The sequence below is a fragment of the Ammospiza nelsoni genome, chromosome 4 (genome assembly GCF_027579445.1).
Source record: "Ammospiza nelsoni isolate bAmmNel1 chromosome 4, bAmmNel1.pri, whole genome shotgun sequence".
Taxonomy (NCBI): domain Eukaryota; kingdom Metazoa; phylum Chordata; class Aves; order Passeriformes; family Passerellidae; genus Ammospiza; species Ammospiza nelsoni.
Window position 1 is genome coordinate 43073234 of NC_080636.1, and position 72089 is coordinate 43145322.

A 72089-nucleotide genomic window follows, 5' to 3' on the forward strand; every position below is an offset into this window, starting at 1 on the left:
GTCTGTAATGTAAATTAGAAGTTATTTTGTCCTCTGTATTTTAAACTTTGATTCCAGTGAAAGGGGAGCTGCAGCACAATAAATGGGAACAGAATTTTACCACAGAGGACCCAAATTCTTTCCTGACATTTTGGATTGTGTATATCATAGACGTCTTGTACAGACAGAATTATTTGAATTGTGTTTTCTCTTTTAACCTTTGCCTTCCTTTTTCAAATAGGTGTGATGCTCCCCTTATGTTCTGGTGAGATTTTGTTAGATTGGTTTCTTTATTTTTTTTTGGTTTAGTGACTTTTTGTTTCTTTGGGTTTTTTTTTAACCCTAGCCCTAGAGTCCTTTACTTTCATGGGCCTTTATTAGTTCAAATATGCAAAAAGCATTCCTTAGTATTTTTGACAATATTCACTTTAAAATAAAACTCAGATACATGAGGTTAAATCATTTCAGTTTCATTCTCTTTATCAGTGAGCTTTATCAGGTAATTTGTCAGAGGTCTGCCTCATTCCTCGTTTGAGTTCTCTTCCCTTCAGTTGCATCACTACCCACAACTGTTTCCCACCAGCCCTTATGCATGGATTTAAACTGCAGATCTATATAATGTAAAGCTAATGGTTCAACAGAAATTATGTTAGCATGCACTGGTTATAAATAACCTGCACTTACTTGTCAGAACCCAGGAATTCTGATGTTCTGTAGTGCTGGGTGTTCAGAAGGCACATTTAGCAGGCTAGCCACCTCGGTCCATTGCATCAAATACAGAAAACAACAGAATGAACAGGGGGCAGCTAGGATTATGAACTGTGCAGGAGTGCTAGGGCTTCTGCTGAGTAGATATTCAGAAGGTATAATGGAAAATCTGTTAGAATCTTGGCGACACAATCATTCCTGGCGTCCCCAGGAATATGCATCAGCCTCTTGAGTGTGGTTTGCTTGTTTGTTTTGGGTGTCTTTGGAGATGTTGTTTGGTTGGGGTTTTTAGGGTGATATGTAGTTATTTTGTTGGTTTGTTTGCTACTTGCACTCTTTGAGTGGTTTGGTGTTGGGTTGTTTTTGTTCTTGTATCTAACTTTGTATAAGAAAGTCATCATTTGAAGAGTTCTTGTACTCTAGACCAATTACCAAAACACCTTCAGACAGTTTTATATGAAACATAATAGCAAATTACTTCAAGAAATCAATTAGCTGCAGCTGGTTTCTTCTTGAGCAAGTCTTGGTTACAAAGCTTATTTTCTATTTTAAGCTATCCCATATTTGCCATCTGTGTTCCCTTACTGTTTGGGAAATACCAGCCCCGGGGACAAACTCTTGATCTTACAGAAGAACATGTTCCTAGATTTTCAAAAGTTTCAAATTTTACTTCATTTCCTTAGTCTATTTTTTTAAGTTACAATGTGTAATTCTCACACCAAGAGAGCCAAGCCCTCACTCTGAAAAGCAGGAAAATCTATGAGAATATAGGTTTGAGAGATGAGAGATTTAGAGATTGGGATGAGAGATTTATTCATATGGGCTCCATAGCTGTGCAAAATTTATGGCTTGAGAAGTCCCAGTAAGGGCTTGATGCATTCAGTTGTGTTGGAATCCAGAACACTTTTGGAGAAATAATTAGTGTTCTTTGTTTTCCTCAATGTGAATAACAAGGTCATCACTCTGATGTGCTTTTGCTTTTGAAGAACATAATCATAGGTATGTGTGGCTTTGAATTGTAATTCATATAACTTAGAGGGCAATTTAAATCAAATTCTGATACATTACAGTAGTTATTTCCATAGCCTGCTGTCTAGCTTGTTTGTATCTTTGGATGTATTTGGGCAGCTGTAGATTTTCTCAAGCACAAATGTAACAAGAGCTTTACCAGGCCCAAGAAATCTTACAGCAGGAAATTATTTTTGTTTCTGAACAATAAAATCCCACATATGCAACACTTTTAGTCTAACTGCATGTGAAAGGACATGGCCTTAGATCTTCAATTTGTGCCTATTAGCTTCTAAAGTTTTCCATTTATTGGAAAAGTAGTTTTGAAACCTGAAGTGAATAACTTCAATTAAACACCTCACTTTGTATTCTCAGAGGAGTATATTGAAATTTCCACAGAAGGAATATGACTACTGGTTATTTAACTTTTGAATCTACTTTTGAGTCCCAGTCACAACAGTTTGACAAAATTTCTTAGCAAAACCTTAAATCATTTTTTTGTACCTTTAGGCACAGCAGAATCATTATTCAGTTTGTTTAACAGAACACTCTAGTAGAGACAATGTTATGTGTTCCACATGCTTTACTGCAAAAGTAAAAAGGTCTGAAGATATCTAAAATAATATAGAAATAGACAGGTTTAGTAAAATAATTCAAGCTTTTTGTTGGAGCATTTTATGAAAAAAATTTGGCTTTTTCAAGGTCCTAACTTTAGAGTTTCTAAAGTAACATACAGGGATACTCTCTTAAACAGCAATGAGCCACACTTTGCATTTAAAGACTTCAACCAGAAACTTTGTGCACACATTTAATTGATAATTATTTTTATTAATATTAATCCCTAACATAAAGAAATTATTAATTTAGCTTATTTGCTCAAGGGATGCATTTCTTTTTGAATAGGATAGAAGATATTAGCAAGTTAATATCTTCCCACTGTGGTAGAAAGTGAGTGAAAATTAATGAAGATAATAGGCTTTACTTAGATAATTTCATTATTGTCATAGCTTTACCTGCCCTGTTTTATGACTGCCTTTTTGTCTGTAGTGAAATTATTAACTTAGCTCTGCCAGAATTACTTTATAAAACAGCTAAAAGGGATCAAATTACATAAATTAAGTATTTTTGCACCTTGTTGCTTTCATTAATTGTTTATGCACATTGAGGGTTTGTGGGGGTTTCTTTGTTTGTTTGTTTGGAATTTTTTATGTGGCTCCCTGATGCTGGCAGAAGTAGGGGAGGGATATTTTTTATTTTTAAGTAATTTAAATTTAATTTTTGTTTTTAAGTATGTAGCCTGGATGACTACATTCCAATAGAAGTTTCTAGTTGTGGACTGCTAATTCCTCACTTTTCAACGGACCATGTGACTGTAGAGAAAACTGAAGATCTCAAAATAGCAATTTTGGGAAAAATACTCCTCAGGGATACCAAGATTGACACCTCTGAAGGATACCAAGTTTATTCACCAGGACAGGGGAGTAAACATGGTGATAACATCTCCCTAAATATTTGTTCACAGAAATACTGAGGGACTCTACCAAAAATAATAGTAGGTGGTGACAGTTTCAAATTATGATCTTAAGAGAATTCATAGTTCATAGTGTTACTTTTAAATACCTCAGATAGCACTGATTTCATAAAATGTCATCTTCAGACAAGATTACCCAAAAGGAGATAAAACCCCTGAATTGGTCCACCCATAAAAGCCACTCACTCACCCTCACCTGCCACAGCTGGGCAGAGGGAGAAAAAAATATATTGAGGGGTTCATGAGTTTAGATAAGGACTGGGAGAAAACACTCCAAGGGCAAAACAGGCTCATCTTAGAGATACAAAGATTTTATTACTAACAACATCAGAGGAGAGTAATGAGAAGTAAAATGAGCCCTTAAAACCACCTTTTCTTTCCCCAGCCCTTCCTTCCTTCCCACCAATACCACAGGGCGACATCGTGTGGGGGTTTTATCAGTTCATCACCTGAAGTTTTCTTCTGCTGCTCCAGGAGAGGAGTCCTTCACCTGGCAGACCTTGGGGTCCCTCCCACAGTAGACAGTTCTCCGTTAACTTCTCCAGCATGATTCTAATCTCATGAGCAGCTGTCCGACCAAACATGAGTCCCTTCCACAGGCACACAGTCCTCCCAAACCGCAGTGCCGTGGGTCTCTCTGCCCGCAGGGAGCAGTGCTCCAAGGCCAGGCTGCTCCAGCCTGGAACCTGCGCCCTCTCTCTCCACCAGGCCTCCCACAGGAGCAGAGCCTCCGCCAGGCTCTCCCACTCTGTGAGGGCACCTTCCCCATTCCCTGCGGGTGGATCTCTGCATTCCCCGTGGATCCCCATTCCCTGCGGGTGGATCTCTGCATTCCCCATGGATCCCCATTCCCTGCGGGTGGATCTCTGCATTCCCCGTGGATCCCCATTCCCTGCGGGTGGATCTCTGCATTCCCCATGGATCCCCATTCCCTGCGGGTGGATCTCTGCATTCCCCATGGATCCCCATTCCCTGCGGGTGGATCTCTGCATTCCCCGTGGATCCCCAGGGGCTGTTCATGGATCTCTGCATTCCCCATGGATCCCCATGGGCTGTTCATGGATCTCTGCATTCCCCGTGGATCCCCAGGGGCTGTTCATGGATCTCTGCATTCCCCATGGATCCCCAGGGGCTGCAGGGCCGCAGCTGCTCCACCATGGGCTCACCATGGCCTGCAGGGGAATCTCGGCTCTGGGGCCTGCAGTACCTCCTGCCCTTCCTTCTCCCCTGACCTTGGTGTCTCCATGGCGCTTCCCTCACATGTTCTCACCTCCTGCCCTTCCTTCTCCCCTGACTGTTGCAGACATCTTTTATGAAAAATCCTTCCTTTAGGATTTTTCCCTCCTGAGAATCTGGGAGGCCTCAGGAACAAAATGCAAACATTGATTATCTGCTGCTGTGGAATGCAACAGGTGCATCTGTGACTGGCCCATGTTGGATGTTTGTAATTAATGGCCAATCACAGCCCAGCTGGCTCGGACAGAGAGCCGAGCCACAAACCTTTGTTATCATTCTTTGCTATTCTATTCTTAGCCAGCCTTCTGATGAAATCCTTTCTTCTATTCTTTTAGTATAGTTTTAGTGTAATATATATCATAATAAATCAAGCCTTGTGAAACATGGAGTCAGATCCTCATCTCTTCCCTCAACCAAAAACCCCTGTGAACACTGTCACACCTGGCCTTGGTGTCCCCATGCTGTTTCCCTCACATGTTCTCACTTCGTCCTCTTCTCTGGCTGGAATTAAACCTGCTTACCCCACTTTGTTTTGATTTTCATATTAAATATATTAACACAGATGCATTACCAATGTCTCTAATTGGCCCAACCTTGGCCAGCAGCATGTCCATCTTCAGAGCTCTCACCTCTGAACCCCCCTCTTTCCCGCTAACAAAAACCAGGCTGGGCAAAACCAACACAATTTTCCACCATTGAAAACATTTAGACAAAAAATATTAAAAATGCGTATGGAAAATATTTTTATGGAAAATTTATGGTAGAAATTGAAAAAGCTCTTTGAGCAGAAAATTCTCTGCTAGCTCTCTGGGGCAGGCTGTTAAACCTTTCTTGGTTTTGCTGTTGCATGAGTTCAATAAAAACCAGTAATATCAACACATCTACCACATTTTTCTGTGTGACATAAAATGCTCCCTTAACACTTGAATCAAGTAGCATCACTACTGCTGGTAGTAGCCAGGCCTGCCAGAAAGCCCATGTTTTTCTATTTAGCTTGCTAGGCATATTTGCTTTTCCTTCAGCTCTTCTTTTCTGTGTGACATGCCAGCATTTTTTCATTCCATAACATCCTTATGCTTGCTTTCAGTATTCATTTTTTTCCACTGCCAAATTTTTTGCCAAATGTTCTGTTGCTTCTGTGGATGTGTTTGCAGCAGGCTCCCTCTGAGTGCCTGTGTTTCATATTTGAACAGCTCATCAGCAGGCATTTCAATTCTCTTGCTGGGAATTTGTTTTCTTCCTCAAAGAGATCTTTGCAGCTTGATGTTGACAGCTTTTGTCTTCCCCTGAGGCAATTTTATTTAGGGTCTCTGGGTAGTCTGTCATCTGCTTTTGTAGAAATAAAAAGGCAAACAACTATGCTAATTACTTCAAATATGGCTCACATGTATAAATTGCTACTAGTGGCAAAAACCTTGATTTGACCCTTTTTATCTGGACACAGTCATTCAGACTGTGTGTTCTTCTTTATACCTTGAAAGTATCTATGTTTCTTTCAAAAAAAATATTAAATGGATAAAATTGTAATATGTACTACCTTTCGAACACTTTATAAATCTCGCAACATCTGTTGCCTTGAAATACTCCTTTAATCAGGCTGAAAATGGAAATATTTCCGCTTATATTCCCTTCTCCTCTTCTTCTTCTTCTTCACCACCTACCAGAGAAGTGACAAGCACAGGCATGGGAGGGAGGGAGGGAGGATGCTGAGCACACGGAGAGCCCCGGCTCGCTCTCTGTTCACAGATCAGCGGAGAAGGCTCCGTGACAGAGCGCGGGTGGGACCGGGGGAAGCGCCAGCAGTTTGACTTCCTGGCGACATTGGAGGAGGTGTGATGTGGCAGGTGGCAATGTAGCAGTCTTGCAGAGACCAGTCAGGAGTAATGGGCTGGAAAATCCAAGGTCACCGGTGCAGTATCATCCCGGCGCTCACTATTGGTGCCGCATAAAGCACAGGCTCGGATTATTTAGAGCACAATTGGAGCAGGGGAAGAAAAAGGTGGAGGGGATGAGGTGATGCAGCACGGTGTTCTTTTTTGCAGAGACACCGTGTTTTTTGGTGACATTTATTTTATTTTTATTTTAAAGGCAGATGTTCATTTGGTCTTTCAGTTGGCAGCTGGGTACTGTTATGCAGGGCAACTGTCACCTTTTCCTGAAGTCCTGCAGGCTTCATTGCTGGGTAACGTGGAATCCAGCCCAGCTTCTGTTAAACTATTTAGAGTAGTTTTAAAATTTTTTTTCCTCCCAACTTAAATTCAGAAACAAATGCCCTTCTTTTTTCAAGTGAAACTGAAAAGGATAACCAAGTATTAAGAGCAAGAAGTGAGTTTGTGGACAACCAGCGCAAGGTGACCCTTCCTGAGCACAGGATTTGGACCAGATGACATCCAGATGTCCCATCTAACCTCTATCATTCTATGAAGTTCAAAATCTCAAAGGATTGAAGGATTTTTTTTTTTTTTAGTGACTAAATCTTTTTCTTCCATTTGAGCACAGTGAACTACTTGCTCTTAACTTGCTCCCACACTCTTGTGTAGGCTCAAATGTCACTGCAGCATGATGTGTTAGTGTGTTTCTGGAGACTGATGTAGGATGTTAGACTAAAAAGAGGAAAGTGAGCTTTGCTGAAAAGCAGCATTTTTTCTTTTTCAATTCAAGAGCTGATCATGCAAGGTTTTCCAAATTTTACCTAACTATAATGGGAGATATTTGCAAATTCTAGCAGTAGATTATATAAACCATCATCCTATCTCTTCAAGTAACTCAGAATGAGGTTTTGTTTGGGTGGGATTTTTTGGGCTTTCTTTTTTTTTTTTTTTTTTTTTTACAGCCTGATCAGTTTTATCTTCTTATAGGAAGATTTAAAAAGGAAAGCAAGGATCAATTTTGCAGTAGAGCTGTCAAAATAATTGTTTCTAGTTTGCACACATGTGGATTTTGGGGGCCAAGGAGTACTGGTTTCAGACTAAATCTGAGAAATCACACATCTGAATTCTCTGACAAGTAAGAACTTTCTTTTCCTTTATATTTTTAGTTGAAACGGATGTTCTTGTCAGCATCCCAGATGATACCAGTAATGAAACTGCCAACATTGTCAACTCCATTGGGCTAGCTGCCTGTTCCTCCCCAGGACTCAGGATGCAGGGCAGCCCTGCTAGCAGACTCCCTGGGGCTATTGCTCTGCAGCTTCAGGAGTCCCTGGCTCTGAGGGAGACTTAATTATGTCTGACTTAAAGCAAAAGGCGCAGTGGTGTCTGGCCCTTGGGGCTGGTACAGCAGGGATTCAGGTAAAAGATTAAACAAAGCTGGTGATGCCCAGTATGCTTAAAGCATAATGTTTAGGGATCGGCTTTTCTTTGAGGAAACTTGACTACATAAAAAAAATGTCCCTGGCTAGTTCCACCTTTCAAACCAGATCAGACATATCTGGTAGGGACTGTGCAGCACAAGATGTGTGATAGTTGTGTGTAGCAAAAGAGGAGATAAAATGCCCAAGCCTATCAAACAGGTGTATTTTTACATTTCAAATCACATCAATTCAGCATGGTAGATATTTGAAGGACAGAGATCCTGCCTACATTTTGAAGCTTATGCAATTGAAACATATTTTTCCTATATTTGAGAGATCTTTTGGTCTTCACTTTCATCATCTTCCACTATGACTCAGGGAGGGCACCATGAGCTCACTACATCATTCTGTCTTTTATGTTTGCCTCGGTGATTTTCCTTATTCTTACCTGAATCTGTGCACTCAGAAGTTGGGACAAAGTTTTCCCACAAACCATCTCTTTGGATCAAAGGACATTTTTTTTTTAAACTTTATCCTCCCCCTTTATTATGCAGCCTACCAGCCTCGCCACTTCCTCTTTTTGAGTGTAGTCCAGTCACATCTTTTACACCCACATTCATCCTGTAGCCTTCATAATTTCTCTTATCCCATCTTTCAAGAATTCTCTTTCTTATAACCTGTAAGTTTCCAGAAACAAATTCTTACCAGCTACATTTTTCTGTTCTCCCATCTCCAGTACCTGAAAACAGATTTTAAGAGACATTCTTTAAAGAAATTGAGAATAATAACTGTTCTGGAAGTTAGCACGGTTTTCTTGAGGAGATTCAATTGCTATTGAGTTCTGAGACACAGCATGAAGTTCACCTGTGCTATCTGTGAGTTGTCTTGGCTGAATGTGCCATTCAACATAATCATGTATATATATTTAAGATTAAGAAGTAAGAATTTTATTTCTTTAGCAGAAAATTAGAGGAGCTGAGACATCTCATTTGGCACGACAGCATTCCATTGAGCCAAAAAGTAATTTTCAGAGACTGCATCTTTGGAAAGTATTCCTGCAGCAGTGGGGTAGTGATTTTAATGCACAGTGCTGCATTTTAATAGCCAATTGAGATGGCTATTAAGATATAGCATTGTACATTAACATCACCACTGCTCAGGCAGCGGCTGGTGGCTGCTTCTCAGCTGACAGCTCCCTGCATTCTGCTTCATAGCAGTGCTTTCTTTAGTAGCTCCTCTGATCTCCAGAAAGAGAAGTAAAAATCATTATCTAGTTAATATTTCACGCTGTGCTGGGCATCCGGATCCCAAGGGGAGAAGCGGGAGGGCAGCGATGCTGAGCGCGGGGACTGCGAGGCGGAGGAGGAGAGAGGGAGAGAGGAAATCCCTCTGTGCAAGGATCACTCGTGGCTTTTCATCTCATGGACTCACTTCAGCTCAGGGAAAATGCGGTTCATGAACCCTGAGGCTTGGGATGCAGTGCTCAGGGGAGGACTGTGTAGCAGAAGTGGCTTGCGTAGCTAAGAGGTAGCAAGGTACTGAAATTCATGAGTCCCTGAGAAATCTGAGAAACTGCCAGGAAAAAAGGTATAGCTGGAAAACCACATACACTTAAAAACTTTTCAGAATCTTTTAAGACAACCATTCAACTTTTACTCTTTGCACTTAGAAGAAACTGAAGGACAGCAATCAATGACTACGATTTGTTTAGGTATTTCCTTGGCTATAGTTTGCTGCTCTGATACGAGAAAAGTTTTGCTTGCTGTCAGATTGCACCTAAACAACCTCCCTTGCAAAAATGCAGAAATAGGAAAAGTGTCTGTGACATTGCAGGCTTCCATCTTTCTGACAGTAGATGTGAGCTGGCCTTCAGAATTAGGGGGAAAAAAGAATCACTGCAATATCCTTCTTTGCCCTAACTTTCTGTTCACAGTATGTGTGGATTAAGTCTGCAGATAGCCCAGGATAAAGAAGGATGCTGTTTCAAAATGTTGTATAACAGAGGGAAAGATGTATTCAGAAGCTCCCTTGAATGGCCTTACTGTATCCTTTGATCTCTGCATTTTCCTTGGGAATAAGCTATAGCAATTATCTATCTTAGGACTTAGTTTCTGAAAATTTGCTTGAAGCAGAGCTGTGGAGGCCACTGACTGAGATCAGTAGCTTTTCCTTTCAAATTCTGTTAAATAGAAATGTTTATGAGTGTATTTCCAGTTAGAAAACTTTTAAGAACATGACATGAAAACAGGAAATTGTGAGTTACTGCTTAAAAAGAAATTAGTATCTATGAATACTCATGACATTCTTTCCAAAGATACATGGAACTGCAGGATGGAGTTACAGCCTAAAACTTTAACCTATTAGTGTTGATAGTTTTACCAAAGGTTTGTGAAGACAAAGGCAAGAAGAAATGTAAAAATAAAAATATCAAGTTGATTTACACAAAAATATCAAATAGATTTAAGAAAAGGTACATAGAAAGGCACCTGCTTAATATTTAACCTGCTAAAGAATGTATTAGTCTTTAATTTTCTGCATGTCTGTTCTTCGTATTATAGTTGTAAATCCCATCACCTGTGTTTGAACCTTCTTACAATTCTCTGGGTTATGAGAAGCCAAGTGTAAGAGTAAAGTCAAATTGGTTTGATAAAATTTTATTTTGGTGTTTTTCTTGTTAGGAATTGATTATCAAGTAATGTCTTTTAAAATAATATTTTACAAATACAATTATTAAATTCTTTTTTAACATGAAGGAATAATTCAGGCTGAAAAAACATCTACTGTGTGAGCATCTTCTCTATGGAAAATTAGATGTATTTTCTTATTCAGTATCCACAGTATTCCCAAAGAATTAGAGACTTGCAGTACCTGCAAGCCAAAGCCTAGCAGTGTACAGTGATCAAAAGACTGGGGGGGAGAAAAAAGTGTTAAATAGTAAAAATTTTGAAAATTTTTTAAAAATATCATCAGGTTGGCCCCAGGATTTTTTTCTTTCATTTACATTTGCTGTGTACTGTATTCTGTTGTTGCTAACTTGGAATATCCAGTTTGAATGTGTGTTTATTTTTCTATCACGCTGAGGAAACAGAGCAGCAGTTCATCACTTTCATGCTGTTATGCACCACTAGAGGCCATCATATACCTCCTTAAATATTAGATAGTTATGCAAATTATTCTGGAGAGGATGTGAGTAGCTGATGAATGTAAGAGTCTATATAAAAGGGCATGGGGAAGCTTACTTGAGGGAAGGCTTTAACAGAACTGATTATTGTGAACATCATGTGTTTTAAGGCTGATTCTAATTGATTCAGAGCACCTCTATTCTCTTGTATATTCCCAGGTAACCTTTGAATAGGTCATGGAGTGTATGTGGCAGGTGAGCTCTGGAGATGGCAGCTAAATATATTAAATACAGTCAAGCTTAGAACGTAAAGCAGTAATCTTTTAGATTTATTTTTGTATGCTTAGATTAGGAATTAAATTATTTTTTCCTCCTTTATCTTGCCATCTAGACAATGAGATATCATTCTTGATCCCCCACAGACTGTGTATTGAGTCATTAAGGAGATAACATACAGTTACTTCTTTAAGGAACTGCCTGATACATAAAATAGACTTTGTGTTACACAGCGGTACTCTTTTGAATTGTGGAAAAAAATGACTGAAATTATAGAGGAATTACAGGTAGCATGATTTTAACTGTGAAAAAATCAAATTAACATTAATCTTATACAATCAGGAGGTGCTACCAAGAGTAGTAACACAAGAGGGTGGTAAAAAGATGAATTAGTTTTACAGAGAGTTTGGCTGACTTTCTGAAAGGGCTATGGTGTGACATGGACCTTATCCAGGAGATCTTTTCTACTGCCTTGATTTTCAGTTTCACTCCTTCTAGTAAACTAACCATTCAAAGAAATACATCTTATTTTACTTTCTATTTGAAGACTTGCTGATTTTTCTTTTTTCAACGTAACAGCTTATTAATATGTGAAAACATTGCATGTGTTTTTGGGAAGTAAATAATTAGAGAAGAAGTATTGATTTATCTGAATCAGGTTGGTATGCAGCATTCTCTCATCTAAACATTGAAAGATATCAAGATAGATATCAAACGTCAAGTACTATGGTAGCACATCCAAACTACTTCTCTAATGATACAAGCAAGCAATCTGCATGTTCTACACTATATTCAAGTATTTTTTTAAATAAAAAAGGATATTTTGTCATATGTAGCCAAAAAAAAAAAAAAAAGAAAAGAATATAGCAAAAGTGGTGCTACATAAGTGCATTTGTAACAATCAGTCCATGCTGATTTCTGGAATATTTTTTTTGTTTTACTTTGGGGTTTTTTTGGGTTTTTTGGAGGGAGTGAAGGAGGGGAATTTATTTCATAGTTGTTAGTCATTTTATGAAAATGACCTTGCACTTTAAAATTATAATGTAGGACTTCTGTAAATTATTGCAAAAATCTCAAGGTATCCTGAGGTTATCAGCAAAAGAAGTCATGCCCAAGAAAGCATTTTGGAATCTTATTTTCCCCCACCAGATTTTGCAAAAACATATGCAAATTTCACAAAGCTTAAGACGATTAATTTCCCAATAAAATTAATAAAATGTAATATGTTGTTAATCAGATGAAAGAAGAAAGGATAAGAGACCAACACAGCATCATAATAGCTCAGTATGCAGTAGCCCCTCAACAGATGAATAACACTGAATGTTATTAATTCAATAAAAAAGTGTAAGTTTAAGTCAGAGGGCTGTTGCTTATAAATAAAGTATAATGTCTCTTCAAAAAGACAAGAGAAATCTCTCAGTTTTTGGTAAAATAAATAAAGTCATTTCAGAAAGACATTTTTCTTCAGAAGAAATAAAATTGCATGCAATTGTCTTACTCTTTATCATATAATTTAATATAATCTAAGATTTTCTTGGTTTCAAGCAGGTTATGGATATTGGCAAGCTGAGGCACAATATATAATTTGGCTTCACTTTCAGATCTTTACTGTTATGAAAATAAGGATTTGCTGCCCATGCTTTGGAGCCCAGATCAAGAGAATTGCTGAGAAGGCGAGTCTCTAAACGATCTCTGCTTCTCTCCTTGTGGACAGGCAACACCATAAGGAGCAGTAAGTGGCTTTTAAAGAGATCTATTTGATTGAGCCTTGAAAAATTTACATTTCTGCATTGCCTGCTCTTCATGGGCACCTGTTCTCAGGGCATTCAGGCCACCCAGACCAAATGGAAAAGAGAGTGTGGTGTGGACGACTGCCCTTGGCACACTGTAAGGAAGGGCAGTGATGCAAGACCTGCTCTCAGGGCTTGTTTGGGCCAAAATGGTGAATGTTTGTCTGCAGGGCTTGTGCAAACAGACTGGCACATCACTGTGTCTTTCTACCATGTCAATTTGTCAGTTTAATGTTTGCTAACTCCAAAACGACTGAAACACGCTTCGCTGTATGGTGTAGACATGTGATTTTGAGCGTGTTGCTTTCCATCTTTGTGACTCAATTTCCCACCTGGGAGATGGTGATAACAATGCTAATGCATCTCATTATTGTCTTGCCTATTTAAACTGTAAGCTCTTCAGGGCAAGGGCTGTCTCATACCATATGTCTTCACAGAGACAGGCAGAATGAGGCACTGATTGCATTTGGGGTCTCCCGGTGCCACAATAATTAAAAGAGAGACAATAATATTAAAAAGGAAGAAAAGGGAGAAGGTAGGTCTGGTATCAAGAGGCTTTCAGATTTCCTGGTAGCAACCCAAGAGCAAGAGAAAAGTTTATCTCTGAGGAGAACCCTTGCTTTTTCAACTTTCTCAGCTCTAAATGTCATATCGGTTATCAGAGCAGTACAGTAGGAAAGCTTTGCAAACAGAGTAATCCAGAAGCTAATGGAGATCCAAACTGGAAGAGAAGGGTTGGTAGTTTGGGTTACTGCAAGTAGATGGGTTGGAGAACAGATCAGCTTTTTGACAGGAAGGTACCTACCTAGAAAATTAGTGTTTCCTCCTTCCTCATTAGAGAATGAGCAGATGTTTCTGAGTATGGACGAGATGTTTGCAGTCATGAGAGGAGAAAGGCAGACTGAAGTGATGGGTACTCATCCACATTCTGCTGGAGTACGTGAGTCACTGATAGAGTTATATTCTGTCCCAGGTAATGGGAAGAATCTTTCACCATCCATTTTTTCAGTAGATAGAAGACTAATGAAAGTGGTTCCTAGAGATGGCTGCTGAGATATAGCCATGTGTGCTGGTAACTTCTGCTTTGAGATTGCTAAATCTGGGCTTTATTTGGAAATGTTTGTAAGATTTGCACCGAGTACCCTTTTTGCATGCCAGCTGAGGACTGCTCTGCAGAACTAAATGTCCCTTCATTCAGGTCTCAATGAAATGCCCACACACAGCAAATTCCTGTTTACTCTTTGTCCTTCTGGCGTAAGAGTTCAGACTGCTTCATCATAGTCTGTTTTATCATTAGTAGATGTTTCTGCGGCTGATTGGATGGATTCTGTGGGCAACAAACTGGTATTTGCTCTAAAGGCTTCTGTGAATTTCTGTCTACATCCTAGGTTTGAATTCTGGCACAGAAACAGATAAAAAATATGTCATTAATACTTAACTAGTCCATGAAGTTCATATTTTAAGCTCTTATTTCATACTCAGATATTCCAATGATACTCCCACAAATTTTGCAGGAATTATTAGGACAGTAGTTATAAATATATCCTGAGCTGAAATGACACAGACTACAAAAGTCAAAGTTTCTCATCATTATGTCCCTTTTACAACTCATAAAAATCCATATGCTTAGATCAGATTTTCAGAAGCTTCCAGTTTGAAATGTAAAACAGACTGCTGGCTTTGATTTTCATTTTTTCAACATAGGGTTACGGGGTTAGTAGAGTAATGAGTAAATTCTTATTTGTTCCCCTGCACAGAATTGAGGAATTCTAATACAATGCAGACCTCAAGATATGGACAGGAAGACCCCTTAGCAAAGTGAAATATGAGTCTGAGATGCAAACTGAAGCAGCCTGTGATGGAACAAGCTTCCCTGAAGGAAAATTCATTTAAATATATTTGGGGTTATGTCTCTTCTTTTACTTTGTGTATTGAGCCTTATAGGTGGGAGGAAATATTTGTTCTCTGTCAGTAACTTTATATGGTATTGATATTCAATTTATCTTAACATCTTCATCTGAGTTTGTGTCCTTATCTTTTCACTGAAGTGAGAATTTTGATTACAGGCCATTAGAAATATCCAGAGCATACTGAATGTACCTTTTTCCCCCTGATTTAGATACAAAATTTTTGCTTGTAGAAACAATCATTAAAGAAATTATGCTTAACAGAGAGCTGTAGAACTGACTGTGTTCCCTGCTAGGGGTGTGATTTCTTAAAGCAGTGAGGTTTCATGATGGCTCTGGTCTTCCCTTCCCACTCCCAGTGGTGCCTGGGTGGACAGCATCTACTTCTGCATCCTGCAGTACTTTGCAGCATAGCTTTTAGCTTTAAGGGTGCCGGTATATAGCTGCTTTCACACCCCTCTCTGCCCACAGTTTGTCTTTTTTCTGGAAACTCTGCTTGTAGCTGGCTGCAGCAATGACTCCATGATTTGTGTTAACTTATTTAACAAATACCTCCATGCCCCTGGGAATTTAGAAGCATTTTATCTGTCTCGATCACATTTTTTTTTCCTTTTTTTTTTTTTTTTAGTAAGACTCAAATGCTAGAGTTGCAATTTATAACCAAATTTAGTTTCTCCATAAAAAGTGAAGCAAAATATTTATTTCCCTATTATTTCTAAATAGAGCAACTTCTATTCATTAACCATTTTGCTCCGAAACGTGACGGTGTTCGCAGGGATCTCAGGTCGAGGGAAGAGACGAGGATCTGACTCCATGTTTCAAAAGGCTTGATTTATTATTTTATTATATATATTACATTAAAACTGTACTAAAAGAATAGAAGAAAAGATTTCCTCAGAAAGCTAGCTAAGAATAGAATAAGAAGGAATGATAACAAAGGTTTGTGGCTCGGCTCTCTGTCTGAGCCAGCTAAGCTGTGATTAGTCATTAATTAGAAACAACTAACATAAGCTAATCAAAGATCTACCTCTTGCATTCCACAGCAGCAGATAATCAATGTTTGCATTTTGTTGCTGAGGCCTCTCAGCTTCTCAGGAGGAAAAATCCTAAAGAAATGATTTTTCATAAAAGATGTCAGCCACACCAAACAAAACATTTACTGATTAGCAGTAGAAGCTCTCCTCAAGTCTTCCATGTTGTACCATTTCCTCTTTATTTTAAAGAAATTTTCTTCTTAGGAAAAATACTTATTTTAGTAGAAAGCTATAACTGAAAAATAAAAGCAAAACATATGTTGAGTGGGAAGGGAATAGATACAGTATAGATGAGTTGTGCCTTTTTTTGTCCCCACATTTACAAAAAGGATGACAAGCCTTAGCAAGTGGAGTGGATGTAGGCTGGGGAGCAAATCTTTAGTCATATGCATGTTCTGTTTGTTTATCTCTATGCTTTGCTTTGGGTTTCTCATCACTATTATTTGGGGATCTTATTGATAGTTCTTTAATCAGTAATAATATTTAACTTTTTATTCATGACTGTAAAAAGATAATTTTTTGTGTCATGTTACATGAGACTGTAAGTGAAAGGAACATAGATTTAGCAGAGAACAGGAAGAGCATCCCTGGCTCCACTAACCATGACTAAGATACAACTCTGGATTTCACTATTCATGAAGGGCACGAACTGGTTTAGGGCTGATTGGTTAACCTGCAGCTGCAACATAAAATACCAGTTATTTGCTGAGTCCTTTCTTTTCTAATTTATCTCTTTCTCTAGATCATTATGGCTTGTTAATTTTCAAAATAGGTTTGAAGTAAAAAATATCATCCAACATGTTCATAGATTCTAAACCCATTAAATTAATACTTTACTTTTATGGGAATTTCTATTGATTTTAATAGAACTACTTATTATGCCCAAAGGTGAGCATTTTCTGGGTCAGGGACTGGCTAGTATCATGTAATTCTTAGGGGAAGGACCACATTTATTATGTTCTCTCTATTTAATAAGGCTTAGTTAAAAATTATCTATGAAGTTTAGATTAGCAGGCAGATTCAAATTTCCCCAGCAACTAACATTCAAAAGTTTTGTTGGTGATCATCTGTGAAATAAATCTCAATTTTTAAAAAGCATCTATTATCATGCACATATATTTATCAAAAATGATCCTCTTTAAACCTGTAAGAGCTTAATGTCATAATTGCTTTTAATGTCCTGGCCAAATGTGAATTAACCAAACCCATTGGAAAATGTGATTATCTGCATTCTGAATTGCAGGGTGACCCTTCTTTGTGAATTCTAAATCATCTCATTATATTCAAGTCCTACACAGATATTACCACTGGGTAGGGTATTATGGATCTCCTATAATAAAAATAATAATTGGTAATAATTAATAAAGAAGATGGACTGGGTAACTTGGGATGTAGCCAAGGCACTTCTGTTGGATTAACAGTTGGATTTTTTCATTTTTATCATAATGTATCTTCTTTGCTTAATTGATGTATTTTATTTTACCACATGATAATAGGCAGATAGACTTTGACAGCATGTCCATCTTGTGCGAGAAAAGTTCCAGCTAAATCCACAGAATGAAAAAGTAGGGCATGAAGGACATAGGAAGGTATCAGCATCTGGCTTTCTTTACTCCATTTGATCAAATTTCTTTCTCTAATGAATCCTTGATTATCCTGATTGACTGGGAAGCCAGGATATAAACCTGCATGGGTCAAGACCAAGAATTTATGAAACTCCATTTTTTGAAACACAGTCCAAGGTTTTGTACTGCTCCTATCCAAACATTTATTCCAAAGCAGTGCTAGATTTTTACCAAAAAGCACTATTTATTATCCAGTTTTGTTGGTTTTTATCCAGCACACCATAAGAATTTTAGAACCATTTTTAGGGACCAATATGCTAAGAGTGTTGTTAAATACTTGGCAACCTGATAATTTGTTCAGACCTGGAGCACATCATAGTTGTCCCTCATCCTCCTAGTCTGTATGAGCTTTCTGCTCTTGAAAACTTGGGTTTAGCAGAGAGCCAGAGGTGCGGGGGACGGGGCAGGTATAAGTCCAATGGTGTCAGGAACCCACGCCTTAAAAAAGGAACCCACTAGGCCGCGGCAAAATATCCAAATATGGATAACATTGTAACCAGACCAGTGAAGAGATTTTTGCTTTTATTTCCAGCACATCACAAAATGGAGACATGACAGCTCACTGATCCACACCAAAAAATGTCTCTCCCAACAGCTCTGGTACAGCAATACATAAAATCATCTCAGACTAGAATTCGGCCAATCAGACACAGAAAACACATACTGACAAGCATTCTATCCAATCTTATAAAACATACGTAATCGTAGCTAAAACAAAGACTAGTTCATAAGAGACAAAGAACAGAGTTCTATTCATGCTAACCTTCTAAAGATATACATTAAATAACCTTGTTGCCATCCTAAAGCCAATTCCACAAAGACCTATTGTGGTTTGTCATGTCTACTGCTTGGGGAAACTTTTCTGCTTGCATGGGAAACTTTTCTGCTGTATTTGCAATCCTAACAAAACTTCAGTCTGAGGCCTACATACTTCTTTTAACCATTTCTTAAAAATCCTCTAACCTTAAGGATTCCAACAAGAGGGAGATTTGGTAGTGCTGGTAATCCTCCTTGCTCTAAACCAGAAATTCATTCATGATATAGGAAGGAGAAATGCCTACCACTGGGTGCTCATGATCTTTCAGTTGTATACAGACAGCAGTGACCTTCAGGGAAAATTACTGGGTTTTGTGTGTTATAGTTAGCAGCTAAATGCCACACTGACTAATTAATTATTAAAAGAGTCATCAGGAAGAGCAAGTGACTGTTAGGGTGGGGAGCTGCAATAAGCAAGGGTAACATTAACGTGTTTAACTATGAAAATTACCAAAGCAATTTACCCAGAAACTGTAGCCATTATCAGAATTCTTAAGACTCCAATTCCTCGTTCTCTTTTATAAGCATTAATCATATTTTATTTTTAACCAGAAACCTCAAAGCGGTATTAAATTAAGTGAAACTTTAATAATGAAATTTCATGCAGTACTATTCAGAAGCTATGCAGAGAAGTTTTAATATACTCCATTAGGCAGAGAAAAATGTTGAAAGGACATGGTTAATGTTCATCTGTATTCAGTTTCTCTTTTTATGACAAGAATTTTGCTATTGACTTCAATGGGAGGAACACCAGCCTCTGCTGTGGCAGCATGACAGTGTGGGTCAGCCTCCTGAATCACTGGAAAAGCATTACAAAATGAAACCACATTGAAGGATGGTGCCTCATATCACACAGGAAAGAAGATATTTACTAAAAAGGGCGGATGGATGATTGTAGGGGCTGAAATGGGGCCAGCATTTGTGTGGTGGATATCAGCAGACAGAGCAGACAGTGGGATGGGCGGTCAAAATCTTGTGTGAGCTCTGCCAGCCCCAACGAGGGTGTAGTGAGGGCACTGCTCCCTCCAAATATCAGGTAAAAATAAAGGTGGTGGAGAGGCTGGGTTTTGTCTCTCTTCTCAAGCATTCTGCACAAAGTTCTATGGAAAGGGAATCAGGAGGAAATGGGTAAAAAATAAAGAAAAGCAGAATGAGCTTTCTTGCTTTTCAGAGGATTCATTAAACTTTGGGCTTGGTAAAGTCTTGGTGTTATCAGAAGCACAGAGATAAGTGGGGGAAAAGAGAAGCTCCAAGAAACACCATGTCTGGGGGAAAACCATATGCTCACCTGTATTTACCTGACTTATGTATTTATCTGATTGTTTCTGAATCTCTCATAGAGAATCTTTCAAACAGAAAGGGTGTCACTGTCATATTTTATGAAAAATCCCTTCGCCAGGATTTTTCTCCCAAGAAGCTGAGAAGCCTCAGAAAAGAAATGTAAACAATAATTATCTCATTGCTTGGAATGTGGTTTGGAGGTTGCTCACCAACAGCTGCATCTTTGGTTGGTTCCATGTGAATTGTTTTTAATTAATGACCAATCCCCGCCCAGCTCTGTCAGGACTCTGGTCAGTCACAGGTTTTTATTATTCATTCTTTGCTAGCCTTCTGACGTCTCCTTTCTCTTTCTTCAGTATGGTTTTGGTATAGCATTTTCTTTTAATATAATATAATATGATAAAATAATAAATCAGCCTTCTGAGAACATGGAGTCAATTCTCATCTCTCACCTCGTCCTGGAGACCCTCAAAACACCGCAACAATTGGTGACCACAAAAGGGTACAGAAAGAAGCCACGGGGAAATGTCACATGCAGGCCACCAGTAGGGTGGGGCCTTGGAAATCTGCCTTTAGGGCTGAGACAGTGAGAGAGCTGCTCTTCAAGATGAATAAAGATGCTGTCTCCTGTCCTCTGATTTCTCATTTCAAAGCAGAGATAAGACAGACCAAAGATGACTTTTAAAGAGGATGAAAAGAAAGAAGTTGGCAAGATTTTGAAAGATTATATTTTGGAAGAGAAAGAAGGTTTTCCAGGGCTATCGTGGGAAAATCTAGGGAAGAAGTCAGCAGTGTTTGCAGCCACAGAAAACTGGAAGGGCTGGGATAACACTTTTGCCAGCATTCCTGCTGCACAGCAAGAGGTGTGTGTCTTAATGAGGGACAGATGACACACTCTCACTGAGTTGTTGCTGTCAGAATTCCTTGCTATCCCACTTTCTAATAAAAGAAGAGTTCAGCTGAGACCAGTATAACTGCAGAAGTTAATGGGGAAAATGCGATGTAAGCAAGTAATCTGGGCAGGGCTAAGCTACAGTTGTACTGGCAAGACAGTAAAACTTAGAAAAATCTCAGTGTGTGTGAAAGGTGTTCTTCAAATTTCAAAGGCTTGATGAAAGCCATTAAAAATGTGTGTTTCCCTCTTCCTCTGTCTCAAAAAAATCCACAAATATAGTAAAAAATTTACAAGGCAGCTCAGTTCCCATCACATAGATAAATAAAATTGGTGTTCTGGTGTTCAGAATGGCACAACTCTAAATGCTTTCTTTCTCTGTATATTTCTGGTTTCCCCAGCTGCTGGTTTCCCCTTCTTTCACTCTGAGTGTCATATTAAGAAAGAAATTTGAGATGTGCAGTGACAACTAAAGAATTAACAAAGCCCCTCAGAGTAGAATTCACAAGTCAGCTTGAAATGAACAGGAAAATCTGAGTTTCTCAGTAACATATGAGTCTGTTTTCCTCCAAATTAATTGGAATCAGTGTGAAGTAAAAGCAACTGCCTTGGAACAAGAAAGCAAGAAAGCTTAATTTTCATATTAAATATTGCTACTGTCAATGACCCAAGCAGTGATCAAGACAGGATGTTGGAACTGGGAAGAAGACCAAAAAGAGCTAGAACAACATTTCTGTAGAAAATGAGGTAAATTAATAACAGAAAATAGGCTTTAACACAGTAATATAAGGGCAAAAAAACCATTGTTGATGTTCCTGTTAAACAAATTGGTAATGCCACTGTAGTAGTTACAGTACCATACTTTATATTGTTATTAGACTTACTAATAACTCCCTACAACATCTCTCACTAAGTTCTGTTTTTAAATGGTACCTTAGGCAGCATGTGTATAAATTCTGTAACCCCTGAGAACTATTTATTTTATTAAGTTAAAATGAAACATCATATTCTCCTAGCAAAAACGGGTTGACTTAAAACATTCCTTTTTGTTCAAATGAGATAAATTGCTTAAATAACACCCTTGAACTATTACTCTGCAAAGGTTTACTTTGAAGCTATACAGTGGAAGAAAAAACACCACCTTTCTATCTCTCTCTCAAGTTTTAAATACTTATTTTCACACACAAAGACTTTGAGATTCCTTGTTGGCATCAGGACAGTAACCTTGTCATATTTCAAATATGCAATTTATAGAGAAGCTCTTTTTACAAATGGTTTATGGCTGTGACTGTCCAGACACAGCTGTGATTTAACACATCAGCTGTTACACAGATGTCTCATGAAAGGTAAGTGTCATTGCTGGGGTTGAAGGTTAAATGTCTTTGAAGTCCCAAACAGCAGTAATAGTGGTCAAATAATACATGCCCCGTGAGACCTGATTCTTTTTTCTATATAGCTTGATAAAAAATTTGGACTATTATACAAATAGTGCTGCAATAGGAAAGTATCAAGAAGTCATCTTGCAAAAAGTTCAACATTTTTATTCTGGACTCTTCACATTTATGATAGCCTGCAGCTGGTCTCCCTTAATATGGCATTAACACTTTATTTGTGTCCAGAATTTTTTAGAAATATTTCAAGAATACAATTAAGCTATATAATGTAAGCTGAGTCCTTTACCATGTATTCCACAGGACATGGGAGGAGATTAATAAAGTAAATGAACCTTTGGAGTTGAATAAATCTAGAAAGAAGTATTTGGCCTGAAAATTTAGGCAAAAGTAGTTTTAACACTGGTGGAAATTGAATTCCTAGGACAAAATTATAAATGTGCAGATTTTGCTGAAATCATCGTCCTTTTTGATGTTGAGCACTGAAACTCTTCCATTGGATTGGAATTTTTGCTTTGGCTTTATTTGGCAGGTTGAGGTTTTTTCTCTCCTGAAAATTGATGAGAAAAAGCATTTTTTTCTTTTTCCAAGCTGTAGAATATGAGGACAGATAGGCATCTGTTAGAACTGTCATTGCTCCAGAGAATTCTTTGGAGCTGCAATGGTGTCTGGGATTGCCACATTGCTCCTTTCCACCAGTAGTTAGGGGTTTCTGTAATGATCAATTAGTGTGCATGCAATATGTGTGATTTGGCATGGGCCCCATATGGAATTATGCCTGACTTACCCTGTAGATTGCCCTAGAGTTGTCTTCTGAACTCTGAAGCTCATTTTTTGGCAGTCAGAATTGTAGGTTTCTGATGTTGCAAATAAATGCAAAGTTCTAAGCACCAGCACTGCACTTTTCTGTTTTTCTTTTTTTGAAATTTTTTTTATCAGCGAGTTTAAAGAGTAACTCCTTTCAATTGTCCATCTGGAAAACATTGATTTGCATCACTGAGAATACAATTTTTTCCACCAACAGGCTCAATTTTCTATATGATCAAAAAGCAAAGGCAGTTAAAATAATATTCAATAAGATGAAAGTCATGAAATACCTAAAAAAAAAATAAAAGGAGAAATTCCTCCAGTCACATGTGTAAAGGAGGGAAGCATATTCACAGAGGTACACAGAGAGGTTGCAGATACAAGGTTATCTCTATTGGTCATCTCTAGTGTATTAAGAGGTTTTTAATTACAGTAGTTTCAATTACATTAATTTCATTAGAAGTCTTTATTTCTCTACTGAAATTTGAAGTAGAACTTCATATCACTGAATTCAATTTCTTACTGTTTTTATTTTTATTTATTCACATTCCTCTTTGATTCTCTTGTGGTCTTTTTTTTCAAGAGCAAATGTGATATTTTTACTTTTGATTATTTTTAACATTAATAACTTGAAATATACAAAAAATAACATGAGGCTTTTAAAATCTTTCTTTAGAAAGAAAAGCATATTTGAATGCATGCATGCTTACTGTTTAAACATCATTGTGTTTGAGAACAATTGAGAATCCTATGGAAGATCTAAGCTTTTGGAAGCAAATTAAAATTACCCTTTAATTATTGTCCTTTTAAGGTTAGTGCTTTCCACTGGCAGTCCATTAAAATTCTCATTTCTGTGCCTGGTTTCCCAGAGCAGGGACCACACTCTGAGATGCTTGAAGAAGCTGCCATGCCCTGGTCTTCTTCATGCTAGCCTGCTACCACTTACCACTGTGCTTTGTCTTAAAAATATTTTCTGCTATTTAATGTGTCCCTCTGCATACATGGACTGAAGATTAGGAGATTTTAATAGTGGTTTTGACAATGTCACAACAAACCAAGCTAGAACTGTGTTCTTGGCATGTGTGCCTTTTTTCTGCTTTAATTTTGGCAAGATTTTCATGTGTCTACTAAAAATTTGTATGTTTTTTGTTGTCCTTGTGCTCATAAATCTCTACATGAATGTGTCTGTAATTAGAACAGTCATCTTAAATGCCATGGAAAGCTTTACAGCTGCAGAACTTTGCAGTATTTCTTTGAGTGTCTTTCAGAGTCACAGCAGGATAAGTTTGTCCCACTATGGGTTTTCCATCAGCAAACTCTCACCCACAAATAGATGCTGCTCTGGCATAGGAGGACTGTGAGCTCAGTTACCATCTGCTCTCCTGCTGTCCAAGCGGCTTCATCTCTGGCACCTCTTCCATCAGAAGTTTGTGCAATCTTAGACAGAAAACATCCAGAAACGATGTTCTTTATCCAGAAGTCCTTGCATGGCTGGCCACCCCCTGGAGAAGATGATAAGCCATTCTTCAGAATCAGAGGAAGCAAAAACTCTGTGAAGGGCTTGGAACACAGAGCTTGTGGGTGGGATATAATGTGTGTTAGAAGGATAAAGAGGATTTGGGGAAAATATGAAAAACTACCTATATGAAAGGCTACCATGTCTAATAAGTTGGCTGAAGAAACATCAGTGCTCCTTTAGAGCCCCTACATCCTGTAAAATGCACTGTGTGTTTTGTGAGTGGTGAGGAATTTTTCCAAGTGGTTCAAAGTCAATCTGGTCATTGCAGTGGGAGGACAGGAATCAGCATGGCTGGCAATTCAGTCCTGCTGGAAGGCATTCCTGCCTCAAGGATAAAGTGAGCTTCTGCAAAAGAGAGTGAGCTGCTCAACAGGAGACTGATCTCACTCAGGGTAAGGAGGAAGTTTGAGACCAAAAGATGGGAGTTAGAGGACCTTCAATTATTTTATTCGATTATTATGTTTGTGTGTTTGGTGTGAAGCTCTAACTTATTGCCTATTTTTTTAATCTCTGTAAACCAACTGTGCAATCCTGCATAACTATACTAAATGCAATACTTTGATTTTTTTTTCTCTTTATTTTTACCATGTTAAAAAAAAAAAGTCAGTCTTGCGTTACCATTGGCTCTGCTGAACACATATGGTGTATGTACAAAAAAATACCCAAGGAAGCAATCTTCAAAATAATTTATTGTCAAACTAGTGCCCAGAAAACTATTAAATCAGTCTTAAAATGCAGTTATCTAAGAAGGGTCCTAAATGACTTCCACATTTAAAATGGAAAAGTGCAATGCTTAGCTGCTACATGTACTACATTTGGTTTTAGGTACACAGGAATTTTGACAGAATCTACTAAAGGCGTGAAAATATAAATGGCTTTTTAAGAACACTAAAAGAAAAACATTATGAAAGTGGAAATGTTCTGTCAAAATGAAAAAAAAAAGGAAATAAGAGAAGAATTATTCTACTCTTCTAACTTGTAAAAAGAAGCTAAATTGTAGTTAATAACTTCCCATTTGCCTCACAAACATGCATTAATGGGGTTTTTTTGAGATTTTAGTTCTTTAGTTTACAATATGAAGAGCTTTATATCACTGACAGTCATCAGAAATTTGTTATATTTTTATGCTGTTGGGATGCAATCTAGCTGGATTTTGAGGTCCTCCTTGCCTTAGTTATGATTGAAATGTAGTGTAGAAATAATTTAAGGCTTACTACTTATCCAGATATGTTAATGAACACTTTTATAGTAAATCAGTGAAGAAGCATTTGGGAAAAATATAAAAAACAACCCTAGAAGAAAGGGGTAAGGGTATAAAGAGAAAGAGAAATAGTATTTTTGGAAAAAAAACTGTAATTCAGTGTGATTATGTGTAGAAAATCTCTTAGAAAATGCAGCAGTTGAGAGTCAGTTTCCTGGATGGTGGGGAGAAACAGCTCTATGGTTCTACCCAGCTGTTGGGCCGATTTAACAGAGACTACAAAATTCGCTTTACTTGTCCACAGTTCCATGTCCCTGCTGGCTTTCTCAAGGAAAATACAGTCTGAGAATTGACATTAAAGTAGGTTTTAACTTCAGGAAGTACCAGATCTAGACACAAGAGAACTTTCATATAATGATGGATAGTTCCCCCTCTCATTAGCTCACAGCATTACCTCTTAAGCTCTGACAGACTTTTACCAGCTCCAGCAACCAGTGGCTCAGACTGGTTCTTTATTCTTGCTTCTGGAAGGAAAAAAAACAACCAAAAAAAAAAAAAAAAACCAACAAAAAAACCAAAACCCGAGATTTTTTTTTTTTTTTAATTCCCACGGGCTTATTTTACATCACTATGAAATTTCTGTCACTATCATATTTTCTGGAAAAATCCCTTCACCAGGATATCATCCCCTGGGAAGCTGAGAAGCCTCAGAGAAAAAGGAAAACATTATTTCATTTGCTTCTCTTGTGTTTTGCTGCTTTGGAATGTACTTGGAGATTGTTTATCCAACGTTTTAATTGTTTTTCTTTAGTGACTAATTACCATCCAGCTGTGTCAGACTCTGAAGAGAGAGTCATGAGTTTTTAATTAGTATCTTCTTAAGCCTTCTGTAAGTATCCTTTCTCTATTCTTTAGCATAGTTTTAGTATAGCATTCTTTAATGTAATATAATATCATGAAATGATAAATTAGCCTTCTAAGAACATGGAGTCAGATTCATCATTTCCTTCCCACCACAGGGGACCCCAAAAATACCACACATCTCTAGATGGGGAAATGGCTACAAGTGATACAATTAGATCTGAAATGTGTCCAAACCAGAAGACCAGGTTCTAATTCAGACTTTGAAAAAGACTGCCTTAAAAAGAAGCTCTTTCCTCAAAACTAAATGCCTCAAAAATAGTCATTTACCTTCCAAAGTAGTATAGAAAATATGAGGTCATTAGTGACTTAACTCCACCATCTTCCAGGACCTCAACAAATCCAGTGCAAAACAGATGAAGACTCCTTTTTATCGCAGACATATTTTATGAAAAATCCTTTCCTTAGGATTTTCCTCCTGAGAAGCTGGGAGGCCTCAGGAACAAAATGCAAACATTGATTATCTGCTGCTGTGGAATGCAACAGGTGCATCTGGGATTGGCCCATGTTGGTTGTTTCTAATTAATGGTCAATCACAGCCCAGCTGGCTCAGACTCTGTCTGAGACACAAACCTTTGTTATCATTCTTTCTTTTTCTATTCTTAGCCAGCCTTCTGAGGAAATCCTTTCTTCTATTCTTTTAGTATAGTTTTAATGTAATATATATCATAAAATAATAAATCAAGCTTTCCAAAACATGGAGTCAGATCCTCCTCTCTTCCCTCAACCTGAGACTCCTATGAACACAGTCATACCTTTTTATTTTATTGTTTTTTAATTCAAACCCAGTGAAGAGCAGCACTAGGAGGCAGAATGATTGGCTTTACAATATAATTCCTCCTTAGAAACACAGAAATCAGGAAGAGCTCTGGGATTACCTAATTCACAGGCATCCATGTCAGAAAATACTTCTCATAACCTGTTCCTAATCCATCATAGAAATAAAATGAGGATTTTTTTTTTCTCATACCAGTGATTCTACTGAATGCCGCACCTCTGAGGGAGCATAGAAGTCCCTTCAGTGAAGACTTCTGTTGTCAGACCTCTGTGGTAGGCTACAAATTTGTCCCCAGGATGGTCAGAGAAATGGAACACCTCATGCATGAGGAAAAGCTGAGAGAATTTGGTTTGCTCAGACTGGGAAAGAGAAAGTTTTGTGGTGACCCAACGGTGGCCTTCCAGTACCTGCAGAAAGTTACAAGGAAGATGGGGAGGTGTTGCAGACAACTTTTATGGAAAATCCTTTCCTTAGGATTTTCCTCCTGAGAAGCTGGGAGGCCTCAAGAACAAAATGCAAACATTGATTATCTGCTGCTGTGGAATGCAACAGGTGCATCTGTGATTGGCCCATGTTGGATGTTTGTAATTAATGGCCAATCACAGCCCAGCTGTCCAAGACAGCCGAGCCACAAACCTTTGTTATCATTCTTTGCTATTCTATTCTTACCTAGCCTTCTGAGGAAATCCTTTCTTCGATTCTTTTAGTACAGCTTTGATGTAATATATATCATAAAATAATAAATCAAGCCTTCTGAAACATGGAGTCAGATCCTCGTCTCTTCCCTCATCCAAGAACCCCTGTGAACACGGTCACAGAGAGGGAACTTTCACAAGGCATGTAGACAGAAGGGGGAATGGCTTTGAACCAAAAGAAGGCAGGTTTAGATCAGATACTAGGAAGAAACTCTTCACTGTTGAAGGTGGTGAGGCCATGGCACAGGGTGTCCAGAGAAGCTGTGGATGCTCCATCCCTGGAAGTGTTCAAGGCCAGGTTGGATGGGGCTCTGAGCAACCTGGTCTGTAATGGTGTCCCTGGCCATGACAGAGGGCTTTGAACTAGATGATTTTAAGGTCCCTTTTGACACAAACCATTCTGTTATTCTGTGATGTTTTTCAGGTCTGGAAATTCAGTTGTACATCGTTAAGAGATCCCTTCCAAACAACAGCAATGGCAGTAAGAAAAGAAAGCAAGGCCCCAAACCTTTCTACAGTGGTATGCTCTCTATGAACACAAGCAGGATAATTCTTCAAGAAATATTTAAATAAAAAAGTGGGATAGTTTGTGAAGACAATATAGTACTTCATACATTAATATTTTAATATTTGTCATTTCAGGCCAAAGAAAATAGAAGAGAGAGGACATCAACTGTTCTGTTGATTATAACCCATGAAACCAGGGACATATTGCCAAGGTTTAAATTCAGATCCAGATTTATGTGTTCTCAAGTTTACAGGTACATGATTGAATAAAGGGTGCTTATTTCAGCCTGTAAGTTGAAAACGGAAAGGGCTGGATGACTTTGAACTGACCAGGAAAGGCTTCTGTTGAAATCTGAGCAAAAATTTTTATTGATTTTCTTTTTCATAATTCTGATATAATCTGCTGTACAAAAACATTGAGCTATTTATATTTCCATTTGTCATAATGCAAGAATTAAAAATACAATGAGAACAACTGAGGCAGTGCTCAAACTATGTTTCATTTTCTAAGTGGATAAAGAGAGCATTGCTTCTTCATTTCCCGATATGTTACACAAAAAATGATCATATTTTTTACAAGATTGTTTGTATTTTCTTTTGTTTCAATGTCCCAAATTCAAATGTGGACTCAAATAAAGAGTAGCAATATTCCAAACTTAACATGTGAGGAAAGTGATAGTTAAATATCTTCTCTGTTTCCAAAAGCATGCAAGAAATAGATTTTCTCTTTAAGACATCATAGTTTTAGAAAGCAGGAAGAAGCTGGAAAACAGCCATACACATGACATAATTCCCTCAAAGACTGGAAGGTGTCCAGATAGGAACATCAAGAGGCTTTTAGTGTTGTTAAATTAGAATTAATTTCCCTTCTGGGAGGGGGCTAATTTGCAAGAAGAAAAGAAAAACAAGCTGCAGTAGAGATTATACCCACTAGGTATGGCATAGTTGATTACTGAATTTCTCCCTTTCCAACCCTTCTTAAGATATCACTGCTATGAAATAAAAATAAACAAATCTTTGTTATTAAACAAGTCCATTGAAATGTGCTTTTTTTTTGGTTTTTTGTTTATTTCTTGCCCCAGAAGTTAACTTAGACAATATAATAAAAATCACAATAATTATAGTAAGCTTTCTTCAAGTATATTCAGTTAATTATTTTATATCTTAGAATCAAGGAGAAGAATGTTTCAAGACTTTTGGTGGAATCAAAATGTAGCATGTATTTTTGTTTCAGAGTATGAAGTTGGAAAGGTTTCTTTCCATACCTGGAGGATGGGATGCCATCCAGAGGGACTCAGACAAGCTCAGGAGGTGGTCCATGGAAATACCATGAGGTTTAAACCTCACGAGGACCAGGTGCTGGTGCTGCATCTGGATCTGGTGATATCAATCCAGGCTGGAGGATGAAGAGCCCTGCCCAGAAGGATTTGGGAATGCTGCTGGAGGAGAGGCTGGACATACCCTGGCCATGGCACTCACAGCCCAGAGATGTGCCAAATGTGTCCTGGGCTCATCCAGATTTCAACCGTGGGCAGCAGGGGAGGGAGGGCATGTGTGAATATCCACAATATCCAATATTTGCTGGTGTGAGGAGGTCATAGAGATGATTAGAGGGAGAGAGCACTTCTGCTATGAGGAAATGCTGAGAGAATTGTGCAGCCTGGAAAAGGGAAGGCTTTGGGGTGACCTATTTGTGGCCTTCCAGAGCCCTGACGGGAGCCACAAGAAACATGGAGAGGGACTATTTGCAAGTGCATGTAGTGACAGGGCAAGAGGAAATGGCTTCAGACTGAAAGAGCCTAGATTTAGATTAAATATTATGAAAAAAAATTCTTTCTTGTGAGGATGGTGAAGCACTGGAACAGGTTTTCCCAGAGAAGCTGTGGATGCTCCATCCCTGGAAGTGTTCCCAGCCAGGTTGGATGGAGCTCTGAACAACCTGGTCTAGTGGACTGTGTCCCTGTCCGTGGCAGGGGGTTGGAACAGTGTGGTCTTTGAGGTCCATCCCAACCCACACCACTGTATGAAAATCATGTGATTCATTAAAAATGCTGGCAAATTAGCCATGAGAGTCTCAGTTTTTGTGCCTGCTAGCTAAAGCCTAACCAGAGTGCCAATGTTAAGGTACACTGGTGTGAACATTTAGATCTGGAGGTCCTTTGTGTCCTTTCTGCCTGAAGCTTGCTGAGCAGACACACTTACATGGTGAGTAGCTAAAGGTGCATGTTGAACCATGGAGCAAACCAGATATCTGCAATCAGAGGGTTTCCAGGACCTTATGGTCTGTGTTAAATTCTTCTCCTGTCCATAAACCTCTAAAGTCTTCCAAAAGTGTAAGAATGAAATACAAAGACTCTTAATTATATTGATTTCTCGTGCTTTTATTCTAATAAATTATTAAACTGAAGATGAAGGTATATATATTATGTTTTGTACAGCTTTGTATAGTTTCAGTTACCATCGTGCCACCTTAACTCCTTGATCTAATTCACTTAAGGTGCAAAACCAGAGGTTGGCCTGTCCAACATGTGACCACATATTGCCCCAAAATGCAATCTGATTCTGGTTTCTTGCATCACCATCTTCAACATTATTAAAAGGGTCTGGATATTTAATGACGTGTGTGTTTTAAAAACTCTTCCTTAAATTAATGCTTTTTATCCACTCATGGAAATCTGTCTGCCTCCAGCATAATTTTATGGGTAAAAATGAAAGTTTAAATAGGAGACGACATGATTTTGTGTACCTGTGGATGCAGGGCTATATAGCGTCCTGTATTTGGCAGGTGTGAATGATGAGTAAAAAGGATATCTAGCCAGTAAATATCAGAAAATGTGATAATCTATCAAATTTACTTCAGTGTTACTATTGACTTGATTATCTGTGCTATTTAGATTCAGGAATTGAGTAATTTACTACCCAGTGAAAGAACCAGACACTTAGACAAGTAGGATAGTTTCATGTTTTGATTGTGAAATTTGACAGCACAGTGTTTTAAAGGCTGTCTGAAGGAGACAGGAGAAATAAGAAGAAAAAAAGCCCAAAAGTAGAAATCAAGGTGAAAATAAAAAAAGAATATCCTTGCTCTCACCAGCATCTAATAAGGAATTAAATTTTACTTTCTTCATTTACAAACAGTCAGAATGTCAGATGTGTAAAAAAAAAGCCAAAGAGCCCCAGCCCTCAATCTCTACATGAAATTACTCTGTGTTGAGATAAAAAAGAGAGGGTTTCTACATCAAAAAGCCATTACAAATTGTACCAAATGTGTTACAAAACCAAGTTCCCTAATTAAAAAGCAGGAAGTTATGCTTTCAAAGATTTTTTTTTTTTCCCTTTCAGTCAAAACTAAAAGGATGGGAAGATGACCCTGGCAGACTTCAAGAAGGGATTCTAAGTAGAACAAGACTTGTATTTGTGTAAATAGGATCTGTCCTTCAAAATTCACTTTTCAAAACCAGGTAGATATTGAAATGAGCAGGTTGACAATATGCAGTCTATCAAGAAGTGTCTGATATTTTCCTGTAGAGGTAATGGCTGGGAAATCTGTCTCTATTACCAAACCCATCCTCAGGAAAGACAAAATTATCTGAGACAGGATACATAATGTTTAATGCTAGAAATTAACTCCATTCATTTGGAAAATACCTATCAGCTCTGTATTTTGTTGCATACTGTAATTACAAAGTTAATTTTGCAAATCTCATAAGCTGAGCACTTTGAAGATTCATTTGAATTCTTTAAATGCTGGGCCTAATAATGTTGCAGATACTTTGAACAACTTTATTAAACTGAAGAAAATTATTCTAAAAACCTTAGAGACAGAAAGAAAAGAAACATTTAAAAACTATTTCTACTTTTCTGTCACTAAAAAGAATAGATCTAGAGATAAAAACAATACAATTTTGAAGGAAATGAATTCTACCTAAAATTGATAATATATTAATGGATCTTAAAATTCCTGTAATAGAAAGAATTAGAAAATATTTTTTTTTGTAATAGAAAATATTTTAAAATCTATGTTGTTTTCATTCTTAACCCTCAACAGAACTGAGAAATGTTGCTGAAAGGTCTTGGAAGCAAGAAAGGTGATTTATCTCCCATCCTTGGCTAGGAAAGGGTGCAGAAACATAAGTCATGCAGCCAGAGGAGATTGGGATGTCAGGTTCAGCACTGACCACCTGGGATCTGGTACCAAAGCCACTGAAAGGAGTGCAATAACTGAAAACGGGTGACAATACCTTTGGACAAAACTTGCATCTATGCACAAGATTAAAGGCTGTTTCCTGTAGCTGCTGTTCAGAAAGTCTCCTAGATTTAGGTGACATATATGTGGGCAGAGAGGTATCCAGGTTAAGAAATAAATAATTTCTGGACATAATCCTTTTCTCTGTGCTAAAAATATCTTTTTATTGACAGAGATTCTCAAGTGCTGGTTGAGAAATCATTATTTGTGTAAGTATCACCCATAATATTAATATATGAGCAGAATTTAAAATTAACTTTTACAAGCCATATATTTTAAGGGACATGAAATTATTCCTAAAATTGAAATAACTACTTCAATCTAGTAAGTCTGCATGCATTTTCACTGGAATACCACAGCTAAGAGCTGTAACATTTTCTGATTTATTGTGTCTTGTACTATATAAGACGGAATTTTAGATCTGTGGAGAAGTTTGGTATCTCAAGTGTATTAATATCAGAAGCAGAATTTATGAGGACACTTGAAAAGCCATACAAAGGATGTTACAGAGAAGCTTTGAAGGTTTCCTCCAGCCTTACTCATGCAAGAGTGGCCCAGAAAACTGTCTATAGAAGCACCACAGGAATCAAAGCTGAGGGTTTAATCCTCACATGGAGCTGCCTAGTTCTGATCAGAGACATTGCATGAACATGTAATTAAGAAAATGCTGATTTCTGTCACGTTGGTTTTCAGTAACCATGAGAAGACCAGACGAGGATGATGTGAGTATGAAGGAAGAGCTCTTGAAAGCAGCACTTGCAAAGAGTTTGGCTTCTTTACTCAAGAGCAAGAGCCCAGCAGAGCTGGTAACCGGGTTTTGCATTACTCTTACAGATCAGAAAGCCCAAGGCTATAGGTCCATGGTTTTTTTCTGTTTCAGTGGCTCTTTCTTTATGAAACTGGATCCCATTAAGAGGCATGAGAGCCAGAAAATGGCTGTGCAGTATCTGTATAGGCTGGGAGAATGATACCTGAATTAAATGAAAAACCTTTTCCCAGCCAAATGTTATGACCTCTGTGAAGCAAGGAATCTTTTTCAGAGGGAGTTTTAGGAGTATTTTTTATTTTTACTTCTAATGAATGGTGACTCCAAATTTCACAGTGTTTGCTTTTGCCTTTTGAGAAGCATGATTTTTTTTTAAATGCTTTTAAAACAGGTTCTAATTTTTCAGCACATTAGGGCAGTTCAGCCTACATCATGAGGTATGCTTTACATCCCTATACTCTTCTGTTCATCCCTTTCCTAGAGGAGTGTTCACAGCTCGTGGGATTTATATGCTACGCAGGAATTAAGGATGACAGTAGATTGTTTGACAGCACCAATCTTCATGTGGTTGTAAATCAAGGAGGCCTAGCCATCCTTAAATAATGATTTCTGAGGTAGTAATTTCTTCTGTATCTTTATATATATATATAGATATATATATAGATATATACATATATAGATATAGACAGATATATATAGATGATATGTAGATTTATATATTTTTAAATATATATAAATATATAGATATATATTTAGATAGATAGATATAGATATAGATATACATATAGATATACATATACATATACATATATAGATATATATAGTACATAAAATTTGAAGTCCTTTATGGTTTGTGCAGACCTCTCTCAGAGCTGAGACCTGCAGAAGTTTTCTTGTTCTGTCTGCTGTGGTGATGTGGCCATGAAGGAAATACGGCATGAACAAAACACAGCCACTTGCAGCCAAGCTTGAGAGAATCTCTGAACCTTAGAGCAGCAGAGCTGAATCAAACAGAGCCATGTGGGAATTGTTATCCACTTATAACCTGGTGGTTCTGTCATGATGCTGGGGAAAGGACACTGCTAAATTTTTTTGGCTAAGAGTATTGAGACGCACAGCTATAGAAGAACTGTGTGTCAAAGACATGGGGTTTTACTAAACAGGTGTTTAAAAAAATACTGCAAATATTCTTACTTATGTATGCTTATAGAGCAGCTTTTTAGCACTTCCTCTCAAAATTTTTTTTCTTTTACTTTTTTTTCCTCCAAATCCTGTCTTTCTTGCCTTTCTTTCCTGAATAGCGATGCAGTTCTGTAAATTTTTAAGTACACCTTTTTTTTTCCCTGAATTTTAATTTGGTTTACAAGGGGACAAAAATCTCCTTGAAAATAAGGAAATAAAAATCTGCTTTGCTAGATCAATTTTAATTTAAAGGTACCAAACAGTGTTGCACTTTAGACTTCAAAGGAAGTTAATTTTTAAATACGTTCAGCTCAGCATTCCTCTCTCTCTAAGAATTCAATTACAGATATTGTCAGGCCAAAACATTCTTTCTTGACAAAATCTTGTTTTAGTGTAAACCTAATTTTCATTCTCACAGTGAAGAGAGGCAGCATTGCATGTTGTCCCAAATGGAGATGAACGTGTGACAAGCTGGGAAATAAGTGGAAATAAAATCAATTTTTCCCTATTAGTGTCAAATTAAGAGCAAAGTAAGCTGTAGAATTTGCAGTAGCAGAAGTGACAATTGAAACAAGTGTCCTGAACAAACAAACAAGACTTATTTTAATTCTCTTAGGTAAGGGGAACTTTGTTGGTGGTGATCTTAAAATGCACAAGGGAGTGTCTATTCAAATTCCAAACCAGCAGCCAAAGATCTGAAGCTAAAAATTATAAAAATAGTGAAAATTATAAGAAACCTATTTTTATAGAATTTGAACTGTTAACAGGAACCAATATAAATGTCACTTATATTTGCATTTGAGGGTATCAGTAAAAAATGTTGCTGTCTTTTTTGCTTTAATTTGAGCTCCCTTTTCACAAATTCAAATAAGTATTTACATGAAAAAGAAATAGCATAGAAATCTGGTTTCTTTCTTATTCTTTCTCCTTTCACTTTGCACAGCTTCTTTTCCATTTTTGTGATTCTCTTAATTCTGTGTATGTGCCTTGAGGACTTTAAACATATTTTTTAACCTACTTCCCCTCTTCTCGGGGTCTTTCCCTGTGTGTGGTGTCTGATATTCTCTTTCCCCACATTATTTTTTTTAGTTGACTGCTCTCTGTACTGTGGCTCATGGTTTTGGCTCATCCCTTCAGTATTTTACTGAACAATAACAAAAATTAATTTCCTGGCTTCACTGAATACTTATCCAATTTAATATAGAATATATTCACAATGTATTCTTTCAAAACTGTAGAAAAGGTTGGACCAGTGGTTCTACAGTTTTAATCTACTTCTCTCTCTCCCATTACACCTAAACCAGAAAAAAAGGCAACATATGAAATGCAAAATGTTAAGAAATAGGGAAATTTTTAAAATGCTGTTGATGACTGGAGAAATTTTTTCACTTTAAATGTAGTTGCTGCATAATTAACATAAACTGACATAACCAACATTTTGTAATTAGATTCTGTATTAATAAATTCTAATTGTAAAAACACATGGATTTAATTGACATTTAACATGTTAGCTATTGCAAGCTTGATATCAATTAACACACTTATCAAATGTCAATTACCAGTTTTTCAGTTTTAATTGCTGTGAAATTGACTTGCCATGGGCTACCTTTTTAAATGTTAATGTATTAGCAGTGTTCACAGATTTGATGTAAGAAATACAACATCTAATGTACACTTTTTGCTTATGCAATTTGACTACAGTATATGAAAAGTTAAGTGTATTTTCTTCATACTTATTAAACAACAAGTAAGAAGCCTTTTACTCATTAATTTACCATACAATTAAATTTATGCCACTTAGAAATAATTATCCCACAGTATTCAGAATAGCTAGCCAGATAGGCAGGTCACCATTTGAAACCAGCATTAGATTAGCACTATTATTAGAACTATTTTCTGAGCAGTGTGTTGTGCTGCCAGCTTGCTTTTTAATAGAGAATTCTCCATACACCTCTTGTATTTCCTTGTGTTACCTGTATAAATTAAGACTGGGTTACACTCTGCATTCTTTTGAAAAAAGAGAAAAGAGAAGCCTGGTGGTCCAGCTAGCGATGATGATCCTGTCAAGTGAGCTGAAAAAATGTGTCCCTTCCCTTACTTATGGCCCTGCTGATGGCACTGGGCCATAGTGCTGATATGAGATTTTGGCTGCCAGGAGCAGTTTTGGCTTGACAGCTTTGTCATTGGCATCGTCTTAAAGGATGAAATTTCCATGGTGTATAGAATCATTGCACTAAGCTCATCCATAGCATTTCATTTTAATCTGTAGAACTGACATGCTTTATGAAGCCAGGCACTATCCTCATTTTAATGGAGAGGAAAGGGAGATGCAGCAAGGTCAAGTGCTTTGCCTAAAGTCCTGAAACTTGGCAGAAGCAGAAGCAGGGAAAATAAGTTCTGGTTCAAGTTCCATTTTTTGGAGCGGCAAAGCAGATCAGGCTTTCCCAAAGGCAGTGCATAGTGGTGATGGATGAAAGGAGTGTTAATCACAGGCCTCCTGGAAAGGAGGGCTGCTTATTTAGCAGAATGGAATGAATATTTAAAAAGGCCTTTCAGAGTATTGTAGAATAAATACATATATCTGTAAGTTATTATGGCTTAAGGGCTCACTATTAAGTGAAAGGATCAATGCATCAAATAGTCAATGCAGAACTTTTTGGGACTAGAGCTATGTGAATCATGATCTCCTAGTCTGCTAATGAAACACACAAAGTCAGGGATCAAACTTTGCATCAAACTAAGCTGGAGGATTGGAGATCTCTTCCTCCCTTCTCCCCTCAAATAAGAATGACCTGCACTGCTGGAAAAGATATGTTTAATTATTAATGGCAGCTAACTCCCTCCTCAGCCAGCTCCAGCAGGAGCAGCTGGCCCTCAGCATGCCCTGAAAACCATGATCAAAATGAGGTGTTATGATCAGGAGTCAGGTAGAGCATTTAGAGCAGTGCTTGGCCTAAAGAAGTCACTTCAGGGCTCTCTCCTGAGTATGTGTTCGCTGAAGGGTTCTGGTTCCTTCATGGATTGTAGCTCTATTCAAATGAAATGAGATAAAAATCTCATTTTAAGCACCATGTATGAGTTGGTGGCCCTGCTGGATCCAATAAAGATGCTTCTCTGTAAGAGTCAGAAAGTAATCCTGTTCAAGCATATTCTTTAATTACCAAAAACTAATAATATGCAAAAAATGCACAAATGTTAACCTCATCATTTCCTCCTGCACGGGTATTCTTCCTGCAGAGCCAGGAAACTTTTTCCACATCTTTATGACAGGCTGGAGTGGCTGGGGTGAGTCTGCAATAACAGATGAGGTCTCCTTGTGGATTCCAGTCTATTGCCCCTGCTGACAGGAGGATCCCACCGCTGCATTTCCCATTAAATTTACCCAGAGCTGCTCTGCTGAGCTGCTGATGGATCATCTCTCTTGCAGGGCTTCCCAGTGAGAGCCAATCCCCACCCTCCCCACTAAAGAAACCATCTGTTGCCATACAAGGCTTCAAATACAAAAAGGAAGGGAATTGGAGGTATCAGAAGTGATGTTTATGGTGCCTTCCTAAAGATCAACAACTCCTCCCTCTTCTGGTAAAATAATATCTTAAATGATCCCCCTGTTTTCTCACCCATTGCTTTTACATGTTCTGTACTGGGACTGCATGTGAGAATTATGACAGAGGAATGCAATGAATTAATGAAAGAATTGATTCTAAATTAGTGTATTGTCTCCTTGCACTCTTAGGAGTCTCTGGGTGCTAATAGAGTTTCATTATATCTATTAGTTTACTATACCAGTTTGATTGCTATCACTTTATTAAATATATTTCAGGGGAAAAAAGTATTCCCCAATAGTGTCAAGTCAAAGAATAATATTAAAACCCAGCTCTATAGTGCTCTTGTGTCTCTGATGATTAAGAATCATGTTTCATCTGAACTTATTTAGTGGAGTTATGGAAGTGAAAATGTTGAGCTGCCATCGACAATGAGTACATTTAATTAGAATGTCCCTCTTTCCCTGTTCCTTCCAAAAATGTCTCTAACACTAGTATCATTAAAGATTTTATTTCAAGATAATATAATAGAAAAAGTGGAGAGCACTGCAATAGACTTACTGGCTGGAAAAAGGATTGCATATCAGGCAAGAATTCATGACAAATGCACATGATGTAAGATCATATTTGCCATTTCAGTGGTTTATATGGTATTTTTGTTTTTCATAAATATTTTTCATTAGGAAAGAAGAAGGCAATACTGTCTTTACATTAAATATAACATAGTCCTGAATATTCAAACTGCATGCATGCCAGTAATATGAAAGGAAATATGTTTTACCTATATATATATATCATCTATATATCTATATATATATGAGATCTCTCTCTCTCTGTCTCTCTCTATCTCTTTATATATTTGTATCTATACATATGTTATGATGCAGGATTTTAAAAACAATTGCACCTAGCAAATGACATGCTGGGAAGTTTTATAAGTTCTCAGAGCTTATAAGGTAAAGCACTTATAATGTGAACTTTTGATTGACTCCCTGGCATTCTCTGATCTAATCCATCTCTCCTGAGACTTAATTTCACGCTCCAAACACTGAGCAGCTTCAGACAGCTGCCATTTAAAAATAAATGAACATAAATAAGCCATCAATAACAAAGTCCTTCCCCTCTCCAGACCACCACACATAAGCTCACCCTGATGAGAAATGGCTGCTTTTTCCTTCACAGACAGAATTTCCCCCCAAATCCAAAGCATATAATATCTTCTACTCAATCTCATGCCTGTGGTCTGTCACTTAAAATGGTGCATCAGCTTCTCTGCTGCGTGCTGGATCCATGTAGGGGCTGCAGGTTGGTGAGATTCACTCCTAGGAAAGGAAGGACCAGTGATCTCTGTTATCTCTCGGATTACTTACGCCTTCAGAATGTCTCAATTCACTGTTCAACTCATCAATATTCTCATCTTCACCTGCAGCTTCTTTTTACCCGGCCTCTTCTCCTCGTTTTTTCTAGCACATGTTGACATGTACAGAGTGTGAACCACAAAATGTTGTGCTACAGAGGAGACCCCAGGGTTTCTGGTAAGACAAACAGCCCTTGCCCATGAAATCATCTGAGGTTGCTTTCCATAAGTCTGAACCAGTGTAAAGCTGGTTCACATTCTTTGGGGAGGGTCTGTCGCAGACATCTTTTTATGAAAACCTTTTCTTTAAGATTTTTTCCTCCTGAGAAGCTGGGAGACCTCAGGAACAAAATGTAAACATTGATTATCTGCTGCTGTGGAATGCAACAGGTGCATCTGTGTTGGTTGTTTGTAATTAATGGCCAATCACAGCCCAGCTGGCTCGGACAGAGAGTCTGAGGCACCTGCCTTTGTTATCATTCTTTGGTTTTCTATTCTTAGCTTAGCTAGCCTTCTGAAATGAAATTATTCCTTCTTTTCTTTCTAGTATAGTTTTAATGTAATATGTATCAATAAATAATAAATCAAGCCTTCTGAAACATGGAGTCAGATCCTCGTCTCTTCCCTTATCCTGAGACCCCTGCGAACACTGTCACAAGGGTCAGTGAGTTTCATCGTGAACATGGGGAAATGCTGGGCTAAGGGTGGCCATGCAAATCATACTTGCAATGACCTTTTGGAATTTCTGGAATTTTTTTGGATGGGAAGATTGTCATTACCAGTTTTACTGAATTCCCTGTAAAACCTGAAACATGTCATGGTTAACAAAATGTTACTCTGACAGCATGTCTTATGGCAGGAGTGAGTATCCACACGTTTCAGAATGGACTTTTAGAAATGTGCTCCAAAGAAATGTTTCTATCAGCACTGATTAAAGAGAATAAATGTCTTTGATTTTTGTCCCTGGAATAAAATTGGAATGTCATAAAACACCATTTCTCCCCTGAACTTGATTTACATATAAACATTAGACCTGAAAGCCTTTTGTCTATACTGACATGGGGTGCCTCACATCTTAGAAATTTCTGTAATTAAGTTTATGGACACAACACATTTCTATTGTACTCATGCTGAAAAATGAAATAAATTATATATGGTTCACATGCTATATGAAAGCTGTTTTATTCAGGAAAAATCAACTTCTAGTTCCAAGATGCAGAAAATCAGCAGAAATTTCTTCTCCATTCTTTTCCTAATTAAATAGGGCATTGTTTTACAGGATGTTTGGAAACTACCACCTTCCTTTTCTCACCTATCTTACACAATGAGGCTTATACAAAATGTCCATTTGTGTTCATCAAACAAACATTTTTCTTTGCCTGTTCTCAGAATATGCATTTAGGGTGGCTTGTAGGAGATGTAATCCTTAAATTCCTGGCCTTAGCACTAAACCAGACAAAATAATTTTAACCATTCCTTCTTTGAATTTTTATAGACCAAACAAACATAAATTTTGTTTTGCTGAAGATATAATCATAGCTATAAAAAATTTATCACTAGACTCAGTAACATAGTCCAAAGTGCTGCGACTAGAGAAAGCAATAATATACAAGCAACCCCTCTTTACTTTTACTATTTATTAATATTGTTGCTTAAGTATTCATGGTAATTTTATTGGAAATAGAGCTATAAGAATGGCAAAATATTAAGGTGAAAGAAAGCAGAAGTTTATAGTTTATTTGCAAGTATAATCTTGGGCATGTTGGTGCATCAGGTTATGGAAATAATAATAAAAAACCATGCATCTCAAATATATTTTCAATTGAGGGTTTAAGTTTACAACTAAGAAATAATTTTTTTTAGAAAATCTAATGATATATACAAAGATTTTCATCTTTTTTTTGACTTTTTAAGAGATGGTTACCTACTCAGGTGTTGAGCAAAAAACAAAATAATTAGAGCTGAGCTCTAATGAAAGATCTCTTAAGTGTTGAAAATGCAGATGTTGCAGAGAATGCTGACTCCTGGTATTTTGTAAGGAATTTTTTGCTAATGGTTGAAATATTTTTTCTAAGAGGCTAATGCTACTGTTATTGTTTCTGTCAATGATCAATCTTTGAACAATATTTTCTATTTACTTTTCTATTATTTATATTACTGCCATTGGGAAAAATACCAGAAAATGAAGAATCCTTTGTTGGACGATCTAACTTATTTTAGAAATATTAGAAAGGTTTAGACATTTCATGCCTATGTGTCATTTTCAGTAAAGCAAGGTGATTTGGGGGAGTTACCAGGAAAGGAGCATATATTTTTCATGAGCAGGGATGTAGCTAACACAGCTGTGTGTTAAAGCACCAAAATTCTCTGAAAATGGAAAAGGCTGTTCTCATTTACCTCATGGTAAGCATGAAAGTGAGGGTGAGGTGTTTTTATGTGCTTGATGCTGCCCACAGGCAGACCAGGCAGAGGCTTTGCTGTGAGTCTGATTCTATTTCAGTGTTAGAAAACTCTGTGTGTACATATTCATGAGTAGTGCCCAAAATCCAGAGATTTCAGCATGCCCTGAAATGATAATATTTAAATGATAATAGAGAGATGCTTTTAGCAGCTTTTTTTGTACTGAGAATTGGTTTGAGCTTCTCATATACACAAGTAAGAATATAGACATATCAGCCATTTTCATCTAAACTGTGAATATTTGTTATGATTATTTAAAGTTATTTTGTGTCTGTATTTAGATAATATATTTTTTTCTTTGACTTTTTAATCACTTTCTGCCCCTTCTTCCACCCTTCTTTTAATACTGCATGCATTCACATGTGGATAAAGGAAATAGAAACATGAAAGAAAATATAAATAACACGAGAGAAAAACTTCCTTGATCTAAAACATGCATGACAGAAATCTGTACAGTTTTTCTGAATGTGTGTCTTAATTTTCATGAATCCTGGTTTAATCTCATGTAGCAGTCAAAAATGCACTGTGATAGACAAGCAGAGTGCACAGAGGCCATTACCATGTCTCACTTGAAAGGTGTGTAATTATATATATGTAGTTTGCAGCAGAAGGGGGGCTGCTTGAAGAGGAATGAAAGTCTGCTTCTGACCATGTTTATCAGATACAGCAATACCTGATGATATTTTACCTTCTCTGTATCTTACCTGCTTCAAAACACCGCATGTGTCTTGGTGGTAGAAAGTTTATGACTAAATGAAGTATACCTTTTTGGGAATAACACTGTGAATTGCAACAATTCAGTTTCATACACCTGATGATGATTTGTTCTTCCTTTAAAAGATGTGGTCTGTAACAGATTGCATCCTGTGAACAGTCACTTGTAGATTTCAGTATTTTCTCTGAATCAGATGCAAGTGAAAAAAAAAAAAAGATAGAGGGACACTCTTGCATATGCTCCTAACTTGTTGTAGAACAAAATCAATAGTCCTTGTAGGTACTGGTTTTGTTGGTTCTGGATAAAAATTTGACTGGATCATGTTGGTGGACACTCCTCTTTGGATCTCAGAAATATTGCCATTTTATTTTCTTCAAATCAAGTATATTTCATGGAACTTTCTAGTTTCAATTTTGCTTTCTAGTTTCAATAATCATGCTTTTTTTTTTTTCTCCAAGAATAAAATTTATTATATGTGCTCCCACATTTTTAGAACAGAATCTGACAATCAGAATTTTAGAACCAGGATGAGGGCAATATTTTGAGTTTAAATATCCTTTGCTTTGAAAGAGGACACAAGACATTTCACTTCATAACTAACTATTATTTCTAAGAAAATATGAAATAGTGAGATTTTAATTGTAAAAGTTTTATATATACACATAGATATATACACAAATGTGTGGGCAAAAAGAGGAAGATTATAAAGCAGTTTCTTCTGTTTCATTTTATAATGAGAAAACAGGTTCATAAATTTTCATTTTTATTCCAGAAGTAATAGCTATGATTTGTAGCATTATTTTCTCTTCTTAACTACTACACTGGAAAACTGAACACGTCCTTTTGACCCACATTATGTTACTGGTGAAAATGCCTATTGATTACAAGAATCAAATTTAAGACTTTCCACCAACATTTGACTATTTTTACTCTCGGAATTGATGGAGCATTTCTTTATCTGATTTGTGTGTTTTATTTTTTCCTTCTGTTTTCAATATTTCAAAGTCTCCAGAGAGAAGCAATAGCTACACAGTGTGTACAAAGTGTGAGTACACCCTCCTGTCTTGGGAGGAGGTGGAAGGAAGGTAAAGAAAGGTAGAAATAGGATTGGCAAGCAGATGTAAATAAGACAAGGCAAATGTTTCCCTGGTGCCATTGTCACCAAATCAGCATGTATTGCAGTGCTAAAATGATGCTTTCACTTGATTTATTGAGGCTTTTGTGTAGGGAGATGTAAGATATGGAAACACCAGGACCTGGTCACCAATGTGAGCTCCTGTAATGCATAGGATTTGCCAAGAAGCCTCCAGTGTTTCCCTTCTGCATGAATACAAGCTTCTTTACCCTTAATGAAAATCTGAAAAGTACTCTTGGAAAAGCCATTCAGAGTTTTGTTTCTGCTCTAAGGATCTAAAATTGAGCAAATACGGCTCAAAAAAATTTTAACTTGCATGACAACAGATTGATAGTCCTTTATGAATTATCAAATAGATCTGATAGCTCAGTAATTTCTTGTTGTTTTTACACAGCCTAATTATTCTCAGGTCTATGAGTTAGCAGCAAAACTCATTGGGGTATAGGGGAGAGAACTCTACAATAATGTCCCAAGGCAAAAGCAGGATGTCCTGTTAATGCCCCTGTAGCATCACACATTATGCTCATCACTGTGGTGATATTTTCTAATACATTAAAATTGCCATTGCAGTTACCATCTTGTCTCAGAATTCAAGTTTTCTCTCCTCCTGTGCACAGCCACTTTTGTGGCTTAATGAAGTACTAAGACTGTGTGATTTATATGAAAAAAACAGTTTTAGAAATTTTTGTCTTCCTTACTTTAATGCTTTAAAGAATACACCAGGAAAATTTCAGAGTTAACATGGATCAGTGTAAAGAAGAGGAAATAAAAGAGACTTAATGTTTCGGAGAAAACCTGTTCATTTTACTATTTGTTAGTACAAAGTTGTATTAGTATCACAGCTTGATGGAGGAAAAGGAGACATGCACAGCAGCTTAAATGCTGTTGTGTATTCTCGAGTCAGGCTCCATTTGTGCTAACATGTGTCCAGGATCCCCTCCCAGGTATTGAAACCAATGTGGCATGGAGCTCCTGAGCTGCCAAACCCAAATGATTTTTTGCAGAGTGACAGTGGGTGTGCAGCCTATGTTGTTCAGGCCCTGAAACGGGACAAGGAGGTGTTTGGGAGAATTCTGGTTGATGGGAGCCAATTCTATGTAGGCAGATATAGTATGGGTAAATGAAGGTGGTATGGAATGTAATCTTATCCCCTAAAGAGTTGGGGGTGAACTAATTACTAAAGATTAGGAGCAGGCCTGATGCTAACAGGCCACACCTGTAGGCAATAAGAACAGTGGTATAAAAGAGTGGGTTGGTGGGATCTGGAGCCAGATGGCTGCTGCAAGGACCAGGAACAGTCAGTGCAGCTGTCTGTGAGAAACATCGAGGAGGTATGAAACTCTGAGGGTATAGAATCCTTGCACTATATTGATAATAGAACTCTTGATATACAGGAGATGACAAATGGTGACCCCGACATGATTTGGAACTAAACCATATTACCCTGTGGTTTTGGGGAAACAGGATTTGTGTAATGAACTATTGGCAAAATATATCAATTATAGCTATTGGTGTTTGTTAAGTATGAGTGTAAAAGACCTTGAAGATAAGTGCTTTGTAAATAGAGAAGAGCTACAGAACTAAACTAACATTTAGAAAAAAAAAATACGTGTCTGTGCTGTACTATGGTGTTTGAACACCTGTACAACTCTTAGTTCTAAATGAAATGTATAAATATGTCATAATATTAATTTATTTGACTATGTACTTCTGGAAATGCTGCAACTCTGTGGTTACAAGAGAAAGGGGGAATTGTAGGGGGATACAGTACAGGTAAATGAAGGTGGTATAGAATGTAATGTTATCCCCCAATGAGTTGCAGCTGGAGCAATTACTAAAGATTAGAAGCAGGCCTGATATTAACAGGCCACACCTGTAGCCAATAAGAGCAGTGGTATAAAAGAGTGGATTTGTGGGCTCTGGAGTTAGATGGCTGCTGTAAGGACCAGGAACAGTCAGTGCTCAGAGGAGGTGTCTGCGAGAAGCATCGAGGAGGTATGAAACTCTGGTGATATGGAATCCTTGCACTATAATGATAATAGAACTCTTGATATATAAGACAGCAATTCTACACCAGGGGCTTTCCCACAGTTCCAGTGGGCCTTGCTTTCCAGTGCTCAGCAACAGTCTGTCTCCTAGGAATGGTCACTGGCTATGATGGTGTAATCTTTATGCAGCATCCATGACACATCTCCTCAGGGTGGAAACTATTTCTGTATAAAGTCTTGTGATTGTGCCAGTCAAAATCATGCATCACACCTATGCCATCCATTTAGTCCTTATTTAACAACAGTCTTTTAGTCACACCAGACACATATCAACCACTTTCCTTCATCCTTGTTCTTATTAGTTGTAGTCTTTTCTGCACCTTCTTTTTAGGTGGTAGCCTGAAATGCATTATGGTACCAATAAATAAAGTCTAGAAGACCGTGAGTATAAAGGAAAAAGATTCCATTTCAAGTTAAATTTAGCAGATCATTGACTGGGCTGATTATTTTGTTCCATTCAAGTTCATTTTTCCATCATTCCATAAATATTCCATTTCCCTTTCCTGCTCTGTGCTCCCCTTTTCTCCCACATATACTCTGATCCTCACCCACTGCAAATTCGTCTTATGAATTTCTAGCACTTTTGCTTCTAATCTTCTTCTAGAGACATAATGATTCCATTTCAGTTCTTGTCCTCTGTTCTCTTAATACTTCTTTTGAGTTAATGCTGTTAATTAAGAGTCAATTTTTCTATTTCTTCCAGAAGAAAATGAATAATTTCCTTAAAAAAACTGACTGATGCATTTAGGAAGAGATTGCTTTTTGAGGTTGCATTTATTAATGCCTCTAAACAGAATTGTCTTGTTCAGCTATTTTTTCTTTATAGGGAAAGTGTTCAGGATTTTCATACTATGTCACCATAAACAGATCTAATCCAATACCAATGCTATTAAAAAAAAAAAATTGATAGATATATTATGGAATAAAAAAATCCTCTCTCTTGCCCAGCAACTGCCAAGCTTTTCCTACTGTTTAAATGTAGTCGGGAAGCATCATGCTGACACCAGTAACACTCTTTGTTCTCCCTGTCAGTCTCAGAATTAATTTTTTTCGTATTCTTCTGCCAGTGTCAAAGCTGGCAGCCGCAGCAGAGTGGTCTGATAACCCTGGAAGTCAGGGTTTAGGGGAGCACTCCCTTAGAGTGCCTTCACATTTCATACTGCTGCTTCAAGATCTGAGAGAATTTGTTAATTTAAGATTTTCTTGTACTGTGAGCTTGTCTCAATCCTTCAGCAGCAAGTGAATTCCCCTCCAGAAGTTGTAATGTGTAATGAACAATTATGCTTACCTGTCCTTATTAGGCTGTTTCTCACTTTCCTGCTGTGATGAAAACAGGGAGAGATCTGCCAAATCAGTACTGTAAATCTCAAAGGTAATTAAAACTTCGTTTTTTGTAAACAATATTTACCACTCAAAAAATAACACAGTGAAGTTTCCTTCACACAGTGTTCTGTATTGAATGCTCTTACCCAGAAAATCTGGATAGACACAATACTCTTTGATATTTTCCAGCAGCATTTAGATGGCAATTGGAAGTGAATCTATACTATCTGGCAGAAAGTGTTAGTACTCTGAATATATGTCACTTGTTGCTCTCTTCTTTTGTCATAAATGTTCATTTTTAACTCTGAAGGAGCCACAGATGCCTCACTGGTAGCTATGAAATATCCTAACAGTCACCAAAAGCAGAAAGGGTTGTGTTTAATTAGGAATGTGAGCCTGAAAACAACCCAATAAGAAGGTGGTAAATAAATAACAGGCTTTGCTGGAGAAATGAAATGGGGACTGCAATAACCGTGTAATTGTCCCTCCTGGCTTTTATATCAAATTACAGTGAAATAAGGGAATATTATTGGAATACAACAAGCCAGTCTAGTAAGTTTTATTTTGCTTTTGATGTCCATGCTCTGGTACAAATAAAAAGGTATCTCTGCCACAAGAAACACCAAGCTCCTATAATTGTTTATAGCAAAGTGTGTACAAAATATTTAGTGAGGTTATATAATGCCTATATAAAGGATGCAGCTGTCCATGTTTCTGCTTTCTTCAATGTATAATATTTATTTATGTTTTGTTTTCTCCCTTTCATATAAATTGCCTCCTTCCATTTTAGGTTTCGTTATAGTTCAACACATTTTCTCAAATCATATTGATATGTACAGAGACAGTCAATCCTAATAGTACCCAACACTCTGCTACATGCCTCAAATAAAACCAGTTCCATTCAGGATTAGCCTCTGCAAGTGAAACCTTTTCTTCATAAACTGAGGTTATGGCCTGGTTCAATTTTTACACGTTCATTGGATAAAAGAAAATACGTGGCCTTGATTTGTTTTTTGTTGTTGTTTGTTTTTTGGGGTTTTTTTTGATAGTTTAGGCAATATTTATTAACAATAAAAACCTTTTTTTTTAGCCAGGGAAATTCATTCTCTGTGGCAAATGTATGCTTTTCTGCCAGGCTTACCAGTAAATACCACACACTGTTTTGGGCTACAGAGAAAGCAAAGCAGTAAAAGAGCCAATATTTAGTGATCTAGTGCCATGTAAATATCCTGCTTCCCTGTGGAAACCAATTCTGCCATACAGACCTTTTTGCACACATATTAGCAGATGCTACTCTGAAATATTTTGTCATTTCCACTGAAGGAATCAGGGATAAGTGAAACAACCTGATCTGTGCACTTGCAAAGGCAACTAAGCATATGCAAAATGTAGAGTGCTTATTTATCCTTGGTATAAACAAACTCTCCACTTAAAAAAACAGGGCCCCTCTGTTGGAAGGAGGAACTGAGGTAGTGGGGAGCTGTTCACATAAACATGCCAGCACTGCTTTTGCACAGAACAAATCTATTTCTGTTAAATTTGGTAAATAATCCTCTTATTAGAATAATCTTATATATATTATATTATTACAAAAGATATCCATATTTTTATATATATATCTGAATATATATATAATGTCCACTATATTATATATGTAAATGTCCATATATATAAGTATATATAATATCTATATATATGAATATATATAAATGTCCACTATATTATATATATTAAAAATATATATATAAATATCCATATATATATATGTCCACTTCTGAGAAATACACAAAGTGTGACTCCCCCTAACAATCCATTTCTTTACAAACTCTTTGGATTGAATAAGAAGGAATAATTTTTTTCAGGGAGTCTGTGCCCCACACTCAAAATTTAAATTTGTAAAGTGTATGATAGCAATAGTTCACTGCATCTCTGGAAGTGGAAAAGTCTAAGGAGAGCAAGATAATCCCTTAAGGTGAAGCTTACTAAACTAGAAATCTTCAGTAAATTCTTCTCACAGAAATTCTTGCTGCCCCCTCCTGATTTCAAGCCAGGTTTTATTCTCTTACCTAACGTTAATTTCAATCACACTTTCCTAGAGCACATGAAAAACCCCCTGTAGATCATCAGCTTTACAGAGAACATTGGCAATAGAAAATATTTGGTGCTTTTTGCACACGAGGTTTCCTACCATTTACCCAGTTCAAATTCCTACAATTTCTTCATTACTCTCCTTTATTTCTCCTTACTATTTGTAGAGACCCTTCTCAAGACCACTGAGCATTGGATAATTGGGATTATGACAATTTTGCAACAGCTCTGTATCTCGTAAAGAAAAGTTCTCCCCTTTTGGTGGCCTGTAAGCAGTGCCTGAACCAGTCACCTGATGTTCAGCTTGAGCGTTTGTGGCTGCTTTTCAGAGGTCATAAATCCTTTATTAGATAGTCATTCCTATACGCCTAATAAAAATAAGTAACAAATAAAATCCCATAAATGGAAAAAAGGCACAACCTTCGTTTTGTTTCAATTTAAAAAAACACCTTTACATTTATTTGGTTCCCATTTTTATATGACATTTTGAAATAAAAGAAATAAAAAATTTTTGTATTTTAATTTAGTTTTTAGTTTTCACCTTTAGAAAAGTGCTTTTTTAAATCAAGCAAAGATCTGGTAGATTTTTTTTTTTTTTCTCAGTTCCACTATGAACTTAGAATTTTTTGTTTATTATTTTCTGATTTTAAGTAATTTTTCCTTCTGTGCCTGATTTTCTTATCTGAAAAGCAAAATCATAAGGGGAAAAAATAAGAAAAAAAAAGAGAGGAGCTGTATTTCTGCAGTCTGCCCCGGTAAGAAGCTGAAATTCTGCTCAGGGGTTTGCATTGAGAGCCAGAGCCTGGAATAGTTTCTACTTTCTGGACACCAATATTGTCAGAATATCACCCAAAGGCTCAATTGATAGGAAAAGGCGTTGTCTAGGGAGCATGGGGTTTTATTAATGCTAATACTGAAAAAAATAAGTATTTAGAAAGTGTCTTGTTTGTTTGCTTGTGTGTTTTTACTTCCAAGCGTTACTGTACCAGAAGAGAAAGCTCTGCTGTACTGTGGTGTCTTGGGAACCTTTGGTTTCCTTCAGCTCCATTTTTCTGGAGTGCCCTCAAAACATAAAATCCAGACATCTGAGTTGTGAAAAAATACAGAAACATCTGATGGGCTTCGGCTATTCTCAATTTTATTGGGGGTAAACACAGTAGCTGTGATTGTGTCAGTATAGTAGGGGGTTGCATTACAATGGAAAAAGAGAAGCATTGATTTTCATTTCCTTAGGGTTTGTGACAAAAAGGAATATATCAATAAAAATAGATATAGAAATCGTAAGATTCCCAATATGAGCATTTTAAAAAATTAAATCCACACATTTTAATGTTCTCTGATTTTATGTTGCTTATGGCATCTGAAGAAACTGCAATGGGAGTTGTCATGACACCTTATTGTGTTATTCCAAACAGATTTTGACAGTCTTAATAACACTTCTAATACAGCCTATCAGGTTTTCTGTTTTTGACAAAACATGCAACATGTTCTATTCCTGGCTTGATTTGACTCCTATTTATTAGAACACTCCAATTCTTATTTAACACAAAACTAATTCCCCGACCATGATTTTCTCATTTCCAGATATTCAAGAATGTATTTCTTTTATGTCTGGTACATTTTGAGAAAGTCAGATTTCAATTTCAGCTTCATTCATCCTTGTAATGAGTAGGACTGCATGGAGAAAAGTTCTTCCCATCCCTTCTAGTTACAGTGCAGAGGAACCAGAAAAGGGGACCAAAAGAATTTGTTCAAACTGAAGAAAATCTGTAGGCACTGTAAGAAGGCAACTGTCATTATCCATCCTTATTATATCTGGAAATACGAGGGAAGGACTTTAACTTCCTCAATGAAATACATGATGTCTACTCATCTTTGTGACAGAAATAAATATTCCAAGGAAGATGTGTTACAAATTTTCAGAACTGTGGCTGCAAAGGTTTCTCTAAAGGTAAGAGATTCTTTCAAATGCTAATAAGTAAATCCTTTGGAAAGCCAGGATTAAATAACAGGGTGATGTATTTCAAACTCCCACTGAAAAGTTTAGTGGGAAATGCCAGAGATGATTTAGACAGAGGTTTCTGAAACCAGGGAGTTGTCTGACAGCTCTTTCAACAAGCAGATGCATCTGAATGAAAATCAAATGCCAAGAATATCAATGAGTTTTCTATGTCATAGTTTTTTGTTTAGATTTTGGGGTTTTACTATTTAAATACATAGAAGGAGTAATTTCTCTCTGTAGGACTCTGTGAGATGGGAGAATGACATAGGAGAGAATTGAGATGATGAAAAAATAGCATGCAAACAGTATAATGGGGCCTTTTTCATGAATATAGGTGAAATCTTGCCATGAATAAAGAATATGGGGTTTTCTCAATAGTAGAAAATTACCTAGACAAACCATTAATTGGTAGGTTGCTTGCTTGCTTGGGTTTTCTATCAGAAGAGAAAAATACATTTACTTTTTCCTTTTTTTTTTATTGTTTTTCCCCTCAGTCAAGGTCTGTGGGATATTTTTTTTTTTTTTTGGGGGGGGTGTTTTTTGATACAAATCCTACTCCAAGAATCAGAAAATACTGATTATTTTTCAGTCTCATAGTTTGAGTTTTTAGGAAGGAAACAAAATATTCCTCTCATTCCTTTGTCTTTTAGCAGCACACAGTAGAGGAAATAAATATATTAATAACCATTTTATTTTGATTTTCACTCTATTTTCAAAGTGTTTTATAGCATGAGGATACATGAGGCTTTGTAGTGAGGTCCAGTGAGATTGCCCAGCATCACAAAGGGTCAATGGCAAAGCAAGGGCAGTTTTGGCTCTTATTTTGCAGTTTTGGCTTTTGTTTTGCTGTTTGATGTCTTGCACATGAGCCTATGTGGTGGCAGGTTCAGTTAGAAAGGAATTTTACAATTTTCATCTATGCCTCTTGTGTCCCAGAATTCCTACATCAGGTTTCTTTTGTCCTTTACCGAGTTCCTTTGTTTAATTTCTTGTTTGTTTTATTACAGCTTCAATTTTCGTATGGCACCTGTGCTTTCTCAGGTGTGATGAGGCAGGTGCTTTGTCGGTTTCTCGGCTCTTTAGGTGACCTGGAAAGGCCCAGGGTGGCCTTGGACAGCCCGCGCTTCAAAGGACGAGAAGAGGCTTCAGATCTTTTCTCTTTCTCGGTGTTTATTAATTGTTTATCTAAAAGATTTTTCTCTTGGCCCGACAGAGGTCTGCACAGCAGCCAGCCATGAGCACACTGCGAGCCCCCGGGGCGGTCACCTATCTTTATACTCAAAGTTACGTATACAATATTTATCATTTTTCCCCAATACCTTTTACCCTTATTAACCAGTGCACTTTTAGTAATAACCAATCCCAAAGTGCCAACATCACCACAGAAGATGGAGGCCAAGAAGAAGAAGAAGAGGACACGCCCCAATTCCTCCATCTTACTTCTTTAGACCCCCCTGTACAGAAATCCTAAACCTTACAATCTAATTAACTTATCCCTTCACCATTTACCCCAGTGAAATCCTCCCATCCTCACACAGGTGTCGTCTCCCGTGTAGGATCAAAGTCCAGCCACCAGACACTTCTGGCAACGTTCCAGGACTCCCGAGCCCCCCAAGGGTGGTCTCGGTCCCTCTGCACCTCAGTCCTGAGGTGCTGAGATCCCACAGTGCTTCACCCTACATTTCAGTGTAATGCCATGGTGGCTGGGAAAATTAAAAAAAAAAAAAATTAAAACTGCGGTACTAAGAAGGCATGGAAGTTTCCAGTTTATCAGAATAAACATAATTTATCCGGAAATGAGAGAGATGTCTAAAACCTTGTTTAAGGCTATCAGTATAAACAGGACGTTCAAGGAAACAAGAATGTATTTACATGTTATTCTCAAAGACAGGAAAAAAAAAAAAAAAAGAAAATCCCCCCAGAGCACCTGCAGAATTTCAGCAAAGCTGCTGATAAGTATTTCTGCTAAATCTGCAAGCAATGAGCCTTAATCTTGGTGCTCTGTGGGAAACAAACAGAAAAGTAGCCAGGTTCTGCATCCTGACCTGGAAGAGCTCCAGATCTTGGGGCTTTGTTTGCGCAAAAGTTCCCCAAACAGCTGCTGGCATTTCATTCCTGCAGGTAATGACTCACCTGCTCCCCAGCACCATTTCTGGTGAGCTTTGGGTGCCCCTCACAATCTGTATCATTGCTCTAAGAACTTATTCGAAACATTTTGCATCAATTCCTTCCATTTTTTAAAGGCCGCTGGTAAGACTATCAACAGTTTGTAGCAGAGAAAGAAGAGAAAAGGGATATAGCAGGGTGATGGGATATGAAGAAAATTCAGAATAGTTGATTAAAACTTGATCCTAATTGCTTAAAGCAATCTCTATGTAAAATCTCAGATATTCTATGTAAAATGCATTTCAAGCATGCATTGCTCTGTTTTTCATGATGAGAATCAATTTTGTTAATTTTTGTTTCAACAGGTATCTAAGTGGGTTGAAACATTGACCATAGATTTACCAGCCCTTCTTGGGGTTCAAGAACAAAATGGGAAATTTTTATTTTCCTGGAATAAAATTATTTCTTTGTGCCTGCAATCATTTGCCTATAAATAAATTTTTATTTTCCAAAACTTATTATGTACTCTATAATAATTCTTTTAATTTCTTTTTAACTTTTTTTTTTTTTACTAATTTTATAAAGCAGATGATGCAGCTATTTCAAATAGTAAAAGTAGATCATGGGGTGGTTATCTATCAAAAGACAGTTATTATTTATTTCAACAGATATTTCAATAGATGATTTCTAAAAATAATTTATTTTAATAGATACATGTGTATCTCTAGACCAAATTTTTAATACTACTTCATTTTTTATGGCATTTTCATAGAGTAAGAGGAAGCTCTCCTCTCTGATTAAACTCTTGGCATCAAATAAATTTAAATACAGATTGTTTCCCCATCCTATTTTAATGAACCATACTTCAGCTTTCCCAAAGGATCTGCAAAATGCCTTATAACTAGTTTTGATTAGCTGCTTGTTGAAATGCATGTCTATTTTTTATTTTATTTAGATATGGTGTAGATCTGTTTGCTGTGACCCATGTCACCAACCTAAAAGTAGAAAACATAGCTACCAAATAATTCTTCAGCAAAAAGTATTGATGCCATAATGTCCAATGACAAGTGTCTTATGTAAGTAGTTAAAAAACTAGAAAAAAGTTTAAAAAAGTCTTCAGTTCTTCCAGAGCACTTGACTATTTAGTAGTCTCCAGCCTGGGTGAAATTAAAGACGACTCCAATTATTTCTAGGGGGAAAGTCAAAATGTCAAGTTATTATTTCAAGGCTTCTTTTTTTCCTTGTTGCATTCCGTGCTGCTGTTTCTGTGAGCTAAGCAGATAGACTCTATCTAATAATGTCTGGAAGGGTGAAAAGAGCAGAGCACAAAGTATTCTAAAATTGGGTGATTTGGAGAGCAGCTCATGGTGCTGTGTTTAGTCGGGGCGTTGCAGGATCCAGTAAGGGCTGATTCACAGCAAAAGGAGGAAATGATGCCTTTATTTCAGTCTGAAACTGATATCAGAGTACAGCCTTAGTTCTCTTATTCACTGTGTGAAATTCTGTGTCCTAGGACCCCCCAGCCCACAGACTTGGTGCTCTGGCCTTGCCAGGGTGGATGATGCCCTCAAAAATATCCCACCCTAGTGAGATGTCTGAAAAAATTTGATTTGAATGAGGTTTCTGTGAGACCTGAAAGCCAGCCACAAATTTCTGATCCAAATTCTGCTTTTTGTTCATACCTGACAAAGACAAGATTTCACCTTCCCAAGTCTCACCTGAAGTAACACACACACATCTATGTATACTTAAGTATATATAGATATATGGGTAAGAGGAAGATATGATTGGAATTATGTAAGTTATGGTTTTAATGGCTCCCTGAGGAATTTGGTGTGGTTTTTTTCTGACTTTAAGCAAGTATTTTTCAGGTCAGCTTAAAATAAAATAAATCAGGTATGCCATATGTCTTAAAATATTGGCATGAAATCAAATATCCAGAATTCTTCTTTTTAAAACTCTCAGTGGATCCTGGAGTTCTTGTTCAAAAGTATTAGTGGGAATGACATATAATATCAAGGATATGTATTGTAGAGTTTCTACATATTCTTAGAACTTTTGAGACGTTTGACCCCCTTTATCAGCAATAGGGGTATTTCTATGCATTTGATTTATCATGGGGTTTATGTGGCTTCAGTTTACAAGTTTCACAAAAGAAATTCAGGTTTTAGTATGTGTACTTCCTCTTAACCTGGGTGTGAACTTTCCATTATGGTTACATTGCAAAACTCTTTTCATGATGCATAATCATATGCCAAAGTTAGAAACTCTTTATCAAAAATATCCTGCTATTCCTCTCTTTAATGGAATTTTTTCATCCTTTTCTCAGTAATCTGGCATGAAGAGGGAACAGATTTATCAGAGCAGCTCCTCTGCTAAATTAAGCTCTCGGACATTTAACGCTGTGTGAAATAACATAATTTGACTTCTTGACAAACTTTTGTCTCCTTAAAGTTGTATTTCACTTGCAGAGTCTGATCCTGATGCAAAACTGTTTCCTGTTTGCTTATAATAAGTTTTTCATTTAATTTTCTTTTTTTCTTTCATCCTTTTTTTTTCTTTCATCCCTGCTCAGTGTTGGGATGTTTGCCCTGTTCCACGTTACTCACTTTCATCTAATAAATCTGGGAAAAGGAACTGATAGCACTCCTTTGAATCCAATCTACTACCAAGGCAACACAGTTAAATGTTTCACTCAATTTCAGCTGCAGTTATTGATAACACCACATTTTCAGTGACATCCTCTGAGCTGCAAGCAACCCCCATAAAAGCAGGGTTACACACAGGGTTCTGCTTTGTGCACTGTGTGTTGAAATCAGCCTCTCTTTTTCTCCTGCTCCATGTAAAAATAGCCACTGTAATTCTAGGAAAATTGCAAGCACGACAGTCCTTCCATCCTGAAAGACTTTAAACCACGCAGCAACCTACAGCAAGCTAATTGTTCAGAAACTCACTTTTGAAAAAACAGGACTAAATGTAAGCCTATCCCTCCTTGGCTATTAAGGCAAAGACAAGATGAGAGCTAAAGGTTACTGATTTTCCTGAAAGGTGGTGGGCAGCGGAGTTAAAAAGCTTCTCTAAATGTGCTGTGTGGGAACTTGATTTTTGAAATAAAATTTATAGGAGCTCTACAAGCTGTTTTCTCCTGGGGAATCTGTGGAGCATTTCATTAGAAATGAAAGGTTACCGGCAAGGCAGTGTTTGCACCATTGACCTTTCACTAGCTGGCTTTCTAAAGCACTGCTGAATGTCTATAAAGGATGCAAATGTATTTTCTTCAAAACACAGCAACTCTGAGCCTTACATGAAAGCAGTCTAATTTAGAGAATTACAGGATTGTTGAGTTCAATCCACTGTATTGAAGAGCTCTGTAAAAAGAAGTTTACTTTTTCTAATTCTGACATGGCTTTTTCATCCCTTGCTTTGCCCTTTACATCAATAGTGCTCCTCTTTCTTGCTTTAAATTCTCAGTGTGGGTTAAGGGAACTGAAGCTGAGAAAGCAAGAGAAGTTTTCATCAAACATCTGCTTTTGGTATTGATTGCTGGTTTGAGTTATAGATGATGCTTTAGTGGGTGAAAGACTCCAGCTGGTCCCCCTGTTCAGGGGGCAAAGAGAATTAAAAATAAAAGGTTTCTGCAGAGTTTCTATCTGTCCATGTATTGACACCTCAGGATTTGTTAATCTTTCAGAGAACACCTCCTTGCTTTTTTGGGTAAGCTGAAAATGTTTAATGAGCAACAGCATCATTTCCTTCTCAGGGCCTGAGAGAATTTGGAGAGGATTTTATGTTTTCCCATGGATATAAACACTTAGAGGTACTGAAAGGGAATGGGAGATAAAAATATGAAGGTTCTTATCTTTCCTGTATCTCTCGTCTGCAATTGTACCATTTCAAGAAAACAGAGGTTAAATATTTATTGTGTGATAAAAACAATAACTTTATAGGTCTGCAGCTCAGAGCAAACAGATATCCAGAGCTCCCAGATAAATGTGTTCATCACAGAACAACTGGGCTGGAAAAGACCTTTGAGATCATCGAGTCCAACCCAGTTACTGAAAGGATGGGCATCCCATGAGATCAGAGTTTCAACTTTATTCACCAAAGGTAGGAGGTTTCTGTGTGAACTTGAGTGCCAACATGATGCCTACATCAGGCTTCAGGGAGTCTTAAACATTAGATCAAATGAAACACAAGCTACCAATTAAAATATTTTTGTGTAGTAGTCATAAATCTTAATTAGTTCATTTGGCTTTATGTACTTGTGTAGACTTTTTAAAAGAATTAATTATTTTAGAACCACAGATTTGCTCTATGTATAAGCTCAGCTTGTCTCCAAAATGGGTACAATTATATATTGGACTTTGGCAATAGTGCCTTCTTGATTTTGCAGCAGAAGTACTGACATGACATTTGGAATCATAACTGTCTCTTTTATGAAGCAAGCCTTTAAAAAAAAAAAAGTCAGAAAATCAATATTTATTTTTATTTTATAATTGAAGACTCTTGAATGCATCACAAAATGTCTATACTCATTTACATTTGTCTTCAAGAATGCTTTTTATAAAATGCTATGCTGTATTAATTAAGATAAAACATTATGAACTTTCTGGACTAAACCAGTCTAATTGGCAGAACTCTGATTAAATTGAACATAGGAAGTTCAATGCTTTACTACTTAGCCTTAGGTAAATGTTTTTTGAAAATACTTGGACTTTGGAAAATAATTTAAAGAAAGAATTCTGGTCTGTGTCACACTTAACTTGTCATCTGGCCTTAAGCCAGATGTGACTTATTTATTTAAAAATGTCTCTGAAATGAGATTTTTCTTTTCTCATCTTGTACTCAACTTGCTGCTTTTCATTATGGCTTTCTTATAAGAACTGGTGTGAGGAAAACCAGCCAAAATGGGACATTTTCTTTAGACTTTCTAAGGGAATATCTTTAGTTGGGATTTCATGAATCTCTGATTTGCTATTAATTTTGTAATTTTTGAAGGCATTGGATGTCTAGGAATGACAGCGGTTCACGTTCAAGTGTGATACTTAAATTGCCAGGTGTTTATTCAATGTTTAAAAATTGATTTCCCAAGGCTCTGGAAGACTTTCTCCATTTAAAGATAAGATACAAGTAAAGATACAGAGACCTAACTGGCAACACATGGCAAGCTCTTTCAAAGCCTCTAAGCTTTGTGTTTGTTTATGATCTGTATGCTAGGCTCTGTGACTACTGTATTGGCTCAATTTATTTAATTTGGTAAATTACATAGCTGTTCACCATGATTTAGTTTAATATCGATGTGCTCTTTGGATGGTGCATTTCATTCAATCTCTGATGTATTTGATGCACCAGGTGCAGTGATTTTGATTCAGTATATTAAGTATCTGATTAGATAAGTTATGTATCTGATTTGGAATATGGCTTATTTAATAGCCTGTGCATTTTTTTCTGTGTAAGCTGCAGTAAATTCTCAATTTATTTAATGTGGTGTGTGATATATCTACAATATATGTATGCGTAGTTAATGTTTTTTTGGGAGTCTGTAATTCATCTGCAATATTTCTGAATTTTGAATAAATTGCATCTCATATATATCCTCAGAGGCTAGAAGGGGACTTTAAATCACAATGTGAAGAACATTGAGCAAGCTCATTTGTGGTGAATATCGCTGGATGCAATCACACTTTATAAATGTTGCCATTTGTGAAGCATCTTGAATTCCAAATGGCCTTCACAGAGCCACAGCACTGTACCTCAGACTGCATGTTCCAAAATTATTGCCCAGACAAAAACAATCTATTGGAGACACTTGGCATCAATACTGTAACCCTCTTGGAAGACACATTTGCACCACTTCTTTTGTAACCCTAAGAAATTATAGCGAAGACAATAAACACAATAAAACTCAGAAGATCCAGGCCAAGATCTAGGCCTATTTCTTGCTGTGCATCCTTAATTCTGTTAAATGAATTCTGGGCTTGTATCACGTGTCAGTGTCTTCATGTGGTTTATATATGAATGTTTGACCTCTTCAGTGTGTAGGAAGCTAAAAAAAAGGTATTTCAGATTTCACAGCTCTGGTATTAACATCTATTTCTCAGGTGATAGTAACAATAAATTAAAAAGAAAAAAGAAAGGTCGAAACAATAAAAAACTCCAAAATCCCTGTTTAAGACACTGCATTTGTGAAGAAAAACTTACGTTTACAAGAAAAGTCTTTGTCTCTCAGACTTATTGATCTGTTAATGATATGCAAAATTCTGGGTGAGATATTTAACAGAAGAGCCAGCGATAAAAATCATGGATAATTTCATTAAGAATTTAACCCCTAAGTTATAGAATAAGAAAAGAAAAAATATAATCTGAAGCAAGACAAAACCACAATATTTGGTGCTGAATTGGATCATCTTGTTGATTCCATTCTATATATTAGTCAGGAAGATTTATGGAGTTCTTTTCTTAAATGCATGATTGTGTTTAAACAGCCAAACAGATGTAGACAATTGTAATATTTTCATAAAGAAGAAATTTATATCTTCACAATCAGATGTGAAGGTGGAAAATTTTATAAACAGTAACATTTTTTCAATTAAATTTTTAAAAATCTTCAGGGAAATGGGTAAAATCATTGCAGTGACTCAAAGCTAGAATTCCATATTTCCTTTTACAATTCAAGAATATTTTCTATTTTACCATCTCTTACTGTGTAGAAGGCAAAAAAATGAACATCACCTTCAATTTTACAATTTTTTTGTCTGTTGGGAGCAAATATTTAATCAGTTACAGATTTGGTCTTTTTCTCCCCTTAAAAAACCCAGTCCTCTCTGTCACTTGTGAATCACACTACATGTCAACTTGATGCACCTTAAGAAAGTAGGGAATGCAATCCTACATTTTAAAGTGTAAAAATCCCTACCTACTCCTCCAGTGAGTTGATAGGATACTGAAGTGGTTTTAAGATGTCAAGTATGTAAATTTATCTCCATTTCATGCCAATACAGAAAAACAGATAGCTAGCAGATAATTAATTCTACTTCACAACTAATAGATGCATTCTAAACAGAACAGTGCCAGATGAGTACTGCTTTCTATTTTACTTTGCAATCCTAAAAATGTGGTAAATTGCTTAAATGTTTGCAATGAAAAAAAAACCCGTAAAATCATTTAGATATTTGGCTGGCTTGTAGTGAAGAGATTTAATACTTTTAAAACAAAAAAGTTGGGTGTGGAGGGAGACAGGAGGGAAAACAATATATAATTCCTGGAAATTATTGGTGAAAAAAGTCCAGGAACTCCCTTCCCTTCATTGAGACCAACTGGACTGCTGCAAGAAAATGTTTCATTGTACTGTCACAGACATCTTTTAATGAAAATCCTCTCCTTAGGATTTTTTCTTCCTGAGAGGTTGTGAGGCCTCAGGAACAAAATGCAAACATTGATTATCTGCTGCTGTGGAATGCAACAGGTGCATCTGGGATTGGCCCATGTTGGATGTTTGTAATTAATGGCCAATCACAGCCCAGCTGGACTGGACAGAGCTGTCTTTGTTATTCATTCTTTTCTATTCTTAGCCAGCCTTCTGAGAACCTTTTCTTCCATTCTTTTAGTATAGTTTTGATCTAATATATATCATAAAATAATAAATCAAGCCTTGTGAAACATGGAGTCAGATCCTCGTCTCTTCCTTCAACATCAGACCCCTGTGACCACTGTCACACTTTGTACCTCTGTCACCAGATCTGATAAAATTTCTCTTCACTAAAACAGTTTTAGAGTGTCCTGGCCCATATTTGTGTGCATGCGCCCACGTCCCCTCAGAAGGGGGTGGGACAGTCAGATGCAGGAATTGATTAATTATTGATTGATAGACTTATATTCATTGATTTCTGTCTGAGTGTCACCATCACTGTTTAACACTGCCCCAGTGCAGGGTGCACTGTTCCCACAAATGCCTTTCCACAGCTGGAAAACAGCTGCTGAGGATTCGCTTACTATGAGAAGTTTAAATTATCCCCCTTCTCCTGCAGGCATTTCAGCAGAGCGGGATGTGAAAGGCACGGAAGCTGTACCTTGAACCACGAGTACCTCAGGTAATCCCAATTTTGTGAATCAGCCTCGAGGGAGCTGTGGCTGCTGATGCAATTTAACTCAGTGCTGAGGCTAATCTAAAGGTAGGTGTGCTGGAAAAGCTGCCAGCGTGGCTCTGTCAGAGGTCTGATGAGTTATCTCTGACCAATGCAGTTAAATTTAGATGTACTTAAAGAAGACAACTGAAGAACCCAGACTGACTTTCTCTGGTAAGAATTTATGTGCCCCAGGAGGACTAGAATAACTATTTATAAAATAATAATTCTGCTGATGGATGTTAGGTGTAAAAGAAGGGTGGCAGTCCTCTTGTCTGGTGATTGACATCCAAAAATTGCTGTCAAATTCTGAGATACTTGCTCAAGATTCTCTTAGAGCCAACAGGCAGAAATAGGCACCATCTAGATATTTGGGATTAATAACTAACTGTTAAACCTTTAGCCTTACATGAGAAGAAATCATCTTAGCAACATTTTGCTATCAGAGCATTTCAGAATCAAAGTACTGATAATAAATTACAAGTGTATGTGAGGCCTGGTTTCAATTAGTTCAAGGCACAGCTGACATTTTTATTGTCATGCATCATCCAAAATAATTCCAATCATCCTCCATTTTGTAGTTTGAGGATTTTACTGTGAAGATTAAAACAAGTCTTATTTTGTATTTCATTTCAGTAGTTACTGTCACAGGTACAGTGGTATAGATTTTTTCAAGTTCTAAGAAACACCTTAGCAAACACCTCAAGCAACAGGTCAGTTTGTTATAGTATGAGTTTACACAAGATTCTGGAAGAGATTTGTTTTTTGTTGTTTCTGTGTTTTTGCAAATAATTTATTTGTTTTTAATTCTTATTTGCACTCTGCCTCCACTGTTCGTTCCTGCAAACTTGAGCAGGATGAGACCTCTTGGCTGTCAGGCACTGAATGCAAACAGATCCTGTTACTGATTGTACCACAATCAGGTAGTGCTTCCTTATCTGATTCAAAATTAATATAATGTAAAATTAATGCTAAATTAAAAACAGATTTCATATAAAGCTTATGTAAAAGTATCAAATGCCATTTTGGTTTATTTTCTTTTAAATATTACTTTTTTACATTTTTCATGAGATGATTTGACAACTACAAGTTTTGATAAATTAACAGATTTAGCTGAAATTCAGTTTAAATGAATTTGCTCAACTAAAGTTTACTTGAGGTTGTTTCTGCTCAATGTCTTGGCATCTAACATGAAGTCTATTTGAACTCTTAAAAATCCCAGGGGTTGTTCTGTTGGTTCCCTTATAGTTTTCAACAGCTGCCCTGAAAGTTCACACAAAAACCCATAGTACAAGAAATCAAACATTACCTCTTGAAGACTTAGGAAAGTCTAAAGTGGATTCTACAGACCTATTCAAATAAATGGTAAATTAGTAACTTTCAGAGAATTAGCAGAGCATACTTAAAATTATAATCAGCTTAATTCAAAATTCTGTCAGCTAGTTTTATTTTAAGAGCCTGGTGAATTAGGCAAGCGTATTTCGTTGGTATTTTTTCAAATTTATGTGGTGCTATATTTCAACAATGGTGCAGATACAGGTTTCAGTTATTACCTGCCACCAGTAATGACAGTGTTTAATGTTTATCCTCTTCAGGCTGTGATGCCTTCTGACTTTGTAGAGCCACGGGTATAATGTCATTGAAAATCCAAGTACTTACACAGATGACTGCAATTAATGTTAAAGGGAACTGGAGATTTATACGTGCCACTGCCATTATCACTAATGGAAATTTCACATGTAAATTGCCATGCATGGAAATAATATACTTCTTAGTAGGCTTAATCTAAAAGTCATCTGTGCAAGCAGTCAATTTAAATCATTAATTCAGTCCTCTTACACCGTGGTAAATATTTCTTTTTAAAAAATCAGGTTACTGATTTTAATGTTAAGAATTGTCTTTATGTTATTTAAAATGTTGAAAATTAAAGGCTATTGTATGCATGACTGTGACATCAGCTTTCATTGATTTCTTGGGATCATTCTCATATGCAGCCTTTAAACACCACACTGAGAATTCACCTCTTCCACAGCTTCCTTGGGGTACCTGCTCCCAGTTTCCTGTGAGTGATGGGCATCAGGAATGGCTGAGCTTCAAAAGGTAATTGCTAGCTCATTAGCACCAGGATGATTTCTTGAAGGACTACACAGGGCATCACTGAAAGCCACTCATGAGGAAAAAGCCAGCCCCACTGATGTGAGGGTATGAGGGATCCCTCTTACACAGAGATGTTTTTCTTTCCTCTGGGAATAATGCAGGCAATAAAAGGTAAAGAAGTCAGATTTTAATAGGCAATGCTCTCTATTGCCTGGGAAAAATGCAAATGCCCTTGCAACTCTGAAGGGCACACAATCCCATGACAAGAGGGATAAAAGTTGGGCCACACAACTCTCATCATCTAGAAATGCAAGTCAGCTGATTTAAGCTACTCTTTGTCACAGCTGCTTTGACAAAATAAAAAAGAGACATTAGTGCAGTATTGGAAAAAAGGCTCCCAATATTACCAGTTGGATTGTGCCTGGGCCAGTCTGACCCTCGCTGCTGGGCCAAAGGCAGCAATTGCGGTGTATCACCCCAGAGATACCTTGGCTTGCTGGTGGTTGCAGCTGGGCACTGAACAAGTCCAGGCTTGTTGGAACCCCGTTTACCTCAGGAGGAATAGCTTCAGGCGATGGTGAAGAGAAAAAGGAGAGGATTTTGCTGGAGGGTTTAATGTCCAGAGGTTTATTCCATGGTTACAGAGGTCTGAACGTGAGCAACTGCTCCAACAGAATGCCAGCCACATGGTCTGATGACCTTTTTAAGCTCAGGGACAGGGGGAGGGGAGGTACAGGTGAGCCACCAACCAGGTGAGAGGGGCAGGGTCTCAGGGGAAGATGACACCCAGAAAGGCCAATGACCTCTGGGCATAGGGGCATCCTTTGAACTTGACCAACCACACAACGCTTTGCTGGAATGATAAGCCTGATTGACAGGACTCACTCAGCATGGGGGCAAGGGGGAAGGGAGAGAGGTATAGGCACACCTGGGGAGATGACCTGGAAGGCCAAAATGGGACATTACAGCACACCACAATATCTCCCCCTAGTTTTGTTTAAAAAGAAGAGGACTGTGTTTGTGGTGCAGAATGATTGCCAAACCATGGTTGGTAAATCAGTTCTTCCTCTACAGGAGGGTCAGTGTTTTCCACTGAGGCTTCCAGGTCATCCATTGGAGCACTGAGGGCTTCCAAATGGTAGACTTTAGGAGGGGGAGATGAGCTTGAAATTAACTTGAGCACCATGCGTTTGATTAGTCTAAAAACAATGCTAAAAACTACAATAACTATAACTAAAATAAACAGCACTAAAACACAGTTTTCAGAATAGATCCCAACCAGCCCGAGAGTCCCCAGCCTTTGAACAGTCCATTCAGCCAGTTGTCAGTTTCTCTGTTGACGTCCGAGAGCCTTTGTCAAGGTAGTCCATATGTGGTTTGGGCTGCGGCACTCTGCAGGAGATCGCAGGTGGGATGATCACGAGTAGGACGAGAAGCAGGCTCGGTCTCATGGCATCTCGAGGCTACACACAAACAGTGGGATCTAAACTGGTACAAAAACTTGAAACAAACATATATTACAAACTATTCCAGATAGGAGGCTTAAATGAAATTTCCTCCAGAGAACACGTGCGGCGTTTTCTTCTCCAGGCAGCATGAGCAACCTGGGGTGCTTCTGTAGATTTCTCTGAGACCTTGGGAACATAGGGCTTTACCCATTTGGAAGGAACCCACCTTAAACCAGAGGGGGTGGAAACACAGGCATATCCATGTCCCCAAGTAACCAATTTGTAAGGTCCCACCATTTTCCAAGTCTCAGGGTCCTTTACTAAAACCGGAGGTTTTTCTTTCATTAACCTATGATTGCTCCCCCCAAAGTGGGGTAGGATGGGTGGGTTCAGGCTGTCAAAAGAACAATTCAGAAAATTGATTGTGAATAGCGCCCTGGATAACCGGATGTGGGGAGGTTCCTCCTTCAGAACCTGTTGTTGCTGGTCCAGGACCCTTTTAATATCACAGTGAGTTCTTTCTACAATGGCTTGACCTGTAGGGGAGTAGGGGATGCCAGTTTTGTGCTCTACTCCCCATTGCTGCAGGAAGCTCCCGAATTCCTTGGATTTGTAAGCAGGCCCATTATCAGTTTTCAGCTCCTTGGGGATGCCCATGAAAGAAAAAGCCTGTAAGAGGTGCTTAATAGCATCAATAGATGATTCTCCTGTGTGGGCAGAAGCATAGACTGTTCCAGAAAAGGTATCTACACTAACGTGAACATATTTCTGCCGTCCAAAAGACTGTATGTGTGTTACATCTGTTTGCCACAGTTCACAACTGTTCAGTCCCCTTGGGTTTGCTCCCGTACTCACTGTAGGGAGTGCATGTTGTTGGCAATTTGGGCATGTGGCCACAATCGCTTTGGCCTGTTCTCGAGTGATGTTAAACTGACGAACCAGGCCAGGTGCATTTTGGTGGAAAAGCTGGTGGCTGATTTTTGCCTGCTCAAAAACATTTCGGAGAGTGGCCATCACTGCAGGTGCAGCAAGAGCATCTGCCCTTCTGTTGCCTTCAGCGATAAACCCTGGCAAGTCAGTGTGTCACCTGACATGCATCACATAAAATGGTTGCTCTCGGTGAGTGACTAACTTTACCAGTTTTGAGAGCAATTCGAAAAGTGAGATGTTAGACACATCTTGCAGTATTGCTTGATCTGCCCTGGATACTACTCCTGCCACGTATGCAGAGTCTGTAATCAGATTAAATGGTTCTGAGAACCTTTCAAAGGCCCTAACAACCACAGCCAATTCAGCAACCTGAGGTGAACCTTCCACCTCAGCAATGTCTGTCTCCCACTGCTGGGTTTGAGGATCCTTCCAAGTCATAACGGACTTGTGGGACCTCCCGGATGCTTCTGTGAAGACAGTTAGAGCCCTTTTTAAAGGTCTCCTACTTAGAGCACTTCTCAGTTTTAAGGTAAATTGAACATCTTGTTCAAACAATTTGTGAGCGGGCCGCGCTACCAAAATTGGTCCTGAGTAGGAATCCAGAGCAAACTGCAACACTTCATTTTCTTGAAACAATTGTTCCAGTATTTTCATAGTATTTTGACCTGATTTTAACTCAACTGGAATGTGAATGCACTTAAAATCACATCCTGCTAACTCCTTGATCCGGGTCCTTGCTTTTCGGATCAGTTCTGCTACCAGCTCCTGAGGCTTTGTCAGTCTCTTGGACCTTTCGTGACTGAGGAAAACCCATTCTATGATCAAGAGAGGGTCGCTCTGGTCCCGGTCCTTTTTTGGTGTGTTCTTTGCCTTAGGTGTTTGTTTTTCCTCCCACTGGAAAATAATTCCATGGAGGTGTGGCAACTTACCTAGGATGATAAATTTGAATGGCAGGTCAGGCTGGCATCGGTTGGCCTGTCTTGTGGACATTGCAATCTGAACCTTTTCTAGAGCTTTCCGTGCCTCTGGGGTAACAGACCTAGGAACACCTGGGTCCTCTCCCCCTTTCAATAAATTGAAAAGAGGGGAAAGGTCTTCATTAGTCAGACCGAGCCATGGTCTTACCCAATTCAAAGACCCACAAAACTTGTGGACATCCGCAAGGGTCTTGATCCTTGGATTGATTTCTAGTTTTTGAGGAACAATGGTCCTATTTCCAATTTCTAAGCCCAAATACTTCCAAGGTGGCATCTTTTGAATTTTCTTTTCCTGGAGCTCGAACCCTGCAACAATCAATGCATCGATCGTTAGGTCAATCGCATGTGTGAGTAAATCATCATTGGGGGCACACACAAGGATATCATCCATATAATGATAGATAATGGCCTTCTCTGCGGCTGCACGTACTGGGGAAAGCAGGGAAGACACATACCACTGGCAGATAACTGGAGATACCTTTAATCTCTGAGGAAGAACGGTCCAATGGTACCTTTTCATAGGGGATTCCATATTAATAGAAGGAACTGAGAATGCAAAACGCGGTGCATCGTCAGGGTGCAAGGGGATTTGGAAAAAACAATCCTTAATATCAATAACAGCTAATTTCCAATCTTGGGGAAGCATTGTTGGGGATGGCATACCAGGTTGGGGAGAACCCATATCTTCAATTACATTATTAATTCGTCGGAGGTCGCAGAGGAGTCGCCATCTCTTTTTGTCAGCTTTTTGGATGACAAACACTGGAGAGTTCCATGGGGACATGGTCTCCACAATGTGGCCCTTTTTTAGTTGCTCTTCTACTAGTTCTTCAAGCACCTTTATTTTTTGTTTACTGAGCGGCCACTGTTTCACCTGAACTGGTTTGTCTGTTATCCACTTCAGTTTTTGGGTGGGGCGCTGTTGTTAAATGACTGCTGTACAAATATGCTGTGGAGAGTCTGGAATATCAATTGTGACACCCCACTGGGCCATCAAATCTCTCCCTAACAAAGGTTCCTAATAATCCAACACAAATGGACGGATATTTGCCAATTGTCCGTTTGGTCCCTCAAATTGAATAATGTTTTTGGATTGTCTTGCCAATTGCAGACCTCCTACACCTTGAAGGTGACCAGCAACATTTTGCAAAGGCCAATGTGCTGGCCAGTCTTGTACTGGAATCACTGTGCAGTCTGCACCTGTGTCTACAAGCATTTCAATGCGTTTAGACTCCCCACCCCCACTGACATTACACCATAATTTGGGTTTGTCTTTCCCAATAACTTGTAGTCGGGCGACTGTGGGCCCTTGTTTTTTGATATTTTCAGGTAAAGATGGCACAGGGATAGCTTGTGCAACAATTTGTCCCTTGGGAAGAAACACGGGTGCGTGGAAACAATGCAGGCCAAGAACGAATTGCTCAGGATCTGATGTTGTCATTCCTGGAGCAATTTCGATCTCTTGTGGTGTGTGTTTGGTGTCCCCAATGACGATGTACTTACAACGAATCTGGTTCCAAGTACCTTTCTGTTCAGGATTTACAGACACAAAATGCCAGGCAGTGTCCTCCAGGTGGAGTGACTCTGTCAGCTGCAACCTGTAAGGCTCATTGACAGAAGACATGGTTAACACAGGATCACTTAAATCATACACAGTCTTTGAAGCACCTGCTTCACTTACACAAACATTAATATTGTCGCGCGCTTGATTTGTTTTGCTACCCTTATTCCCTTGGCCTGCTCTTTTTGTGTCTGCGCGCCTGGCAGGCCGGGGCTCCCCTTTCAGTTTTTTTGTTGTTGTTGACCCCCAGGGAGGGCTTGTAGTTCTCCTCCCCTGCCATTTCTAAATTCATCAAATTCCCTTTTCAGGGGGCACTGGTTACTCCAGTGCCCTAGGTTGTTACAAAGCATGCATGGTTTTGTGGGCTCAATCATTGCTGGTATCCGCTGCTGCCCAGGGTACTGCTGTGCTGAGGGAAAAGGCGCAGGGCTGGCAACGGCGACACGCTGAGGTGGTCTTGGCAGCAGCCTTGGTCTGGTGTCTTCAGCCACACTCATCAGAGGCACTTTCCTGTTACAGACTATGAGCATATCTTTTAACGTTGGAGAAGGTTCGATAGGAAGGCTCAGGATTGCTGCTTGACACTGTTTATTTGCATTTGTAAATGCCATTTCTTCTAAAATCGCTTCTCTAGCATTCTCTTTTTTAACTTGTATTTCAATAGCTCTAGTTAACCTTTCTACAAATTTCAAAAAAGGCTCTGATGGTAGCTGTTTAATTTTACTATAGGGCTCAAAAGGCCCCTCAGGTTGTAGGGAAAAGAATGCTTTTTCAGCTGCTTCTTTTACTTTCTCGAGTGTTTCTGCAGGAATTGCAGTAGCTTGAATTGGGGGAGAAGACTATTGGCCCTCACCACAGAGGTGCTCAGTGGTGATAGAGTTACCACTGTTGTCTTTGGCTGTGTTTGGATCAGAATGCAAGCCTGGGAGAGCATCATTCAGCATTTGTTTTCATGCTATTTCCCATAATTTGAATTCCGTGGAGGTCATGAGACAGGAAAAAAGCTGTTTTAAATCATGTGGAATCACTACAGTCCTACTCAATTCAGAATTTAAAAGGCCACGGAAATATGGACTGTGTGGACCATATTCTTTATGAGATTTACAGATCTCTTTAATCAATTGTTGTCCAAAAGAACTCCAATTAGCTCCCCCCTGAGCTGCAGGCTGAAAGGTAACAGGAGCCAGTGACAACATGGGACTATGCATTGAGTCTGCTGTTCCCTGCTCTGTATCCCTTGAATTGGAAGCATTGGGATCACAGATACAGGTTTGGGGGATAGCAGTGGGTGTGTCCCCACCGTGGGAACCCGGGGAGGGGGCGGGGATGCAACGGGTACAGGGGGTGGGGACAGGGGGCCGGCAAGGGGCGGGGAAACTGTGGGAACAGGGGGCGGGGTCAGGGGGCGAGCAGGGGGCGGGGATACCTGGCGACATCACGTCAGCAGACGCCCCCTGGGAGGAGTAGAGGGGTCAAGCTGAGGGTACTGCAGGAAAGGGAGGGGGAGAAGGGAAGGTGTCACGAGGAACAGGAGGAGAGGGGGATGGGGCTGGAGTTTCGGGATGCTTAAGAGGATTTTGGGAAGAAGAAGACCAGGTTTGGGAAGATGCCACGTGGCATCCACCATCTTGTGGACCCCCTAGGGACTGGGGTCCATTTTGGGCATCACTGCTCCCTGGAAAGCTAACACGTGCTGTAGGTTTCTGAGGAGGGGACACAGGGGATTGGGGAAGGTTCCACGCAGCCTGGCCAGGGCCTTGTGGACAGGGCTTCTCAGGCATTTCAGCAGACTCTGGGAGCCGACTTCCCAATGAGTGTGCTCTCTTTAAAATGCCAAGTTTTGGGTATAGAGGTTTAGGGGTTTTAGAGCTAGGAGAGGGAAAAACAGGGAGAGCAGAGGTACATGACTTTACATTTGGCTTTTTCTCCATTTCTTTTTGTTTGAGCAATGCGGTTCGAATTTGTAAACTCCAAAACACAAATTTAGCTGAGGGTGCATTGCCAGATTGTCCTAAGGTGCTAAAGTTGGTACATTCCCAACTTTATCCCAGAATTGAATATTGTGAATTTCTTCAGGGGAGATTTGTGGGAAGTGGAGGAAAAGCCATCTTATAAACTGTTTCAATTTTCCCTTTGAGAACTTCACATTACCACTGTCTAAAATGCTAACAATATTATAAAACACTCCTTTTTGTACAATGCTGAGTTTCAAACCCATGTTAGATGTAAAAAGCAAAGTACTAAATCCCGCCTGACTACAAACAAAGCTAAAATCAGCTACCGATTTTAAAAAAAAACTACAGATGGAAAGCGATAACGAGCCGACAAAAGCTTCACAATGCAGCTGTATATACTGCTTTTAAAATTCCCGGGCAGCAGCAGCAGGGCATGCCCTGCCGAGCCCAGGTGGAAACAAAGCCTCCCCTGCCGTGGAATGCAGCCCCCCCGCGGAGCAGAGGGAGCAGCCACGCCACGTGGCAAGCCGAAACTGGGGCTCCTCGCGCCGCGTGTGTAGAGAACCCCCCTCCCCCGCACAGAGAGAGAGAGATCCCCTGACCACGTGGAGAGAGCCGAGCACGCTGGCTGCAGAGCTGGGGGGAAGGGCAGAGAGCTCCCGCGCGAATTCCAAAAGACAGCAAAACACGCGGCAGAAAGCTAATAGCTAGAACGCAATGAATTCCCGTCTGTGGGGCTGCGCAGCCAAAAATGCAAAGGCAAAAAGGAACAGAACTCACGGCAGAGTCTGTTTTTGAGCTCCTGCTCTAACGAGAGCAGAGATACTCACCCGAAATGGAAGCTGTAGCTGGCTGGGTACAGGCAGGTCTCTTCACCGGAACAGGACCTCTCTGTGGGCGAGAGAGGCTACCCTGTTCTTCCTCTGGAAAATCTGCTCACCAGAAAAGAGCTGGGCTTTCCAGAGGTGCCGAAAGGTCCACGAAACTTCTTCTGGGAATATTCCCAAAGTCTCTAGCCAAGGGCAATGCAACCAAAGCCCTTTTCAGCTGGATGCACGGCTGCCAGAAGCTTCTCTGAGATGCTGCAGGTCCGTCTCGGGCTGCAGAGTCGCTTAGCCCACCCAGGGACGCCAAATATTGGAAAAAAGGCTCCCAATATTACCAGTTGGATTGTGCCTGGGCCAGTCTGACCCTCGCTGCTGGGCCAAAGGCAGCAATTGCGGTGTATCACCCCAGAGATACCTTGGCTTGCTGGTGGTTGCAGCTGGGCACTGAACAAGTCCAGGCTTGTTGGAACCCCGTTTACCTCAGGAGGAATAGCTTCAGGCGATGGTGAAGAGAAAAAGGAGAGGATTTTGCTGGAGGGTTTAATGTCCAGAGGTTTATTCCATGGTTACAGAGGTCTGAACGTGAGCAACTGCTCCAACAGAATGCCGGCCACATGGTCTGATGACCTTTTTAAGCTCAGGGACAGGGGGAGGGGAGGGAACAGGTGAGCCACCAACCAGGTGAGAGGGGCAGGGTCTCAGGGGAAGATGACACCCAGAAAGGCCAATGACCTCTGGGCATAGGGGCATCCTTTGAACTTGACCAACCACACAATGCCTTGCTGGAATGATAAGCCTGATTGACAGGACTCACTCAGCATGGGGGCAAGGGGGAAGGGAGAGAGGTATAGGCACACCTGGGGGGATGACCTGGAAGGCCAAAATG